The following is a 72,089-nucleotide window of genomic DNA, read 5'->3' on the forward strand; positions in this document are numbered from 1 at the left end:
ATTTTTTTAAATATCGTATCAAGCCAAAGAAGTCTCTGATGTACCACTGTTACTATTATGTTTTGATAAAATTATTTATTTAACATTTTTTGCGAATAATGCCATTTGCTTCCTTCACTATATTATTATAATGAAGAAATTATATTTCGATATTGTACATTGAAGTAAAAATTTTAATGCGATTCTTATGTTAATACAAATATACTGCGAATTTAATTACATTAATAATTAAATTTTTAGATCATTTTAATCATATCTTTAATTTTGTTGGATGGCCTTCGTCCATTTTAAGCGTCAAAGTCAAATTTAAAATAGCTTTATTATATGATAGCCATACATTTACACCTTCTTCCTTTCTTCTTCTGCCGATGGACGCCCACTGCAAGGCGAACGAAGGCTTCCCCACATATACACACATATAGACATATACGTATACATATATATATACATATATATATACATATATATATATATATATATGTACTTAAAACAAAGAATATGTATATATACATACATATTCTTTGTTTTAAGCATCGCAATGACGCCGTCGTATGTATATATATATACACTATACTAACATAAATATGAGAACAAATACAACAAATGGATACAACAACTGTGAGTTTTTTATTTATTATGTTTTTTATGAATATTTTAACATTTTTTTTTCATTTCCTTAAAATTAAAATAATTCATTTCCAAGCATCTTCATCGTCATTCTTTTATTCTACGGTTTAATTCGTTTGAGTCGACCGTAAAATGACAAGATATACTCCGTGGGACATACTTTACTAACGCCATCTAACAAAATACACTTAAAACTTCTTACTTTGCCCGATACGTTATAATTGAACTTTCAACAGGATTCTGTTCATGTTATCTTAACATTTAATGGACGCTTTGCTCAACCGACCTGTGTGATTACTCGGACTAATTAAAGTGATAGCCGGCAAACGACGTATCTGCAAAGAGATCGACATCTCTCGAGGATTGAAGTCTGAACTTGAATAGGCCGCACCCCCAAAACACAGCCTCTGATTAAAGATATCACAAAGTCCTCTGTGCGGATGTGCCCGGCGTACACAAGTTTAAAGTTAAATTAAGGCGCGGTCAACTCAAACGTGCGGCCCGTAATAACTGTTTACCAGGTGCGGGTGGAGCGTAATATGGCGGTGTGCTGGATTAAGAGGATACATGACTCATATGAAAGGGTACATTTGAGGAGACAAAACTTATAATAACTTACTGTTTCTATTTAATTTTTTTTTACTTTAATGTCATGTATGATATGACAAACAACAAACACTTTTTTATTTATAATCGCTCTTCAGTACAGAACATAGAAAAATTAAATCATTTAGATTTTAATTTTTTCAGTAAAACATTGTTATTCTGGCAGCATAGAAACGAGCACCAACACTGTCACTTTCTTCTTCTCTAAATTTAAATTCTCTCACAGGAGATCTATAAAAGAAGTTCAGGCTAAGCACCACCTTTTTTTCCCTATTCTCTCGAACTGCAAATAAAATTTTGGTAGAAATTTTAGAAGTAATGTTAGATAAACAAATATATTTGCTTTGTAACGCAACTAGTGTCTTATTTAAATAAATCTATATTTATTATTAAAAGTTAACAGCAGTTTTGTTAAACAATCGCCATACACCTCTATCTTAAAACAGCAGATACCTTGTACTACCTCATTTACAGGTTTTTTCTTTCTTAAGTTACTACTTATTATGTCAAATTACTTAATTCTATCTCTTAGAATTTTTATGTGAATCTTAATTTCAGTATCACAATGCATGAGTGTCATCTGTTAGTATTATAGATGGCAATTAGTATGGTGGTATAGATAGTTTGTTTAGTATTTTGTTTCAATTACATGTATTAAATTAATTTACTTCTTATTAGTTTTAGCCTTATTTTATAACATATACCATTAGTTTTGTATCTAGTATATTAATTTCTTATTTAATTAATGGTATATTATTTCTAACTTTCCTACCTACATTGTATAAGCTTAAACAGCTAAACATTGGCGATTGATGATCTTACAGCAGTCGGTGCGCTATATAAACCGCAAATATATTCATAGCTATCATCATCACCTAAGCTTTAGGGCAGTAGAAAGGACCTCGCTGAACATAGGCGACCTATATAGAATTCCTATATAACCTTAAAGAATTTCCTAAAAATGTCGGAAGCGGCTCACATCGAGCTCCTACAGCCTTAAAAATATGGATTCGTGGGACGTCGTCCTGCACTACTCTTGCTATTAATAATAATTTTATAAATCATTATAGGGCACACAATAACAACATACACAACATTCATATAAACTTATTAACAATCACAAATAACTGCAGTTAAAATTTCATTCAGAATTAAAATGCAACAAAAAATTAAAATAAAAATCAAAGGTACTTAAGGTAAATATAATATTACCATTATTATTATTTTTTTTAAGATTACCTAAAAGCTATGAGTTATTTCGTAATATCATAAGGTACTGACAGTTCGCCGCGGTATAATTCAACATTTTGTCGTAGTGAAAAAAAAATCAAAAATTACTGCAGTGACCGAATGCTCAATAAACATACATCGATATATATATATATATATATATATATATATACATATAGTTCATAACTATCCACCGAAGCGAGAATGCATCTCGGCAGCCTATCAATTTGTTAATATAATACTATGTAGCGGTCAGTTTTAAAGCTCTCACAGGAGATCTATAAAGGAAGTTCAGACTAAGCACCACCTTTTTCCTTACTCTCTCGAACTGCAAATACAATTTTGCTAGAAATTTTAGAAGTAATGTTCGATAAACAAATATAATTGCTTGTATAATCCGTACAAATCGCAACAGAAACAGTTGTTGCAAACTTAACAATGTCACTTTGCACGTGCCAGCGTAAAACACACATTGATTCATCGATAAAAACTATTCTCTTTATAAAAATGTAATCTATCATTAGTTCTTTATTTTTGCGATGTCTTCAGCACCGCTCGTAACAGGAGGAAAGTGTAACGGCTTCTATGGCCGTCACTGTGATGTTCGACAACTCTTCCCCGATATTGGATCAGTCTCCCCGCGTGCGAGTAACACGAACTCAACCGTGTGATGGGAGACGCCGCAATTATGACACGTTTCACTTTAGTGTCGACATTACTTCAACGGAGTTATTCGAAATCAAATCTTAATCATTGTGGATAGAGTCGAAAACACTTTGCAGGTGTGTTAATAAAAGGTATTCGTAATTTTGTGACTCGTGGGAGCGCTTCTCGGCAAATTACGCACTCGGGTCGGGAACTTGAATGGCCGGGGTCGTCTGTACAGGGAACCTTCATCTATGGTCATTATAGAACTATGCAAGGAATGTGTCCCTCAATAACTTCACTTGTGTATTAAGTTTTTAATTTTCATAAAAACGATACCTTCCTAGAAGATTCTTTAGTCAAAGACTGCCTTTAAAATCAGATGTGATTAAAGTTAGAAAACTGTGGATAACTCAAACTTTATTCTTTCGTGTTTAATTTATTAATATGTGTTTTTAAATAACATATTCTGATAAATATTAACGTTTCAATTTGCATAGTTATCGATTCGTTCGTGTGTTATCGATTGCTCATATATTAGAAGTTATGGATGAATTGTTTGGTCCACATTACGAATTATTTTCTTTTTAAAGTTGAATATAACTTTATACAAAACTTTCCTACGAGTGCTTAAACTTTTATTTGCTAAATAAGCCTTTTCTTCTAGAATTTGCTTTAGTTATAGATCGCACTTAAAATCCGGTGCGATTTCAGTTTTTAAAATTATCGTTTACCGGAACTTTAAAATTCCACTAATTTTAATGTCAAGTTTGTTTACTTATGTTTTGTTACAACTCGGTGGATCCGGAAGCCATATGGTGATTCTATGTAATGGAATGTTACGTCTCTTAAAAAATGTATATATGACGATCAATCATTGTAATTCATCAATCAAAGTTCTGACAGTCAGCCATCATTCTCTAAAAATATATTCATCAGAGTTCAACGGTCAGGTGACTGCTAGTGCATGTATATCGTAGATAAAATTGTAAATCGATTCTGTTCTACAAGAACCTATTTTTGACAGATAATGAAAATTTCTCAATTAAATTCTGCTATTATAAAAAAATATTTTGATTTGTCACTAATAATTCGGAATCCGTACAGACAAAATAAAATCAACAGCAATTTGAATACGATATTGATTTGACGTTCGTATTTAGTATTCATGATATACAATTAATGCGCCCGACTAGATTCGGATTTCGTGAGAGTGGCCAACAATCGAAACCTACAGCGATTTGTTTGAATAGGCAATCCAAATAACCGTGAACTAAATGTTAAGAAAATTAATAGAAACTTTTTTAAATTACAAGCTTGACATAACAATACAGCGTAGCAGCTGCATGCTGTTATAGATATGAAAAAATTAAAAGTTAAGCACTATGATTTATACACAAAGGTCATGGATTCGATAATGCCAACCAAATAATATAATATCATCATATCAGCTGAAGGCTGTTTCACATCGGGGGAGCCCGATGTGAAACAGTAAACGTAGACCTTTAAAAAGACTGTGGCCTTCAATCCAGAACCTTATGTGACATGCTCAAAGTCACTTTAACTTGTCAATCCGCTTGGCTCTATCAATTAATTTCTAGGCTTTTTGTCTCTACGTGCAGTGGTCAGTGCGAGCCATTAGAAGCGAGCAGCAATGATATGTAACGTAACGCGGCAATCGGCATAAATGTTTTTTTAAGCGTGAAATTCGACAGCAGCTTAAAAAGGCATCTTGAAGAATTTTGTGAAAAAACTATGAACAAGCAATAATTCTTTACATGTGTTTTGGCGGTGTTTTTTGTTGCACGACTACGACTGCATGTTCGGAAGTGGCTAAGTATTGAACCTTTTCTTACTTAGAATGGACTTTAAATTAAATATTAAACAATAATTTTTGTTTCCGAAGCAAATTCAAGTGAGACAAAAATACCTATACCTAGATATCAAACATTTGATTTTAGTTGAAACCAAAAAAAGGCTTGTTAGGATGCAATCAATTAAATAATATGCTATACCAGAAATGAAAACAAGCAATGTTACATGATTAAACTATATTATTAAAAACTTATTTTTATAATTAATAGTCATTTATAATTACGACAATAATTAGCAATAGAGCAGTAGTAGATAGCGGTAGAGAACCGCGACTTGCAATCCTAGGTCGCAGGTTCTATTCCCAGGGACACAATTTTATAATTCACACTTTTTAAATTAATTATATAGGATTGTCACTCCTCACAAATAAGGTTCCAGAGGATGGGCAGCAGCGCCCTGTGCGTACCGTAATACGGTACTGCGACCCATAGATATGACCCATAGATATCTTTGGATAAGGCTTATGCCTTATATTGGCGCCTATGGGCTAAAGCGATGACGAAAATAATTCAAGTGATCACTCTAAAACGTACGTACAATACCATACGATGGTATTGATAGCATTGTTCTAAACATGCCAAAATTTAATTCATTATAGTGTCATAGCGATACAGAACTATATAACTATAATAAAATCCATCACACGCTCATAATACATATAAGTGTATGTCAATCAACATCAGTTGAATACAGACATAAAATGTGTTTAGTGAGGAAGAGTTCGTAACAAAAGCACAAATCGTTCGGCGTAAACCGTGTGTTGTAAATGTCATCCGGTCGTCCAGCGGAAGCCATTGTAGTCCCCGTGCCGCCTCTAATTGCCTACGAAGCGCGCACCCGTGCTACGCCGTAGCTCTACGCGCTACAACTTCTGTTTTGCTTTTAAATCGCGTACAATTAAAATTAATTGTGCATTTTCTCTGCCCGGCCGCGAGCACACGAGCTTCACCTAGATTCATAGAAATGAAATGAAGTTACGAGACTAACTCGACGAGACTAAAACAAAGAATAAAAATTAAAATAAAAAATACATAACAAAAATGTATTTCGATGAATGTGTTTTTAAATTGTGTTTATATTATATCATAAAACCATAGGCTCTATTTTTTTAAGAACTTGTAGCAACAGCAACCGGCTGCATGTGTTACTGAGCGCTTTCGCATTTATATATACCGTTATACTTTTCTCTGTCGCATTCATATTCCATCGCTTTCACACAAACGACACGCGGGTATGTTTGTAAAGTAGAGATAGTGATTGGTTTTATTAATAAATTTAAGTTCATAATTCGTTAAATTAGGTACAGTATCTGAGGAAATAAATTAAGTCTGTTCTTAGCACTCGATCCTAATACAAGTCACTCCTTTAATTAAAATGAATTACAATAAAATATGTATTGAAATTAATTGCCTTTCCTCACTTATTCATTCGCTTATATAATTTAAAATCATTTGTTGTATTATATATTATTATTAATGTCCTGTAGATCAAAGCTATAAAAGCTTAATTTAATAGAGAATAGAATTTAATTGAACTTCTCTGTGATAACGTCCTGAAATAACCCGAAGACCTGAAATTTATAATATGTTCTACTAAAAGATAAAAAAAAAATTGTTGCAAAAAATATGATAATACATGATTGTTATATATAGAATAATCTAGCCTATATACATTTAAATATTAAATCATAAGCATCTAAATCTTAAAACGCTAGAACAAGGCTTCGAGTAATCTAACACCGGGTGTATTAGTGGCTCAGAGCGATTCAACGATTTAGGAATATAAGATTTAAATTAAGAAATACTTTAAAAGACTGGTAAGCAATGAGATGCCGAAACACGAGCATGATAATCGGAATTGTAAAAACAAAAGCACAGATGCTAATGTCTATGAAATATAGGAGAAATTACTACATACCGAAAATGTATATATATAAACAACTATATAAAAATAAACAGCTTACAAACACAAAAGTTTTATTTTCCTTATTTTTAACAATATTTATAGTCATACTTAGTACATATAATGTTTATCTTATACATTGTACACGATATTATCTCTGATATTGATACTGCTAAAATAGTGTATTTAGTTATATTTTTATACATACATACATATATCAATATATATATAGGCTCTTACATTACAATAATAATAAAGTGTAAAATACCTTTTTTCAGGATAATTGCGCTTGGGGTCTACGCAGATTAGGACGCGTTTGAAAACCTCGTATCATTAAGTTGAACGATGCCATTATAAGAGAAGTTTCTATGTAATTCTACTTTGTATTAAATTGACTTTTTTGGAAATTTTTCTGAAGTATGAAATAAAACTACGAGGAGAAAAAATAAACAAAGAACGCCTAAATTACTTTCTCAAAAATTTAACAAATCCTTCATGGCTATGGGTGTACGGATACATAAAAAATTGTATATAAAAAAAAGTTGTACAAGATATCTTAGACCTTTCATTTCTTTGCTTTAAATTTTAAATTGGTAATATATTAATTAACAAATCTCAATATAATATTCAAGAGTTTATGCTTGGTCGAAATGTATTTAATTCATTTACACGATTGAAATTATTATGTAAAAATGGTTTTTAATTATAAATTTCATTTGAAAGATCAACTTTTGGGTTCCCGGTCGGCTGTTTTCAACAGATCAGTATTAGCCGGTGGCAGTTTACTACTAATGATCGATGATTTAAAAGCGCGTGTTAATGCTTATTTAAATGAAAATATTTTGTGTTTGAATTAGAACTAAACGAAAAAAAAAAAAAATTTAAACCAACTAGTTTAGTTTCTATAGTTTAAATAATTTCTAAATTTAAATTGTAAATAAAGCTGACAATGTCTAGACACTTAAAGTATAAATGGCATCACGTGAATCAAATAAACCGAATAGAAAGAGAAGATGAAATTGCACGTACAATTATTTTGCAGCGCCAAACGATAATTTCATCTCGGGAGACAAGTCTAAGGCGTCGGATGACAAAGTGTCTTCCAGAGACAATTACGAACGACCCCGGCTCCCTCGCCGCCTACGTAATTCACTTCGCACGTGCCGCGGCCGCGGCCGCTTCGCTCTTAATCGGACGACTATCTGGCGAACACTTTCCACATTTATTACGATTACTCACAATACTGTTCCAGAATTACAAAATTACCAGTCATATTTATTTATCTAGCCTCTTAGCCCGGCAGTAAGGAGTGAAACTTGCGATCGTAAGGTCGCGGGTTCGATTCCCGAGATACAATATGATATAATTTACATTTTGTGCCATATAGATAAAGATAGCCACTACTCACAAATAAGTTACTAAAAAGTGGCCAGCAGTGTACGCAGGGGCGTATTATTGTAATACAACGCTGCGATCACCAACCTGCCAGCCAAGTGTGGTGATTGTGGTATATCCCCCACAGATATCTTTGACTCTGTGTTTGGCACTAATCGGTGTAACAAAACTCCTGAAGATGCCCCGTGTAGGGGTGAAACACGTGTTGAGTAATTTGGCGGTGGCGGTTGCGTGATTCGCATTATTCGCCGCATGCGCATTTTTCAGCGGGCTGGCGGGCGGTGCATTTTATTGCATGACTACCACTGCATGTGCGGAGGTGGCTAAATATTGGTCCTTTTCTTACTTAGGATGAACTTCCGCGAGGTAAGGCCTGATTCCATTAAATATCTTTGGGGGAGGCCTTCCTTAGGGTGTCTATGAGCCGAAATGATGACGATACCCTTTTTACAACTTATGTAATGACGTACTAAACTCCTTAAAGGCATTTTCTACCAGTCAACCAAACATTATGCATATGTATTAAACATCATTATTCCTGATAGATCTCGTGCTATTAAAATGACCTGACGCATTTCAAAAGAATAAATATAAAAAATGCATTTTTTAGTTTTGAGTCATCGCTTTTACAAGTCACAGACTGCATAATTAAGTTACATAGAAAAGTGAACAGAAATTTTGTAAATAATATTATTATTTAATACTCTGTTAGGCTTAATCATTCGTGTCATTTAAATATACATCTATTACTATCCATATAAGACAAATTACTGAACAGTCTCCCACGTGTTTCTTTCAGATAGCACTTCTTTTTGCGCACTATACAATATTAATACTTAATAAGTAGTAATAAATTAATATATAACAAGTAACACAAACGCTAGAAACATGAAAATATACTGAAAATTTATAAAACAAAACCTTTTACATTTGCAAAGGAAAATCTACCGACTCTTTTCTGGTAGTAATAATTATTTAAAATAAATATATTATTAAACTATATTAACATGTTCAAATATTCAACTTGTAGTGTCCTATATTAAAAGCGTTCAGAAAAGCAAGTCCAAAAGACCTTTGGGGGCAACTCGAACAAGGCTTTCCAGGAAGGACGCGACCTTCAGCAATGAACGAGCGATAAGAAATGTTCTATCACGCTAGATGCCAATCATAGGATTCGGAATACAACTATACAATAAGGCATTATCTACGATACATGAAAATAGGTTTATCATTGTACAGGTAATGCTGTATCGATATCAAAGATGCCTACAAAGGCTTTTGTCAAAAACAAATCGATATCAGACACATATATGATATCATAAGGCCGTACCGCATTGTTACTATTGGCGCAAATTTTGGAATTTACACTCGTATATTTTAGTGTATCTTGTTCCAAATGTTTTGTGCTTTACTTAAATAGATTAAGTAAAATATTCAAAAATAGAATTCTTTTGGCAGACAGCTGGCACTTAAGTTAGAAAATCCCGCTTAAATATTTTCTGAAGGTAATTGTAAAATTATCATAATGACTGACTAATATATTAACTTGAATACTAAGTAAAATTGCGTAGTTGTTAGTCTTGTTTGTGGGTCTACATAAAGTCTCACCGACGTAACAAACACAAGAGATTAATCAAAAATTATGTATTTAATTTCGGCAAAGCTGAACTCACTCGCACAATTAAAAACAACGCTATTGATGATTAAATGTATGATTAAATATATACAATATTTGTCGGAGAAAGTTTTTAATGAATAATAATGTTTAAGTTAGCTTTTAACTAAGTACTTTTATAGACAAATGTGAATAAAAAGAATTGAACATTTTAAATTTGTAATGGCCTCTTAAATCAGCGTTTGAAAACCACACAGCTATGCATTCAAGTCAAAGGTTGTTACTACCGCAATCTCAATTTCATCCTTCTCCTGATCCTGAAATATATATATATATATATATATATATGAGTGTGTGTGTGTGCGTGTTGTGTATGTACATGTATGTTTGTGTGTGTGTGTGGGAAATCTGCAGTTTTAGCCGGCGTCGACAGATGGCGCTAGTTGTTTCTTATATATACGTAAAAAAGGGGGACCGCGCGGTAAAATCGATATTAACAAATAAGACTCGACAACAACTAGACATCGGGATGGGTGATTGGTTTGTTGATTCATATACGTCATTGATATTATAATGCACACATGAAAAATTGTTAAATTTCATTTAAAAGAGCAACCGTCGAAAATCTGGACAGCTCTACTCAATGGAACAATGTCCCGGCAGTAGTGCATGAGCTACAATACGTCATCGTCAGCGGCGCATCGAACAGGGGAATCCCCCGCGAGAGCTCTTTACATTTACGTCGGGCGAATGAGAGCGCTCTACAGTACTTTACGACTTATTGGTTGAACATTGTTTTCACAGGTTTAAAAATCTGCATAAATATGGACTAAGTTTGATCATCATACACACTTCTTCTTGTTTTGTCGTTACCTACAAGACCTGCCGCCCAAAAATAAATCTTACAAAATTGAAAATTAAAAAATTATCGACTATTAAAAACTGCCTATACGTACCTTCTCGAATAAATATATTTTGAATTCGACATCTATGAATGGTGTCGCAGAAAACTATGTTAGAGATAGAGATACAATTATGTATATGTATGTTAATGATAAACGTGTGAGTATTGAAGGCAAGCGAGGACAATTTAGTTCCAAGTAATACCAAATTACGCCCAAGGCCGATCCGATTGAACGGCTCAATTGAAGCAACATTCCGATACCTCCGTCACCCGCGCACCCCGCGCCCCGAGCTCGCTGCGCGTCTAGAGATAATTGTTACGCAATTAATAAACTTGTGAACATAATCACGATTAATTAATGTTAAGATAAAGCTGACGAGCTTATGCAAACTATTGTTTAATTAAATCGTGTTTTAATTAAACAAAAGCGAGACTTGAGCAGCGTGAGTAGCAGAAGTAAAGAGATGGTGAAGTAGTAAAGAGGTAGAGGCGGTTTGTTTGATTTTTGGTAGAGAAAATGATTGCTTATAGGTATAAAGGCTTTAAAGGGATAAAAGGTTTCAAAAAACAAGCCTGACAGTGTAAGCTCTTGGACGTCACCTTGTGCCATATATATTGTATGTACATATAAATGTATACACGATTGAAGGTGGGTTCAATAGTGGTTGTGATAAGCCTTGACAGCGCAGAGGGCTGGCTCCCCGCCAGGCTGCAGGCCTAATGTTACCGACGCTATTGTAGGTAATTGCCTCTACGACATCCACTGACACAATCTCCATATTTATTGAACGATACTGCACGCCTATACGTATTTGTTCTACATTCGCGTGTTGTATCATTTGAATTCGATTCAAATAAATCAGAGATAACATTTTCGATTTTAACTTTGAAATAGTTAACATTGCCAAAATGCGTAAACCTTTTTGTAGGTAATCGTGTACGATTTTACTACATGCTTTTTTATTATGTTTCATTAATCATGTCATTATAATCATTGTTTCAGTAACAGGATGTTACCTGCTGGATATAGACCTCCGCAAAAATTTCAGACTCTCTACGCATCGCTTGTCACTGCGTGGTTTACTCTAGAACCTTAATTCCCCAGCGGCTGATCTTGTTGCCTACTGCGCCTCCGACTTGTAAATCAAAGACTATGTCGGCAACAATCGCTAAGTTATTCAACATTAACTAAATGATGCTAGAAATATTAACGATTTATTTTAAACCAGATTCTAAGTTGTTCTTCCCTGAACGGACTTACCTCGACTCTATAGTACCACTGATGTATTTAAAAGATTTCAGATAATCAAAAAAAATATGTGAATAAATTCTGTGCCAGTGAACGTTAATTTTAACTGGATTTAGAACGTTTTTAATTGCATATGAGCTCAATGTGAGATTGGGGTTATTGGGTCAGAGTGAAAACCTTTTATAAGCTCACTCTACTATCAAAGATACGTTCCCGTTGCCTATCAAGTGGGATTACTATCTAATATGTGTATTTTTCATCGGCAACCTTTACCTCGGCTTAGTCCGCGTATAAATTTTTCAGGTTAAATTAAAATTTTTATGATTAATAATATACCCGGTTAATTGAAACAAAAGCTTTTAAACAGTGAAAGCTTCTTTGTAATCCGGTTGAGCTTTAACAATATTTATGTACTTGTATACTAGCTGCATAACTTTTGAACAGAATAAAAATGAAAACAAACCATCGTGTGCAAAAATATGTTCATTTAATTTAGTCACATTTTGAATATTTAATCTGCTGATTTTCAGCAAATGTTTTTTAATAAAATATATAAAGTATACTTACTTTTCGGAATCGAGTAATACCGACCGCTGGGGCAATTTTTAGGGTCTAGCGGCTCTCATGTATGATTGAATGAATCAAGTACTATACAGTACATGTTTCTTATTAAAAAATCAAGTTTACATACCTCTCCTTTAAACTTTAGCGATACTGAATATATTTAGACGTCCAATTTCTAAATATTCTATAGAAATAAATACAGTTGAAATGTCTATTTGTAATATAAAAATAACCGCTGCATATAAATATATATATATAGTGAATGGATCAATATTACATTTTGCTTAATTTTTTTTTGTATATCTGTCTGTTTGTTCCGGATAATCTCTGTAATGGCGGTACCTATTTTGACAGAACTTATACTAGCTGATGTTATAAGGAGTATCTTGGCTACTTTTATATTGGAAATATTCCAAGTTTAAAAAATGAGGTGCAAAAGTAATGTTATAATTTGAACTGGTAGCCATTTTGTTATAAATTACAAAAAAGAGATTTGTTGCTGATAACAAATAACATGAAAGTGTAAAATTGAAATAATTAATTGGACAAAACGATTACGAATTGTTCTTCGCAAAACATCTGACTCCAAACTGGCGGCTATTTCTTCGATATTAGCTTGCAAGTTGCGGGGTTCGTCACGACGATTTTAAAAAGCCCCAAATACTTGATTTTTCGAACACATGAAGCACGACGGCTGGATGATGAAGAAATTCATACTGCGTTAAAAAAAATTGAAAATTTGTTATGTAAACAGTTACAATAATTCTACGTTCTTAAGGTGTGTGTTGCTTCTTCTCTTATTTAAAACTAATTTTTAATATGTTTATATCATAAATTTTAAAGCACTGTAACTTTTGGTGCCGTTTATAAATATTGAGGTACGTTCACATTATGACATTACTTTTGCCACCTACTATAATGACATCCACTAAAATCATTGCGAGCCAGAAGCGGGCGGGCACAGTTAGTGTTATGTAAATTTTTTTATAATGAAACAATGAAACAAATATTTACTCCATCTAATAACTTTTGTTAAAAAAAACCTACGAAACATCAAAGTATAACGCCAAGTTTAAATTTTTTCATATAGGACAATCTTCTATTTCTCACATACGATTTAGCAGGCTAATCCTAGATATGTGTCTCCCATGTAACGGTACACTTAGTTTCTGGTGATGATGCTTCACCTTGTGTTACTATTTATAATTGGGTTAATGAATAACCGCGGTCGTACAATGTGAAAAATAATATGAATAGTTTAATTATAAACAGCTGCAAAATTATTGATTATTAAATTCCAGTAATGTATTTATAAGACTTAAAGAACAATAAAAAGAGCGAAATGAGATCTGCAAAAATGTAAGTTTATGGATGCAGGTCGAAGAATTGCTCTTCTGAAGTCGGACGGCGTTCGTACAGCTGATGGTCGGTAAGGCCGGAAGATTCTCTAGTAGCAAACACGAGTAGAGACATAGTTATCTTAGTACTCGTAACTTTGGAGTATGCCTAGACAATGTACGTCATCAGGTGATATGTTGATGATGAAATATTATTACAGTGGTAGTCGTGCAACAAAGTACACCGTACGCCAGCCCGCTGATAAATGCGCATGCGGCTAACAATGCGAATTACACAACTACCACCGTTAAATCACTCAACACGAGTTTCACCTCTCCACGGGGCATCTTCAGGAGTTATGTTACACCGATTAGTGCCAAACACAGAGTGACACTGTGTTTGCTGCCTATGCATTTATCTGGGCTGGCTGAATATTATTACAGCCTATCACCTGGTAGTTTTTCAGTGCAACCAGACAGATAACGTATGTTCTAAAGTGCTTCTACTTACGCCCAAGTCATGACTTGTCCAATAAATTCGTGACAAAAGTCTCGACGTTTGAGAGCGAGAGTACGCGGCGACCGAAATTACACGTAATAGTTGTAATTACACGGCGCAGTTCCCCTAAATTTCGCCGACGAGCGACCACAATTACACCGCACCCGCACGGCACCCGCACGGCACCCGCCCGGCGCGGCCGCACGGAGCACTGAACATTTGCACTTTTTAGTTTCTATTTTACACATATGAACCTAGGTAGACAATAGGTATGTAGGAGGTAAGATTATAAAACGAAACGCAATAATTTATAATCAGGATTATACGTAGTTAATAAGTGATGAGATTTCCTCGTGAGGCAGCCTTATGTAAAGTTTTGCGAATGGTTCATCGTCTTGGCCACAGTTCAGCACAGGCATTTCCCGAAGACGTCACGGTGACCAGTCTTATGTTGCCCTTGTTCAGCAACTTCTCATGACCTTCACCATGTTATCAGTTCATCTGGTGGCCAACTCACTCGTCTACTAGATTGTGGTCGGCTTCAACATTGGAACTTTTTAATGGAATCAGGCGTTACCTCGCGGAAGTCCATCCTAAGTAAGAAAAGGACCAATATTTAGCCAATTCCGCACATGCAGTGGTAGTCGAAAAATGCGAGTAATTCGCGTTGTTTGCCGCATACGCATTTATCAGCGAGCTGGCGGGCGATGTACTTTGTTGCACGACTACCACTGCATGTGCGAAAGTGGCTAAATATTAGTCCTTTTCTTAATTGGAACTTTTAACAGAAATTTTATTGATCATCAAATTATTTTTGTTATCTATTTTACTTTTTAACTCTACTCTGTTTTCCGAGTAGTTGAGAAGAAGAAGCAGGAAGAAACTCCACAACAACACATCTTTTAACAAAGTTTAACACAGATTTTTACACATACACTTAATCAGATAGCTAAATAAAATCAAAAGAATCAAGCGACATCATTGCTGAGGATTCTTGACATTTTAATATTCGCTTATTAAATAATATATCTTAGTATAATAATATGTCTTAATAATTATCTCTCATCTCTCTTCTTTTACCCATTAATTTATTTAATATGCGTTTTGGAATTTGTAAACGGTAACTTAATAATGTTTTGCGGAATTATATTACTTTCATGAAATAAATAATTCCAACGAAACACTTCGACTATAATTTCATTATATATCTAGGTATACGTTATATATACGTGCTATTATAACATCATACAAAGTTTAGTTTTATTCGGTAATGTTTCTGATATCAATATATATCGTATACACCAGCAAAAGGCGAACAGCTTAATCTACTATCACCTGTTACAATAGACTTTTTTATCAACTATAGGCAAAGCATTTGACCTTTGTCTCACCTGATGTTAAGCGATGACTGCGATGCTATATGCTTGCCTAGAAGATGCACTATTCACTCTTGACTTTAAAACTCCTTAGTTATAGTTAGCTGAATACAACGATGCCAGCAGGTTGTTCTATAACTTGGCTGTTCCCACTATAAAAGTATTAGCAAAACGCTTAGTGCGGGTGTAAGGAATTAGAACCATGCACGGATGTCGTATATTCGTGCGTCTTGTTGTCCATTGGAAGAAAGGACATTAGGTATTAATAAAATAAAACAATAAAAAAAATCAAATGACGTATTTTTTTATTTGCATATTTATGTGACGAAACTAAACTGAATTTGTTCTGTTATTACAAACATGAGAGCACTGCTGTATGTCTAGTTTGAAATATTACGTTAAATCGTGCCCTAGAGTCGTAAATATACAGTTTTATTTTTATAACAATATAAGCTATCGTACATAGCTTCCGAATATTAAGCTATTTAAGATTTGGAGATTATATTTGACCCTAAATTTGTAAAGTTTTTTAATCATATTCTTCGTCTTGGACGAGGTACTTGTTATTGTCGTATATAAGAAAGTAATATCTCTACAAGTACAAAAGAGTAAAAGAAAACAATTTAATTACATGAAAAATAATTAACTAAGTCTAAGGCAATGAAACTGGAGCCCGCCGTGAAGTTTCGGTTTGTGTCGAAAGCGATTACGACGCGGAAAATTTTTCTACATTTCTCTGTTGTGTTCATTATTAACTTATTTTCAATTACGTGTTTGTGTTTATTATAAGCGAAAACAATTATTAACCACACTTTATTTCAGGTTTAAATATCGATTAACATACACTCATATTCACGTGAAAGTTTTAAATTTAAGATCATTTACAGTGATATTCTGTATATGTTGTAAATGTACTGCAATCATCAACATATTGGTAATCTTCACCATAAAATAAAGTTGATGTTGAAAACACAAACACGTCGTTCCATTCCATAGATAGTCACTTCAATGCATAGGCCTCCCGCAAGATATCTATGGGGCATATAATTGTCAAACTTGGCAATAGGGTTGGCGATCACAGTGTGGTATTATGGTAGGTATAAAACGCTTCTGTCCATCCTTTGTAAACTTGCCAGTGAGTAGTGGCAATGTTATACATTTACACAAACGTGTTTCTTATATATTAGAATTAATCTCAGGAATCGAACCCGCGACCTACGGTAAGTAGTCTTAGTCCTTCACCCCTAGGTTACCATTAAGCGCAACTTTAATGCAGTATTAGAATTTATAACACGTTCTTGTTTGCTAAACATTTTAAGGCGTTGCAGGGGAGTTCATTGCAAAAGTGTATACGATGTCCTACAAAGAAATTGCCTATTTTTTGAATGGATTAGATTAACCTCTTATTTATAAGCAAAGTTTTCATAATTTTATCAGGAGAAAATTGCATGACGTTGAATTATAAAAAAATCAAAATCAAAACTTTCGTCCTCACGCAATTTTTTTATCATTAAACGCCGAGTTGCGGGAACGTGGGATGATAAGCTTCGCGTTAACCTAGAAAAAGGTGGAGACATATTATATTAACAGAATTGTATAATTCTGTTTCCATGCGTTCATTTCAAAGAAGGAGGCATCGCTTTTTTTAATTTTAAAAGTTAATGACCGGAATTCCTTTTACCAGCGGCTGTCAAAACAACGAGAAGATCGGCTTTTGCGTGATCAACAGAACGGTAACACAATCCGGTTATAAAGTGATACAAATATAATGCTTCCATCAATTTGCCGAAATTGGCTGCGAGCCGAGCGGCGCCCATTAGCGCGGTGCCATTATCGCTAATTGCGCTCCGAGCGGCCGCCCCAATGTGTTCCAACAAAGGTGTAACGCAGTCCTACCCTAGCTCCCGTATGATTCTAAATCGTCACAAAACTTAAATCCTCCGCACCACCGCTTCCATTGTATCCGACTTTAGCAACACAGTACGGAAATCATTTTATTTGTTTGGTTTTATATAACCAAAACTTAAAACATATAAATACATGCAAAAAATTACAATATGCAGTCCAACAAACTGTATGGTAATTAACGAAGAACAAGTAGCTGGTCGTCGACCTGATAAAAATAATAACATTCATTTATTCAACATTGGAACCTTTAATAGAACTCTAGATCGTCAAATTTTTTAAATATTTTATTTTTGACTCTACTAAGCTCCCCGAGTGTTATAGCTGTGGAGAAAAAACAGGAAGAAACCCAAATATAACATATATAATTAAGTCCAACATAAAGTTTTTATACATACAAAATAATCATGCAACATCACTGCCAAGGATTCTTGTCTTAAATTTTGTAAACTTTATTAAAAAATCTGATTCCATTTATTACAAATGAATTAGTTACTTTCCACACTAAATATTGGTACAAATAATTATTCACGGTTTTTTGTAAATACACTACGGTATTGCCCTAATTTTTAAAATAATATAATTATTGTAAAGGTCCAAAATATTATCATAAGTATATATTGCGAGGCCAAAGTTAGAATACCGATTTCTTTAAAACTTTTTCTGACACGATCCGGGGCTCTGAATATAAAATAAATACATTTTCAATATTGCAGATATTCTCTACGCCAAAGCATCAATCCATAGAACATAATGCTGTAGAAATAACTAAAATACACTATCCTAGCAGTATCAATATCAGAGAAAATATAGTGTGCTATATATAGGTTCGTTCGAAATATCATATATAAATAATGTATTCAAAAAGGTAATAATACTTATATACTAAATATGGCTATAAATATTATTAAAAATAAACAAAATTTTATTTTCAAATCTGTCATTTTTGAAAATGACATATTCTAGTGCCATTTATTTAACGTCTTAATACACAGTTGACCTACTGATATTAAAAAATTCTGCGGCCTTAATGGAACGTAGTGCAGAAGGCGTCAACTATACCTTGTTTACTTAACTTAGCTTGGAGACTCAACTTGAGCGGTCACATCGCTGGGCGGCTGCTCCAATTGTACCTAAACACAAGAGCCTTGGAGATGGCACTTGGTTAGTGCAAACTCAATACTTGTTTTGAATTGTATTTGTAACTTTTGGCACGGGAGAACTTTTACTAGAAAGAAGTCTAAACAACTCTAAACAAACCTGTGACATTAAAAGATAAGGATAGAAAATGTAAGAATAAAATAAAGATTAGAAATAAAATTGTACCTAGCCACCTAAGAGTAAAAAAGATGAAGAAAGGAAGGCGATGAAAGCAAGATGGAATAAAAAAACAAAAAAAAAATTTCAAGATATTGTGAAGGATAAAAGGAAAGAATAAAAGAAATTGAGAAGAATGAAAGTGAGTGTAGAATAAAGATAAAACCCTAAAAAAAAATTATTTGTAAATAAAGTCCCTGTCCCAAACAAAATAGGGGTACGAGAGGCTCCCAATAGCGGGGGCCACAAAAAAAAAACTAGAAAGAAGTTTATTGTAATAAAATGAAACACTGATGTGTTAATTTAATGGCCTGAGAGTACCTGACGGTTTGTTATGTTTTTAGAATATATACCTGTGAGAGTAATATCAAGAAGGGTTCCCCATAGTCGTGCGGCGGCAGCAGATAGCACGTTGAGCAACTTTTGCTGCGCGGCGTGCTAGAGTGATTAGTCGGCTGAAACTCGCCACTTATTCGTTTCGTGCCAGTATAGACAAATTTAAATTCTCGTATAGTTTTTTCAAATATCCAGAATCGCCCAGAAATATTAATTATACTATTTTTACGCATTTTCGACACATGAGATTATTTTATATACTTCTCTTGCTGGTTTTTAGAACAACATGAGGATCACCCTCCAGAAATCCATAGCTATAAGCGTAATGACAGTGTTTTTACAATAACACAATTAATTTAATACAATAGTGTCCGAGAAATAACAGGTGCAGTAGGAACGTGTGCGACGTGTTATATATTGTAATATTGCCACCTTTGTTCTGACAATAAGCTCATAATAAAGAGTGTTTTAATTTCGTGTATTGATTTCGGCTCAACCGACACGCCCGCGGCTTTACCGCCGCGTTAATTCCCAGCTCATTATGCGTGAATGCGAATCAGGAATGTTTAATTTTGCTCTCAATTACTAATTAATTTTCAAAAAAATGTTCAAAAAGCTTTTGATGCACACCCGATGGAGCTTTGTCCTGTGTTACCAAATTGTATGGAATGTTGCCGCCCTCAAAAATATTTAAGGATGAATATAAAATAATCGCCACGCTTGGCAGACAGGCTTGCGATCGCAGTTTTGTTTTATAGTAGGCAGAAGACACGTAAATTTATTTGTGAGCCATGTAGTTGGTGCGCAAAATGTGGATTGAATAAGATTGTCGCGGGTTTGATTCTCTTAATACACCCGGCAATCGAACCCGCGACCTACGATTGGTGATCTCAGCCGCCTACCGCTGGGATACAACTGCTTTACGTATGGTGTACACGAAATCGTTTTTTTAACACATTAAACATTTTGTCACCAGCGCCGGCGTGGGGCGGCATACATTGAACACGCTGTGTGTAGCAGCACTGCATTTAGGTGCATCCATTTGTCGCTCCTCATATTGCTTTGTTATTGAATTGATTCCTCTAAGGGCACAATCATGTTATTGAAAGCGCCTTTACTCAAAAACTATTCTTCGAAAGTATAATATCTATTTGGAAACTAAAATATAAAAAAGTATCATCGCAATAATAATTTATTAAGGTTGACCGAAAGATATATTATTTTTAATTTATAAATCAGTAGGAATCAATCGAAGTAGAAGGAGCGTTGTTTGCAGTGCAAATGGTAAAAGACGGGAGTCTAAATATGAACGTAAAAATTGTAATGCGGTCTTATGTGTAGATCCATGTTTTAATATTTATCACAGCCAGATAAATTACTAATAATTATCCTAACTTCGATTTCTAATTAATATACCAGTAAATTCTTTAAATATGTAACATAAATTCGAACATCAGCCTGCCGGCACGCAATGTGCACACTTCGCGGCGCGCTGCACGGTTCAGTAGCGTCACTTCGGCGGAACTTATTGCGTAAGGAAAGTGTTAATAAGCCTGATATAAAAATGAAAAACATTTTTTTTATCCTGTTGTCGAGTAAAACAGATGGCTAGAGCTATCTTAAAGTTTAGATAAAAGACTAGTGAATGACTTTGTTAAGTTCGTCGGTGCAAGTTGCATCCAACCAGAAGGCCAACGAGAACGTTCTGCGGTACGAATGATGATCGCGTTACCACGATCTTATACTAAATTGATCACACCAATAAGCCTAAAGATGCGCCAAAGTAACTATGTCATACGGACTTTTAACACCTCTTTTACCCCCAACCATAGGTGCTGAAATTATTTAAAAGAAGTAAAAGTCTCTAACCCAAAAATAAGTTAGGAGTACCAGAGGTCTCCAATAGCGGGGGCCAAAAAAAAACCACGGGTGCTGAAAACTACATACCACATCGGTAATATAAGAGTCAAGATAAACCGTGAAGTAATCCGTAAATAGTACTTCAACTCCAATAATAATTTTCGCGTAAATCTAATAAGCGATTGTGTGAAATCAATTTCAAATTATATATTCAATTTAAATCAAAACAAGAGTATTTAATAACAACGAATTCTACCTTCATTAAACGCCAGCGTTGTCATAATTTTGTAAAATATATGTATTTTAGCAACTAAGCACGGTATGACTATAAATTTCCGCGTAATACCTCTGACTTATTGTGTAATAAATGTAAAAAAATACGAAAATATTTATATTCGAGTAAGTATTTACATTGGGTTATTTATTTATTACAATTGTTGGTAATTTTAACATTATGAGCAGTAAGCTACGACCGGCTTGGAACGAGGATCTGTTAAGAAACTCAACAGTTGCTCTTTTAAATCAAATTTAACAATTTTTAACGTGTGCATTATAATATGTAAATGTGTCAAAAAACTACAACTCTTTAATGCTTTAATAAGGTTTATTTAGTACAATACATTTAATTTTAGATTTAAAACTAAGAAAAAGAAAACCTCGTGAAATCTTATACTATTTATATACACACAGACTCGAGAAAGATTTGTTAATTTTGAAGATGAAATTTAGGCGTTACGAGTTTATTTTTTTTTTCGTATTTATCATTAAAAAAACATAAACTTGTTGAAAATTATATCATCTAAGTATAGACCAATAATAAATATTGGGAATTATTTATCCTACTTACTATATTAAAGACATTGGATAAGAAATCGAAAAAAAGGATATCTTCCGAGTTTGTTTTGACCACTTTTCAAACTCTGTTTGAAAAGCTTTCAATTAAAGGCTTAAATTAGTAATTAGTAAAAGAAGTAATTATATTCAAATACTGGCACCTCTAAAAGCTAAAAAAAATCGTTAATAGGGTACCTGTAACTGTGTTCCATCTATAATAATAAATGTGGCAATAAATGTTATGTTCTTAATTCGATTATTAACTCAACTCACTGTGAAGAACGCATCAACGTAAACAAAAGTGAACGACGCCGGGCAGCCGGCAAAGCCTACATAATTCAATGAAGGCGAGAATCCTTAATCCTTAATCCTCATTATGACGCAGCCGAGGCTCGGATTAAACAGACTTAGACGTGTTTTCAAAGTGTCTTTGAGTCCTCACTATAACGTAGACAGCTTCGTGTGCAGCTTTGCAGTTGTAGTTTGCATTCACTTAAATAGCTCGTTGCTTCCAACCTGTCATATTGGAAATCTATGTGGGAGGCCTTTATTCAACTGTGGGCGTCCTATTGTCGAAACGATAGTGATCATGACACGTGTCACATATATCAAACGTAACCGCAATGGATAAGTAATTATATGTTTGATAAACAGTGCTATTTTATTACAAAATCAGGTCACTGAAATATGAATTTTATTCTAACTTCTCTTCTTCGTTTTCTTTTCAGCCAATTTTAGATCACCACGCTGACCCACTACATCCAGCGACTCCTCGCTGTTGTTGGTCCACCTAGTGAAGAATTAACCCACGTCGCGACTACCAGCTGGTCGCCACTCTAAAACCATTCGGCCCCAACGGCCGTCGAATATTACGTTTACGAAAGAGTTTCTAATGGTACCAAGGTGCATTAAATACAGTTTATTTGATATGACAACCGTGATGATACTAATTAAAAATTTATGCAACAATACATAAACCTGTCTGAGTATATTTTATGGTGTTTTATTGGGGTGCTTATATAGAATATTATTTTTAACTAAAACAAGTCTATAACTTCCAAATCCATAGACCTAAGACCTTACAGTTAGCTAATTCGAGTTAATATAAAAGAATATCGTTGCAAATTTTTGAGAACGGAATCGCAATCTCTCTCTCAATAATTAAAATTTCATAACTGACGATGCGATTTCATATAACAATGGGGAGAGCTTTCAAAGCTCGCTCCGAAGCGCCAACCGTCAGTTTACCGTAGTGGCTGACTTCGCGGAACAGATGGCCCGCACCGGCCCGTGCGCTTACCCGGGTATCTGCTAAAACACACAATTTTTATTAAAATTTCACTCGGGCGGAAACGAAAACGAGATGTAACCTTTTTTCGTAAGAGGTTAAGGTTTAATAGAATTGCAGTCCGATATAAACGTGGTTGAACCACGCTTGTACTAGAGATCTGTTCATTGATAGAATGTTTCGATATATATTGAAGGTGTAAAATTGCAGAAAAAGTTGTTTATCTTCTACACCTATTTCCTATGAACCTGTGTAAAATTATTGCTTTGGAATATGTTACACCAATAACTTCTGGCAATGCAAAGTCTGCAACCATGATGCCGTGACCGTGGCGATTATGGTATATCCCCTCATAGGTTTGTTGGAGAGAGGCATATGCCTACCTCGGCTACGTAAAACGACGTTGTCATCGTCGTTTTAACGCAGCTGTTTTATTTCGTATTTGCCGCTGCTCGAATTGCACTGTTTACACTTACACTTACACTGACAATCCGTGGAAATAAGTTAATTCGCTTAATTATCAGAGTAATTACTGCTTAAATTTTTTGGGGAAATTATTATTTTTTTTATTTATTTTAGGTGAAACATTTGAACTCTATCTTGAGCAAAGACGGTGTCTATGATGATATATGCTGGAGATCACCTATTTTATGTAGCCTTGAAGTTAACGTCCTGTTCGTCCTGTTGTCCGGTGTAAGAAAAAAGATACACTTTAGGTAATTTAAAGTGACCTCTTTTGTACGCCACGAGAAGAAGAGACAGGACAATAGAAATAAAAAAAAACTGAAATAAAATATTGTATATTAGCATTCTTCAATTTTAAAATTTAGTTGCCGGAGTTTCAACCGCTTTCTGATACGATTATAACCCAAAATAAACTCAGTTAATATAATTGAGGTTATTGCTATGATTTTGAATGTTTGTAATGATGATCTGTTTACGGCATGAGAATAATATCAGAACACAATTCGAAAGATCTCCAAATTTAAATAACAATTTATATCACGCCGTTACTTGGGTACCAAACCGCAACCCGACCAGAAGAGCCCACGTCAAACTTATTCGGGTAATTCGTGTGATCGCTTTCAAAATATATGCTTAGTATAAAAGATAAATTCATTTCTTGTTTTTTACATTTGAAACTTTTTCATTTAGGTGTATACATAGCTGTAAATTACAGATTGAAATCATTTTTGTTAATAAAATGCGAACAGAATTTCAAGCCGCCGCTACAAGAAAGTTCCCGCGAAAACTCTGGTAAGTTCTTATCGAGGTTTTCACCCAATAACACAATAGTGTCCGTTGCATTGAGTGGAATAATTTAACTCTTACAGAATCCTTAAAAGGGTTTTTTTACAGTTTTTTAATGATTTTTTTGGGGATTACACGTCAGTTTGTTATAAAATCATACGCCATTGCCTACAAAGTTGTCCTAATTTTTCAATAGGATTCCTAATTTTCAATTTCATAAATTGCTTTTGGTAAAATTAAAAAAAAACGCTGTTATTAGATATAAAAAATTGTCAAATAACGTTCGTATGTTATATTCGTATGTTATTCGTAGGTTACTATGCACTAAATGACTTTATAAAAGATAGTACAACTAGGAATAATGTGTTTGCCTTCATATTTTAATTTTAACTAAATATTTCACTAATATACTCAATTAAAAATTAAGTTTTGCTGTATGTCACCTGTTTTTCTCAGATCTGCGGCACTTATTATCTGAACAAGTGATAGACTTTTCTTGATGTATAAAAAATATTTTCAATTCGTATAAATTGAAGAAAGAATTTTTGATTTATCATGTGCTCTGCAATATTCTCTTTAACAGCCGAGTAGAAGCAGTTACAATAACACTCAATGGCTCACTCTTAGAGAGCTACATATTTAGTTTAATGCTTTATATAAATAACCATTTGTAAAGTTTCTACAGATTTAAATTAAGTAAATATAAACCGAAATCCCACTGTAAATACACGCATATAATGAGATTACTATTCAACGGTCAACACCGATGACTTTGACGCGTGGCCATTAAAAATAATGTAACATTCTCGTACGCGGGTCCGGATATTACCAGAGTTTGTGGCTCCACAGTCTCGTTCCTGTATATTGCTTTAAAACGACATCACAATATGCACGGAGTACCTTATGAACACCTACGGTCAGGCGGACTTGGCTTCGAGTACCATGAACATTACCTTCTTTATACAGAATAGAAAAAGTTCTAATCTATTTTGTATACTCTGTACACGAAGGAGATTTCTCCTTTTATTCATCGGGCCTTAGCAGAGCTCCGCGCGTGATCTCCTTTAAGAACTTAACGAGTAGAGTGTAGAGCAGTGGTTCCCAAAGTGGTCTATATCGACCCCTAGGGGTCTATGACAACCTGCAAGGGGTCTACGTCAGCGAAAAAAAATTTGGGGGTCTATGAAATGAAAATGGGGGTCCACGATGGTGGATCTCAACACATACACTGATAGTACCTATTTACTTACATCATACTATCTTATAATATCAAAATATTTACATTATTTATAAAAGTACCTAGAAGTAGTATTTTGAGTAGTTTTAATTTAAATTCAATTAATAAATGTATAAATTAACAGGTGTTTTTACTTTAAGTTTTTAACACTTAACTTCACTACAGTAAGAAATTTACAGGAAATCAATATCAGGTAAATAAGGGGTCTACCCAACACGAAAAACATGGCAAGGGGTCTACGATACAAAAAAGTTTGGGGAACTCTGCTCTAGAGCATCACCTGATGATCACTATTACTATATTCACTGTGGCAAGTTAATACACTATAACTCGTAAACTTTAAAAATCTGTCAAAGCCTCTATCTCTTACCACTATAGTTATTTAATACATAACAAACAGCAAAGGATATTTCTACTAATCTTTCCTATAGTTTAGTTTTCCATAACTCACGTCTTCGAAACTTAAAGCTTGCTTCAAATTCACCTTATCCTTCTTTTTACAGGTAGCATCGATCCAATGTTCTTAATGTTAAAATCATTGTATTGAAATTGTTCTTGCCTTGTTAGATACTATCACAAGTTCACGACAGACGACAGAGTTGTTTTTGCTTTTAAATCTGAACATTTATACTAAATTTGAAAAACTTATGATTTTTTTTTAATAAAGACAACGCATTTTACCTCTGTATCAACTAAAGTGATGACAAGGTCTACAACACTACACGTTTGCCTTGAAGAAACCTATTATTCAGTTTATAAGTGCTTCTAATGTTTTTGTAAAATTGTGTTCATTTATATTCAACAGTAAGCATTTGTGTGAGAAAAATATGTTTAAAAGAATATCATCAGGAGTAATATATGAAGGATTGATAATATAGGGTGGGGGTAATCCAAGATTAGCTTGCAATATGAGCAAGGTAGAATTATAAGTATATGCTTTAATCCATCGTTATACGAGAATGAAAAGGCATGCGAATGTTGAACGCTATTGTGGTGACGGAAGTCGTTTACATTTTTTACTTTTACCATATGGTATCTTTTAAAACATAGGCAGTGATAATATATATCAAACTAGTCAATATATATAAACTAGAGAGAAACGTATCAGGTATAAAAACAAAAGGCATACTAATATACTGGGAAAAATAGATGTAGAGAAATGGAGAAGAATGATGAATATGATGCAATACGTATGTATATATGTACAATGCTATCTAAAGTAAATAAAACAAAGCAGTGATGAAATTGTGCCCAATATAGCAAGAAAAGTTGCAAAGTAAAATGTGTTTTGTTTGAAATGACAGCAAATTGAAATTAGATAGAGGTTAGAGGAGATAGGATGTATAAAAAAGTTTAGATGACGCCTTTGCCTAGAGATACACCGTGACCACCACACATGTTTAAAATAAAAGTATGTATTTAATTACTTTAGATCTAGATATAAATGAAAAGCCTATATCATGTGATCCGATAAACACTGTAAGGTATAACCCTCCTTCTAAAATCACGTCGACCCATCAGACGCTGCCCGGCGTGGACAGGACCAAAGGCCTAGAGTTGAAGGTATTGAAAAATAATTAATTGAACTGTATAATACATGAATGCACCGACACAAAATTCACAAACGAATTACTTGGAGCGGAGAATATTCAATTAATTGCTTTAATAGGAACCATTATGAGCTACTAAATCAATTACTGACAATAGAACGTAGCCTACACAGGGCGGGTGCGTTTTGGCAGAACTCCAGGTGAAACCGAACCATTACAGCCTTTCAGCCTCTTATTTACTAGATGTACATAACACATTGTGTTGCAGCGATTGTTGATGACAGACTTAAACGGTAATTCTGTAACGACATCTATGGCGATGTAAATACGTTACTATGTTTTCAATTGAAGGATGGTGATGACTACAGACTGAAGTAATAAGTATAAGTATGAGGTCTATCAATAGAATAGACAACCTTGTTAATTGTGTCGGAAGATTCAGGTTGTAGGCTGCTTGCAATCGGACCTGTTGTAAATTTATGAAGGAGGCCTATTTTCAACAATGGCTTAGCTGAAGTTTTAATGGTGGTGATAAGTTCGTAGATCTACAATGGTGTCATAGATGCTGAACTTTATACTTTACGTTGTTAAGTTTAGAAAGTAATTTGGCAAGAAATGCATTTACATGGTAAACAATGTAGCGCAGTCGTAGCAATTCAGAGCTACGCGGTTACGAAATCTTGTAGTGCATGTCTACGCGCGGCACTTCGGTACAATAGATGTGATGTCTTATTATGCCAGTTGTTTCAAGACTACAACATACGAATACAGATATGCCTATATGCTACAATTTATTTTGTTAATATAGGAGCCGCGTTAGTTCTAACGTAGTCGATATCACAAGACCTAAAGTAAATAAAAACACTTTTTCGGTTCCACGACAACGTCGAAGCAAATTTTTAATTTCACGACGTAATCCGAGAATACATAAAATATGTTCGCAACTTAAAGATTGCGCGGGAGGAATTTCAATGAGCCATCACGTTTCTACTAGTTGAATAGTAATCGAGACGCGGGAGTGAGAAAAATTTAAAAGCTCTTTCGCTTTTTTCTTGCCTTTTTTAGCAGTTCTCTGTTATTTAATTAATATGAGCACGTGAGCGCTTCTGTAATAAATAACCTACGTATAAATATACTCACTACGTGATGCACTACGTGTATGTGCCAAGCTTTCGGGAATCACTTCTGATCGGAAAGTACCTCGCAAGAAAAGTTGTACCTAACTAATAAGCGGCAGTCGGCAAGGTAAATTGTTGTTCTTATATCGTTGTTCTTTAAGGCGGAAACGTTTCTGAGTGGCACCACGAGGTGGTAGACGTGGCCCCCCGCAAGGTGGAACGACGAATTAAGGTAGCGGGGAGTCGCTGGACGCAGCGCAAGTCCGGTCATCGAGGCGATCTTTGAGGGAAGCCTACGTCTTGCAATGAGTGTCTGTTTGTTGAAAAGAAGAAAAAAAAAACTGACATCACCATTGTATACCATTGTATATTATCATATATTTGTAACGATGATAATGTAGATATTGATTTTTTTTAAATAGACTCTTAAGAAAATACATTAAATAATTTATTTAATTTCTTTACTTACGATCGTAATTATTTTTAAAGATTTACGTTTATATTATTAGGGTAAGTGCAAAGTAATGTCGTTTCTGTCAACATATTTTTCAGAAAAACCGATTGATTTCTATCTCTATTTATAAAGTAAAATATCATACATTTCTAATGGATTCGGGCGTTACTTTTCGGAAGTCCATCCTAAGTAAGAAAAGGACTAATATATAGCTACTTCCGCTATATAATAATACATTTACCTAATTCTTATAAAAAAGAATATATGTTATTACATTGTCAATATTAAGTAGATAGAAAGATCGACAAAATACTAAGCTTTGATTAATTTCTTCAATCAGAGAGCTTTTTTATTTTCTTAGTTTTAGTAATGGTTTACGGGTAAATATCTTTATAATTATATAATCCGATGTAGAATCGTAGTGTAGTTGCTAAAAGCACTCAAAGCTCTGTATAAATAAAAGTTTCATTAAAGCTCATTTCCACTGTGCAGATACTGCAGCGGTGATGCTTCTCCGTTGCTAACAGGATTAGGCAAATAGAGTTCGGCGGCAAGGCGGCGGCAGCCGGTCGATAGCGTTGAGGTCAATAGCTTACAGTGAGGGCTGTGTGGCTGCCGGCGAACACGATGCCAATGGATATATTTGAATGCTCACTTACTCATAGTTTGTTTACAGGTGAATAAAGCAAAAGATGACTCAGAGGCTAAAAAGCGAGGCGGTTATCATTATCTGTCGAACAACAAACAGCCTCAAGCTTTATAACAATGCCCGTCGTGCGGTGGTAGCAATATCACGTCAAACGAACTCGTGCGTGTGTCACATGGACGAGACTCGAGATGCGATCGCAAGGTTCATCGATATTGCGAATATAGCAACCGCCGCACAGACACTGGCGCACAACCTGAGGATGCCGATATGGAGTAGGGATGAGGAAGTGGTCGCATGAAATGTAATTTTACAAATTGGACATTGTTGAGGCTTTTTGAAAAACAAACAAGACAGCGATTTCAGAACTTAAGATTTAGTTAAGAAATAGTTTAGGAGACTTCGGAAATATTAATTGTAATTGTCTGTGTAATTGTGAAATACAATGGAACGGATATCCTTCATAATGCTTGTTCTTTCACCTTGTTGAGAACAGATAATCTAGCTTATAGTCTTTTGAGAGGAAACAAAAATAATCTTATTAAGCTAGTCGGTAAACAATGTGATCAGGTCGCTTCCAACTGGTGTTGTTGGAAATCTTTTACGTAACGCCTATATTCCGTAGTGTACGAGTATATTCTACGGTTAAAATTATGATGATTTTAAAGAACAAATAAACTATGCAAAACTAACTACCAGTCTTAAATAAAAGCAAACAAGAAAACCACGATAGCTAAAAATATATATTTACCTTTGAATTAATCTCGGAGCTTTCATTCCGACACTACCTAAAGCCAACGAGAAAAAACCGTTTCAAACATAATTTATTTGTAGTTGTTTAAATCTCTAAGCTTTCACAAACGCCTATTAAAATTTGTTTTAAGAAAACTGATTGATAGGTCGGCAAAATCCGAAGCTTTGATTGTCACTTATGTCAGCTTGAACTTATTTGAACTTAATTGAACTGCAAAGATAAGTTGGAATATCCCAAAAAAATCTAACAATAAATGCGATTCAGGATAATAGTTTGATTTTTCATATAAATTTTGCGTTGGTATACGCAAAAGTTTTCATCGAAGACACCAGCACCATCAGGTGAAGTAAAAAAAACTATTTGTTCAACAAAAAACTATAAAGAAAATTGTTAAATCATTATTAAAATATATTTTAAGTGTTTAATCGCATTTTAAGTAAACTTTGAATTTTATAATAACTCGATGCAGAGGAGTAATCAATAACATCTAAAACACGAATGATACCTACAGCATCCGATGACCAATTATATGCGGTAAAGCGGACTGTCCTCATTCTGCTCAGTGCGCGCCGGAATGTCCTGACTATTTCGATATTACGGACACTACATTCCTTACCCGGTTAATCTGCTTGAATTTGTTCCGATGTAAAATTTAATCTCCATAAATGTTTGTTCTTTAATAATATTTATACATATATCTTTTACTATTTGCTACAAAGTTTTTTGGAAATAGGCCTTTAGATCATCTTCATTCTTTTTGTATCGGATATTCGGATATATCGGATATTCGAAAACATCTTCGGGAATTTCCTTCAAAAAAAGCTCCTACTTTTTATTTTTCAAAGTAATCTTTCGTATGGTTTGGGCACGAAACTTTCTTTACCGGAGATATCCTGGCCACAGGGAGGTGGGGGAGAACATACTTACGCGAGATTTATATACACTAAAATCTTTCCTATTCCTAATAGTGATTACCAAAACTGTCTGAATTTAGAGTAGGCTCTTTTCAGGTTGGTTAAGAATTCTTGTAGCTATAAATAAAAACGTGCTATTACATGGGAGATCAATATTATCCTTTTTTTTTCATAAAAAAATGTGCTTTTCTATCGTTCTTTTTATGAATACACAAGCACGAGTTCAAAGATTTGGACTGCATATAAAGACAAACCAAGAGGCAGATTGGTAACGATGCTTTGAAAAGCTCTAAGCTTTAAACTTTAAAGCAAATTTGACAGTTTATCGGTTTCCTACAGACCATGTCTTGGTGAGTGTGCGTCGAAACACTAAATAATTCCGCATCTACTTTCTTCCATCGTCCATCAAGACGCACGGATTCACGACATCCGTACGGTTGCTACCCTCCTTCCACCAGCACTAAGGTTTTCGCTAATAATTTTATAAAAAGCCAAGAAGCGAAACAATCTACCTGCAGATATAATAACTTAGGAGTCTTCAAGACAAGAGTGAATAGGTTTTTTCTAGGCGAGCATGTACCATCGTAGTCCTCGACTTCGCTTAACATCAAACGAAACAGAAGTCAAATCCTTAAAGAATCCCCATTCATAGGCCTTCGGTATTAATAATACAATAATGATACAAAGATTAGTAAAGTTTAAAAATTCACTAAAATATGTAACTATAGCATTCCATGTCAAAGATTTAATTACTACATAAGTCAGTGTCAACGAAATATGTATCTTATGAAGAAATACGTAAAGTTGATATTGATTTGACCCAAGATAAGCCGTCAATAGAACGAAACGTCAAATTTTAATGAAAAGGAAATCAAAGTCTCCGTGATTACCTCCGATACCCGGGTCTTTTCAATAAAAAGCAGCGCCGCTGATCCCGCACCAGATGAATGGCCGCACGCACGCCGTGTTGACACAGAGTGAAATAAAAAGCGGGCAGCTGGCGGCGGGAATATTAATGAGGATATCGGGCTGGCGCAATCAAATCCGGATTAGACGGAGGCACGGGCGGGCACCGTGCGCCATTGTGTCGACTCGCGCCAGACAACGGAGCGCGGCGCTGCTCGCTGTGGGTCAATCTGTTAATACAAGACTGACGCTACGGGAATCGATAGCGGACATGCACAATAAGGCCATCTCTACAAGTGCGTTGACAAATACTAAAATTCATACGATATTCATACGATAAGTTCGTAGATCTACAATGGTGTCATAGATGCTGAACTTTATACTTTACGTTGTTAAGTTTAGAAAGTAATTTGGCAAGAAATGCATTTACATGGTAAACAATGTAGCGCAGTCGTAGCAATTCAGAGCTACGCGGTTACGAAATCTTGTAGTGCATGTCTACGCGCGGCACTTCGGTACAATAGATGTGATGTCTTATTATGCCAGTTGTTTCAAGACTACAACATACGAATACAGATATGCCTATATGCTACAATTTATTTTGTTAATATAGGAGCCGCGTTAGTTCTAACGTAGTCGATATCACAAGACCTAAAGTAAATAAAAACACTTTTTCGGTTCCACGACAACGTCGAAGCAAATTTTTAATTTCACGACGTAATCCGAGAATACATAAAATATGTTCGCAACTTAAAGATTGCGCGGGAGGAATTTCAATGAGCCATCACGTTTCTACTAGTTGAATAGTAATCGAGACGCGGGAGTGAGAAAAATTTAAAAGCTCTTTCGCTTTTTTCTTGCCTTTTTTAGCAGTTCTCTGTTATTTAATTAATATGAGCACGTGAGCGCTTCTGTAATAAATAACCTACGTATAAATATACTCACTACGTGATGCACTACGTGTATGTGCCAAGCTTTCGGGAATCACTTCTGATCGGAAAGTACCTCGCAAGAAAAGTTGTACCTAACTAATAAGCGGCAGTCGGCAAGGTAAATTGTTGTTCTTATATCGTTGTTCTTTAAGGCGGAAACGTTTCTGAGTGGCACCACGAGGTGGTAGACGTGGCCCCCCGCAAGGTGGAACGACGAATTAAGGTAGCGGGGAGTCGCTGGACGCAGCGCAAGTCCGGTCATCGAGGCGATCTTTGAGGGAAGCCTACGTCTTGCAATGAGTGTCTGTTTGTTGAAAAGAAGAAAAAAAAAACTGACATCACCATTGTATACCATTGTATATTATCATATATTTGTAACGATGATAATGTAGATATTGATTTTTTTTAAATAGACTCTTAAGAAAATACATTAAATAATTTATTTAATTTCTTTACTTACGATCGTAATTATTTTTAAAGATTTACGTTTATATTATTAGGGTAAGTGCAAAGTAATGTCGTTTCTGTCAACATATTTTTCAGAAAAACCGATTGATTTCTATCTCTATTTATAAAGTAAAATATCATACATTTCTAATGGATTCGGGCGTTACTTTTCGGAAGTCCATCCTAAGTAAGAAAAGGACTAATATATAGCTACTTCCGCTATATAATAATACATTTACCTAATTCTTATAAAAAAGAATATATGTTATTACATTGTCAATATTAAGTAGATAGAAAGATCGACAAAATACTAAGCTTTGATTAATTTCTTCAATCAGAGAGCTTTTTTATTTTCTTAGTTTTAGTAATGGTTTACGGGTAAATATCTTTATAATTATATAATCCGATGTAGAATCGTAGTGTAGTTGCTAAAAGCACTCAAAGCTCTGTATAAATAAAAGTTTCATTAAAGCTCATTTCCACTGTGCAGATACTGCAGCGGTGATGCTTCTCCGTTGCTAACAGGATTAGGCAAATAGAGTTCGGCGGCAAGGCGGCGGCAGCCGGTCGATAGCGTTGAGGTCAATAGCTTACAGTGAGGGCTGTGTGGCTGCCGGCGAACACGATGCCAATGGATATATTTGAATGCTCACTTACTCATAGTTTGTTTACAGGTGAATAAAGCAAAAGATGACTCAGAGGCTAAAAAGCGAGGCGGTTATCATTATCTGTCGAACAACAAACAGCCTCAAGCTTTATAACAATGCCCGTCGTGCGGTGGTAGCAATATCACGTCAAACGAACTCGTGCGTGTGTCACATGGACGAGACTCGAGATGCGATCGCAAGGTTCATCGATATTGCGAATATAGCAACCGCCGCACAGACACTGGCGCACAACCTGAGGATGCCGATATGGAGTAGGGATGAGGAAGTGGTCGCATGAAATGTAATTTTACAAATTGGACATTGTTGAGGCTTTTTGAAAAACAAACAAGACAGCGATTTCAGAACTTAAGATTTAGTTAAGAAATAGTTTAGGAGACTTCGGAAATATTAATTGTAATTGTCTGTGTAATTGTGAAATACAATGGAACGGATATCCTTCATAATGCTTGTTCTTTCACCTTGTTGAGAACAGATAATCTAGCTTATAGTCTTTTGAGAGGAAACAAAAATAATCTTATTAAGCTAGTCGGTAAACAATGTGATCAGGTCGCTTCCAACTGGTGTTGTTGGAAATCTTTTACGTAACGCCTATATTCCGTAGTGTACGAGTATATTCTACGGTTAAAATTATGATGATTTTAAAGAACAAATAAACTATGCAAAACTAACTACCAGTCTTAAATAAAAGCAAACAAGAAAACCACGATAGCTAAAAATATATATTTACCTTTGAATTAATCTCGGAGCTTTCATTCCGACACTACCTAAAGCCAACGAGAAAAAACCGTTTCAAACATAATTTATTTGTAGTTGTTTAAATCTCTAAGCTTTCACAAACGCCTATTAAAATTTGTTTTAAGAAAACTGATTGATAGGTCGGCAAAATCCGAAGCTTTGATTGTCACTTATGTCAGCTTGAACTTATTTGAACTTAATTGAACTGCAAAGATAAGTTGGAATATCCCAAAAAAATCTAACAATAAATGCGATTCAGGATAATAGTTTGATTTTTCATATAAATTTTGCGTTGGTATACGCAAAAGTTTTCATCGAAGACACCAGCACCATCAGGTGAAGTAAAAAAAACTATTTGTTCAACAAAAAACTATAAAGAAAATTGTTAAATCATTATTAAAATATATTTTAAGTGTTTAATCGCATTTTAAGTAAACTTTGAATTTTATAATAACTCGATGCAGAGGAGTAATCAATAACATCTAAAACACGAATGATACCTACAGCATCCGATGACCAATTATATGCGGTAAAGCGGACTGTCCTCATTCTGCTCAGTGCGCGCCGGAATGTCCTGACTATTTCGATATTACGGACACTACATTCCTTACCCGGTTAATCTGCTTGAATTTGTTCCGATGTAAAATTTAATCTCCATAAATGTTTGTTCTTTAATAATATTTATACATATATCTTTTACTATTTGCTACAAAGTTTTTTGGAAATAGGCCTTTAGATCATCTTCATTCTTTTTGTATCGGATATTCGGATATATCGGATATTCGAAAACATCTTCGGGAATTTCCTTCAAAAAAAGCTCCTACTTTTTATTTTTCAAAGTAATCTTTCGTATGGTTTGGGCACGAAACTTTCTTTACCGGAGATATCCTGGCCACAGGGAGGTGGGGGAGAACATACTTACGCGAGATTTATATACACTAAAATCTTTCCTATTCCTAATAGTGATTACCAAAACTGTCTGAATTTAGAGTAGGCTCTTTTCAGGTTGGTTAAGAATTCTTGTAGCTATAAATAAAAACGTGCTATTACATGGGAGATCAATATTATCCTTTTTTTTTCATAAAAAAATGTGCTTTTCTATCGTTCTTTTTATGAATACACAAGCACGAGTTCAAAGATTTGGACTGCATATAAAGACAAACCAAGAGGCAGATTGGTAACGATGCTTTGAAAAGCTCTAAGCTTTAAACTTTAAAGCAAATTTGACAGTTTATCGGTTTCCTACAGACCATGTCTTGGTGAGTGTGCGTCGAAACACTAAATAATTCCGCATCTACTTTCTTCCATCGTCCATCAAGACGCACGGATTCACGACATCCGTACGGTTGCTACCCTCCTTCCACCAGCACTAAGGTTTTCGCTAATAATTTTATAAAAAGCCAAGAAGCGAAACAATCTACCTGCAGATATAATAACTTAGGAGTCTTCAAGACAAGAGTGAATAGGTTTTTTCTAGGCGAGCATGTACCATCGTAGTCCTCGACTTCGCTTAACATCAAACGAAACAGAAGTCAAATCCTTAAAGAATCCCCATTCATAGGCCTTCGGTATTAATAATACAATAATGATACAAAGATTAGTAAAGTTTAAAAATTCACTAAAATATGTAACTATAGCATTCCATGTCAAAGATTTAATTACTACATAAGTCAGTGTCAACGAAATATGTATCTTATGAAGAAATACGTAAAGTTGATATTGATTTGACCCAAGATAAGCCGTCAATAGAACGAAACGTCAAATTTTAATGAAAAGGAAATCAAAGTCTCCGTGATTACCTCCGATACCCGGGTCTTTTCAATAAAAAGCAGCGCCGCTGATCCCGCACCAGATGAATGGCCGCACGCACGCCGTGTTGACACAGAGTGAAATAAAAAGCGGGCAGCTGGCGGCGGGAATATTAATGAGGATATCGGGCTGGCGCAATCAAATCCGGATTAGACGGAGGCACGGGCGGGCACCGTGCGCCATTGTGTCGACTCGCGCCAGACAACGGAGCGCGGCGCTGCTCGCTGTGGGTCAATCTGTTAATACAAGACTGACGCTACGGGAATCGATAGCGGACATGCACAATAAGGCCATCTCTACAAGTGCGTTGACAAATACTAAAATTCATACCTCACAGCCAAAGCGAGGGTTTTAAACAAAACTGTATGAACTCGCTGTTGTCTGAGTTTAGGATTGGTTTAGCCAAAACATATATCAACCTTTTTTAGATTAGCGTTAAGAATCCTCGTACCTACATTTTAAGTTAAATGATCTCAGTTGGAATCTTTCGCCATTTTTTTAAAACATGAATGAGAGGACGATATTTTGTTTCGATTTTTTTTTAAATTTTTACTTATATGTTTGTTTAATTGGTACAAATATACACATAAATAAATGTATGGTGGTGATTGTTGCTAGCGGCAGTAGTAATAAACAGTTATTATAAAGAGCGAGTAAGAAGGGTTCTAAATGTACATACATCAAAACATTGATTAATTTATTTAATGGAATCAGGCGTTACCTCGCGGAAGTCCATCCTAAGTAAGAAAAGGACTCTCTCGGACTCTGTGTTTGGCACTAATCGGAGTAACATAACTCCTAAAGATGCCCCGTGGAAGGGTGAAACACGTGTTGAGTAATTTGGCGGTGGCGGTCGTGTGATTCGCATTGTTTGCCGCATACGCATTTATCAGCGGGCTGGCGGGCGGTGCCCTTTGTTGCACGACTACCACTGCATGTGCGGAAGTGACTAAATATTGGTCCTTTTCTTACATTGATTAATTTGTGTGTGATTGTGTCTATAAATAGGTATGTGTGCAAAATTATTTAGCTACGTACAAATTATTGGAGGATACGGACCGGCGAACGTAACGAAGGATGTCCGAAGATCGCTTCCAACCTGACCTATTGGAAATCAGGAGCAGTAAATGTTTTACAATTGGAGTTATAAAGGTACTGACGATTCAAAATAAATACATAAATTGCAACTGTCAGTCCAATAAGAGAGTATAAGGCAGAATTAATTATTAAAAAAAATCATTATTAAATTTTAACTTCGTTATTCAATGACACTCACTGAAAATCTTTTAAGCTAAGGAATTCACGGCCTTGGGATCTCGACTCATTATTAAATTTCACGGCGAGCAAACGACTTGATCTGTAGTCAGTGCTACGTAGGGCGGGCGGGGAGCGCGTAGCCGCGTAGCTTTAAGTCGCTCATAACGATGCACGTCACGCGCGCCCAATCCTCGATTAGTCTCCGGACAGCCCGCCTAACACTTTTCGGTTTAGGGGTGATCCACCGTACGTTTGTCAAGGCCCCGCAGTTGTTGACTGACTGTGACTCAAGCTCCTTTGTGGGTTTCACTGTGCATCTTATTTACCAGGATAAATACCTTCAAATCTACCCAAAGTTCGTTGAGGCATCAGTATAAGGCATTTAAAACTACGATAACATTCAGGAAAAATATTACCAAACAACTAAACAATACAACTCTGAAGAACATACTTGAGAAAAACTATTGATGTACATATTGCTGCAGGTAACCCTTCTTATTATTCTTCTTTTTCCACTTTTCCTCACTGCTAGGCATAGGCCTCCCCCAAACGTTTCCACGATGACCGGTGCTGCGCTGCCCGCATTCGTCGATTCTTATGATTTTTATTAAGTCGTTGATCCACATAGTGGCCTACCCACTAATATTAAATCACAGATATTCCTTAGAAATGTCTTAATATTTGTAATTGTAATATACATACATGGATTGTTGTTGTAAGTTAATAATTAAATTCTAGGAAATTTCGCACTTGTTAATCCTAACTTACTGTGTGTACGGTTTGATTATTATATATGTTCGTTACTCTTATCATTTAGATATTAAAATTAAATATTTTTTTTTAGTTAAGGTAACAAGCCTTTAATTAGAATGGCTTATTTTGACTGAAAGAAGTCCAGTATAATTTGCAGTCGTTGCAGCAAACAGCTGACTCATTAAATATATCGTTACTTAAAAAAGGAGAAAGTTACTCCAGCCTAAGTGGCGGTGTTCAGTATGAGCGCATCAGTCTGACCGCATTCCTAACTGCGTGAGAACGCGGGTCGGAATGTGTTACCGGCTGCAAATTTGCAAGTGGGTCAACTTTGGTCCGGAGCCGCACAACCCGCCGTATAATCGTCTATCGCTCAAAGGGCCTAGCGATTGCACTTGCGATTAGATACCTTTGTCCCTTGTTCATTGCTTGTTTGCTGCGAGATCGACCTTTTGTCTCCGCCGACGGGCGTTCTTTTGATCGTTCATATTTTATTCTATCGTTCCTTTATCATTTAATTGTAACTTAAACATAAGTCAACTCTGTTTTCATAATCTAATTTAATAATTTCACTTACTTAAAAGCATCACGATTTTATTTTGTGTATTCATTTGGCCAATCAAACAAAGTCTTGGTTTTGTACCGGGATTTGAGTACTCTGTTAGATAAGATAAAGGCGGATAAGTGAGAGGGAGACTATATTCTGAGACAGACATATTTTCGTTCTCGAGGTTCCAAACGCGATTAGATGAAAACAGATCACATGAAAGATAATTCGCGGCGTAGCACATAAGACAGAAGCGTTGAGGTTCCCTTCGTTATTACTGCTCCCAGCACTGAGACTTAACAAAGTTAATAATAATGTAAGCGAGGCAATATCCAAATCGTGGATGAACCCGCTCTACTGGCCGTGAGTCAGATATCGAGTAACAGCCCAAGGTACATCACAGGACCGTGGGCTGTCAATGAACGCACCTGACTTTACCTATTCTGTTGATGAACTTACATGTGTTAACTCTGGCTAGAACTCCAAAGGTTAGCCTCGAGCTCTTCACTCTATAAAAAAGCTTTAGAAACCCAGCGATCCCGCATAAACTGCACGAAACATTTGAGTAGCAGTGAATCAAAAATAAATGATTTCCCAATAAATGTTTCAATCAATTTTATTGATATTATTTTCTTTTTTGGATCATTTATAAGTACCAGATAAATAAGTATGTTAGAATAAATACTAGAAGACTTCGAATTAATAAAAAATACTGTACTTATTACAGTAAAAATTACTAAGTTCCATACACACCCGGATCTGAGAAAAACCCATAACAAACTAAGTGTTTTTTTTTTGTGGTCACTTTCATAATATTTTTTATACAGTAGTTTGAGCCTTCACGCTACAATAAGATTTTTATTATAAAAAAAATTACCGTAGTGACATTCTTCAACTTAAAGTAAAACTGCTAAAATTTATAACGCATCCTGAAGCAATAAACTTTTTACAGATATTTGTTTATAATCAAAATTACAAATAACCTTAAGTGTGAAAGTTATTGTTTTTTAAGATGTTTTATCACTTAGTTATTTTTACACTCTCGATATGTTTTACCTGCATATGGCGAAAATCACGAGGTAAATACCCAATATTTAATGGAATCAGGCGCTACCTCGCGGAAGTCCATCCTAAGTAAGAAAAGGAACAATATTTAGCCACTTCCGCACATGCAGTGGTAGTCGTGCAACAAAGTGCAACTGATAAATGTGTATGCGGCAAACAATGCGAATCACACAACCGCCACCGCCAAATCACTCAACACGTGTTTCGCCCCTCCACGGGGCATCTTCAGGAGTTATGTTACACCGATTAGTGCCAAACACAGAGTGTGTTGGCGGCGTTTGAGTGTGGACTGGCGGGCGGTGCATTTCATTGCACGACTACCACTGCATGTGCGGAAGTGGCTAAATATTGGTCCTTTTCTTACATAAATACCCAAGTCGTCTTATTAAACGCTCGTATAAAAACCCCTCGCGTATATCGGCGCATGTATGGCTAAACGCAACAAAACTGAAACTAATCAAAACTCGTTGAGTTTTTTTCGATGGGAGAAAAGCAAACAATAAGTCATCGACGAGTGCATGTGATTTGAGCTCCAAAAACAGAATGTTCAATGAATGTGACGTCAGACAAAATGGCGCTCTCCCTGGCGCTGCGATATCGCGTATAAATCAGCGGATCACTGCTGCGCCGATATCAAAGCCTCGCGGTTTCATCGCCGCCTCCCCGCCCCCCCGCCGCGCCGCCTCGCCCACGCATGCCCTCCGCCCGGCGCCCGGCCAGCCGCGCGCGAGCCCCGCGCCGCTGCGGACCCAGGCGGCGCTCGGCTCAGCTGCCACTGGTCGTCCGTCGGCGTTGGCCCACTTTTTAATTACATGCATCATGCCGGCGGAGTGCAATTTGAAAAAGGAATTCGAGGATTTTTTATTTGCAATAGCACCGGCTCGTGTGTTGGGCGCGCGAGGGAGGCAACCGTTTGCCAGCGACGTCCGGGCGCAAGCATTTACTTGATTAATATCGTACATATAAATTCGAAAATTAATTAATTAAAATATATTTTAATTTAATTGATTTTATATCAAGCACACTATATTCCACCGAATCACTCGACTCTAGAATATTTTTAAGTAATCATTTTATCGCTTATAACTGACTCAATATTCATATGTTCGCTTGTTTCGGACATCCGTGAATGTCGTTCTATATTATATTTCTACAATTCAGCTGCACTACAAAGCTAAGAAGGATATGTTTTTTTTAAGATCCCTTTTTGGGGACCTCTCGATCACGTCTATCGTGGGGGGAACATTCTTTGTTTTACGTAATAAAATTTTTCACTTTCTGTTTTTTACTTTCGTTCCCCCCTTTTTAATTCAACACGTTGTTTTTCTTTTATGTCTTTCTTGTCTATGCTTCCTAACTTTCCTCACATCAACTCCCCTCCCCTTATCCTTATTTCTATTTATCACATCTATTTTTTTACTTTTTTATTATCACATTGCAGCGTTATAGACTAAGGTTCTAATTCTAAATTTCGCTTTGTATTTTAAAACAGCATCTTTTATTTTACTGTCACCTATTTTTGTTTTTCAGTCAGTGATACCTTTTTCAGTCTCACCCTGCCGCTTGCTATGCTAAAGCTCGTTCTTGTTTATTATGTACTGCTCTGCATTCCTATCGTCACCCACCAGGAAGGCGATGCTTTCTTTCTCTATTCACTTCCCCAGCTCCATCACGCAGAGAGACGATAGCCCTCCAAACATGAGACAGTAGCAGAGAAAACACAATGGTGGACTAGTTCAGGGAGGGTTTATTCACTTAGATTCTATAATTGGGATACAAAAAAATAATTAATTACTTTGAACTCACACATGTACACATGCATCTACGCAAACTCACACATACATACAACCATATTATAATTTTTTCTATATTTATTTCAATCACTCAAATTTTATTAAGTAATTGCAGGTAGAAGAATAGGCCCTTACTAGATGGCCCGATGACACAGACAAAGTCGCGGAAAGTGCGGGCATCGCTAAACCGTTCGTCGTGGCGTTCTTTGACGAAAGCTTATGCCCTGCAGCGGGCATGTATGCGCTGACATAATGATGATAGATAAATATGTTTATTTAACCGTATTTATATTTAACACCAGTAGTTTACTATTTAAAGGGACCTCTGCCGTAATTTTTTTTTCATGAACCTCGAATAACAGGTTTCAAAGGATATGCGGTACTAATTTTAAACATATCATCATTGATAAAATAAACAAAACGAATTTTTTTTTTTTATTTCATAATGTAAAAGTAAGTTGATTGTAATTTTATGTTATAATAAATCTCCATCTACAATGTAACACCGTCGATGGATCCCCCATACTATGATCGCCACAAGCAGCCAGGCTGTCGATTGCAGTATCGTATATGATACACAGAAGACGCTGCTGCCCATCCTCTGGAAACTTGTTTGTGAGCAGAGACATAATATGTACAAAGAGTGAATTATTTAAGGTTGTATCTCGGGGATCGAGCCTTCAACGTACGATGATAAGGTTCAGTCCGCTAACGCTCGGCTACTGCTGCTCAACGCTTTTATAATATATAAGTCTTTAAATAAATAAATCTTTATTAAAATAAGCACCTGTAACTAAAGATATATTTCTCTTTATTAATTTTATTGTTTTGTTACATTGATAAATAAATGGCAGAGTGTTAATTTTTGATTTATATAGACCATAAAAATTCTGGTTATGGAAGGAAAAAATTGAAAAGTAAAACCATGTCAATGGTGAGAATCAATTCGCATAATGAGAGACGGAGACTATGGTAGAAAGAAAAAGAAGTTTAAGATACGGGAATGAAAAAGTTATTGTTTTCTGAAAGTCTTGTTCACTACATGGCCACACTGTCCACCGCCATCTTGCTGTCTCCGAAAAAGTGTCTCGTGTACGAATTTAAGGGAGCTATTGTGGGACCCACACGTGACCCATTGCTGGGAGGTCGACCTTGAGGTCTTTATCCATTCTCTTCACACTCGACTCTGATTCTCTTCACAGGGCGACCCTTATTTCAAATAACGTAGCAAAAGTATTTCATTAAACATAATTTCATGTTACGCCCCTGGAGAATGGAGACATTAGTGCTGCGTGTTAAAGACATAAATGCTCTCCGACCATTTACCTTTCTGTGCCCTAATGTTATAGAGAAACAACTAGGAATCGAATTCTCTCGCAATGTTTTAGGTATTATTTCCTAAACAATTGTTCAAAAAAAATTAGCCAAAAGTCTCAGTCAAATATAAGAGTTGGTGTAAAAATTTTAAACGTGTGAATTTATAAATCATATGCTGTATAGTGCAACCTGTATAGAAGTCAATGGTTTCAGAAATAATAAAAAACGTTGCGATCATATACTAAGAAAAAGCATTTTTAAAACTTTAATTACTGTATATTAAAATTAATTACTGCTGGTTCTTGGTCCTTGGAGGATTTGTGCTGTTAGACATGATTAGCCTTTCGGATTCCAACAGAGGAAAATAATGTACCATATTTCAAAATAATCACTTTATACATGGTAATTGAAAATAGATATAAAAGCTGAAAAATGAGGCTTACATTCACCAGTACAAACATCTATTACCAATTATCGTAGTACAAAATAAAGAAAACTTCAAATCCGATAACTGAGGGGTAAATCCAGCTCTGTGGCTGTACACGCGTTACGTAATAGGCTTCCGTCGTCCCACATTCAGATAATCCTAGAGCTGCAATTCGGTTGGATGTCGCGGAGTCTACTCGAGTCCGCTCTTAGCCTGTGTCCAATATCAGGCGGCCGCACGCGCCCGCTGTCCGGCCGGTGATTTATCGGCGTCTGCATCACCCCCCCCCCCGCGCACGTCCCGCGCCCGCCCCGCGCCTGCCCCGCGCACGCCCCGCGCCCCGCAAATATTTGTCGCACGTAATTGAATTTTCTTTTGATGGAAAACTTCAGGCCGCGTTGAGCAACAGCCTCGTGTATTTTACGTCATTTTAACGTATCAACTGCAGCTATTTCGTAAACATTTACTGATTCTTTAAATTTCATTTAATCACCATTATCATCATCATTTTAGCCATTTAACGGCCACCGCTGAACATAGGCTTGCAGAGATTGACTATGACTGACAGAAAGTTGCCTAAATCTAGGATTTTTCAATATCCTTAACAAGGTGTCCTGTCCACTTTGCAGGTGGACGTATTGAGTCGTCCTCTCCTACCTGATCCTTGAGGCTCCAACTACACATATATACAACTAACATCTCCAACTAATGGTCCAAACAAACGAAGTACTGCCAGAACTTAACAGGCTGTCGCATAACAAAAGAAAAAAAAATATTGTAACGTATTTCAGAGTGGATCAACGACATCGCTTCCAACAGGTCATGTGGTGACTTTAATAATAATATCGGAGTTATCTGTTTATTTATTGATTAAATGTGAAATATACGATGTACTTTTGTAATCAACACTGACCGATGCAGCTGTTAATAGAGAATATCAATGTGTATCGTGAGAACGGTCAAATGCACGAAGTTCACACCGAACTGTTAAATGCTTATTGTCATTATTTATTATATTTACACTTAGTTTTTGGTTAAAACCTAACAAGTACTAGGAAGCCTGTAGAAATATAAATTAAATCGGTAATGCTGTTTTTACGTAATGTGTTAATAAAGATTCATTTTTAATAACAATTGTGAACTTAGTCAACAGTTTATACACACGGTGCACAGTGTTTCTAAATGGAGTTCGTAGTTATCGGTAAGTAAAATGTAAATACCGTTGCGAGTTTAGGAACATAATGGCGTTCTTCTTTTTCGTCAGATGGACTATGAGGTCATATAATTATAATATTTCTGAACACATATTATTTTATTAGGTAATTAAGCTACAAGCCAATCGCAGCACCCCGCCCTGCGCGCTCGCTACAGGCGCGCTGCTGAATTAATGCCGCCTTTGTTTGTCTCCATCGAACTAATACATTCGCAACAAACATCGATTACGCCGCGCGATTAAAACAATGTTGATATTTCATTTGGGCGTCCAATTTCGAGTTGCCGCCCAAATTGGGTTTCCGTTATGGATTTTCGAAGTTATGTAATCTACGTGCACAATGCTGTTAGGTACGCGCATCCGGCTTTGTCGCTGTTACGTTGTTTGGTGCACGGTGTTACCGGGGGGAGAAGGGGGAGATGGAGGGCTGTGGGTAATTTCAGAGAAAGTTTTAGCAATTATTGTGGTGGGATTGTAATACATTTTTGCTTACATTTAAAAATTGTAAAGTTGGAAAATACAGCTGAAGTGGGCTAAGCAGGTTGAATATTATAATTTTCTTTCAGTAGTTGTTTAGACATTAAACTAAATTTCTAAGTAACTAATAAACTTATTTACGAAAATTTCGATGTATTTACATATAAATTTATAAACATATATTTATGTATATATATATGTGACTGTATATCCAAAGTTTGTGTTTGTATCTGCGTTTGCAGGTGGCGGCGGGGAACCTTTTGTGCACGCAATTTTTCCTTCTTAGATAGCTGGAAAAATTAAAGCCAGTTATAATTAATACGGTGTACATTGCATATACATAGAGACTATTTACAAAATACTGACTTTGACACGATCACCATGGCAGCGTCTGTTTAAATGCTGGTATGCCAATTCAAATCGGAACAATTTTTTTATTCTGTAAAAATAATGTTGGTAATGGCCAGTAACATAGCGTGCTTATATAAATACTACATCAATGACAATTAAAACTGAAACTTTTAGCACATTGCAACGATAGCGCCATCTATTGACCTTTTCACATCCAAAAGTCATTACCTACTAAGATGCTATAAAATTGTTATAAGAGCTCTCATTACATTAAATAAACGCACTGTTAAAAATCCTGTGCCAGCTTATTATTAGAATCGTGCCTAGATTTGACAACCGGTGAGCTCATAATATCCAAACTTGTGCAGCAATGCGTGCGTTTCCCAGCCAGCTTTGTGCACAATGCGTTGCAAATTACAATTTATTTCTCTAACCAGAGCACACGTGTTTAAATTCCGTTAAAATGAATACGCGTCGATATTTCATGTTAAATTTGACTGCAATTTATATACATATTGTAGTTATGAATAAAACTAGAGCTGTATAAATATTATATCTATATTATAATGTCGTTGTTTATAATGTGTGAACGAAAGGCTTAGGGAAAGGTTTTATTAAGAAAAAATTGTGGTAAAACATGTTATAATTTATACTTCGAATATCACCGATAGATGGCGCTAGTAGTATAAAGCGTCCTCAGCCGAGGCTTCTGCGGGAGTTCTCGAGCTTCTGTCTGTTAAAAGTGGTCTTAGCCTAGACACACCCTAGGCGCTGCCACCTTAAACCTGACGTATTTGCAAATGTCATTTGGAGAGCAACGACAATCTAATCTAAAAAACATTGTCGGAAATAATAGGCTTAAAAGATTCTACGAATGTAAGACATACGATTATCTTGTGTATATGCTTAAGACGATTAAAATAGTTATAATTAATAGTGTACAAATAAAAAACACCAGACATAAGGTTGTTATGCCTTTCTCTAGGTTTCTTAAAATTAGTCACTTCTTTATGGATAACTCAGTATATACAGATTTTTGTTCGACTTTTAATATAATCCAATTTTTGGTTTTACTATGTGAACATTTTTAAGCTAAATAAAATTGTATGAAGTATTGTGTAAAAGTGGTCACATAGAACCCTGTTCCAGTTCATTGTAAACTGTTTGCAGAACGATCTGTCATGGTTCTGATAATACATAAGAATTTACTTTAAATAATCCTTAGTAGATTAATACAATGAACGAATAGACTTAAATAAAAAAGAAAAACTAATTAATTTTTATAACCTGCATACATATCTATGGTATTTTATTATTTATCTGCTATAAGATCTGAGAAAGCTTATACGTTTGATTTCATCACCGTTTCTTGTTTAAATAATTCATTCCTCATCCTGCAACGGTAAATGATTACTTTGAACCGGAGATACGATCTGTTCTAGCTACGATCAAAACACTGAACCGTCACCTCCTGCCGCGGGAAAATGTGTCTTATATCCATCGCCTAACTGATAAAATCAACACTTGTCTAGGGAAAGGATTAAGAGGAAATATATTACAGCTCCTCGCCTTGTGTCCCCGCGCCGCACCGCCCCGCACCGCCCCGCACCGCTTAAGACAGCTTAAGGAACTTATTCGTATTAAAGTTGTGTTCAATTTACATTCCTATTAAAAAGATTTACTAGGCGTTGTTAACAGTGAAGTAATTGTGTTGAGAAATCTTATTACGTTGTGTTTAGTAAACTTAATAAAGCCTTTGACCATTTTCTTTGTGACGGTATACATCATAAGAAAAACTTGCATGGGCTGGAATTGATGAATTATCATTGTCACGGAGGCGGTGTCAGGGTTGCGCTGAGCACACAGACCTCACCCCGCGACGTTCGTCTGCGATGGTGATCGCTGTCGACCAGATAGTGATCTAAACCACCAGCGCTTATGCCAGAGTAGATGAAAGAGACTTGTATACGGTACATAAGCGCACTCTCTCTCTTAGACACGATACCCCGTCACATAGTACAGTTATTTTGTATTAATTAGCTTTAGTTTGTGTGTAAACAATTGTATGAACTTGTTTTAGTATATATTTAAAGCTTTAATTAACGTGTTATTAATTAACATTTAATTTATGGCTATACCTACGTATCACGCTATAGTCCACTAAATATTAAAGTAAAAGCGCCTCTACGAAATACGCTCGGAAACTCAATAACCTTAGGTAGTGCCTCTAATCTACGCTGTACATAGACCACAGCTTTTAAATAAATTGAGATTATTACTCCGTGATCAGACTATCACGTCTCTCAATAACAAGCATCAACGTAGCGCAGAGGAGGTCAATAGTATAGTAGTGCAATAGAATTGGAGTTTATATTTAACTAAACTAAATTTAACACGTACTACTATGTTAATAGGTAAGTAAATAAATATGGTGGAGATCACAGATCGGAAAGCGCAGCGCAGGACTTTCAACAACAAGGTAAATAGAAAACCTTGTCCAGGTCGCCGGTCTTTTAGGAAATCTCTGGAAGAAGCCTATGTTCTACAGCGGACGCTACATGGCTAGTAAGATGATAATGATGATGAAATAACTTTGTGATAGTGATGTGATAGCAATAACACGGTGCTGCGATTTTGTAACAGCATCAGGCAGCTCCATAGATTTTATAGTTGATTAGAAATCTATCGAGCGACTAAAGCAGAACCGCGGCATCAGATATTACGTAAAACGTATATTTAAATTAATTTGACTGATAATACATTAAGGTCAAAATTTTTGTAGAAATTTAAATAAATTTTAATTTTTTAATTTTTTTAACATAAAAATTACCCCATGTCTGTTTTTTAAATAGTGCATACGTTAATAATAGATATACAAAGACATTTTTATTTAAATCAGTTACAGCAAAAAGTGTAATTTCAAAACATGTTAAACTCGCCTACGTATAATTAATATATATAGTAGTAGATAGAAAATTATTTATTTATTTCTACTTCTTTATTTCTTCTGATAGACGTGCACCGCAAGGCACAGGCCTCTACCGAACATCTCTACAATAACCGGCTACGCGCGGCTCGCAACCGGCGACTTCCCACGAATCTAACTTAGTATCCGGTCCACCTTGTGAGAAGCCTACCCACGCCAACTCCATTTTATTAATTATTCATTTACATTACTTAAAATGTATTAGACTGTTTGCAGGTGAATTTAACTTAGAGTTTATAGATTTAATTTTAATCATCTCATTGAAAAATAAATAAATGAGAAGACAAGACTGAAATAATTTTGTTTGTATTTAAACCTTTCAATTTAAATATTATGCTACCACGGTTTTATTTATGTTTTATTTACACGTCTATGCTCGAAGTTTTAGACTTCATACAGAGAGAGCCAAGAGGCTGCTTGGTAGCGATGCTTCAGTGAGCGCTGAGCTTCAAGGCTTGGAGCATCGGCGAACAGCTGCCAGTTTATTTGTATTCTACAAACTGCATTTTGAAGAGTGTGCAGCGGAATTGCAATAATTCCACCATCTACATTCATCCATCGCACACCAAGATATACAGGTTCACAATATCGGTATACGAATGAAATATCTTCCACCCGCACCAAGCGTTTTGCGAAAAGCTAAGGAGTGGACCAACCCACCGGCATTATTATTTCCAGTCAATTATAACTAAGGAGTCTTCAAAGTAAAAGTGAATAGTTTTCTTATAGGCAAGCATGTAACATCGTTGATCTCGACATAGCTTAATATTAGACAAAACTGAGGTCAAATGTCGTCCTTTAAGAATAAAAAATGCGAGCGAGTAGGTCAGATAATGTAAACTTGAGTATATCGATCTTAAGAGGAAAAACTTATATGTACTATGTGAGATCTTTGATTTAATTCACTTGGACACATACCGGAAATGACGAGAAGCAGGATGGCGGCGATGCTTCCGTTCAGCGACATGGCCGCTCCGAAATCTGTGGAAAAATTCGAATTTATTACTTCATACACATTTATACATGTAACTTTTACCACGTAGAGAGACTTTTTCGAGGAAATTTTTTATGTGTCAGTAGACCTCCATCAATTTTATCAGTGTAGCCATCATGGTTGTAGAAATTATATAACTTTTATAACTATACCAAGTCATTCGTGATTTTATTATTTTATAGAAATAAATGATATGATCTAATCACACAATAAATATTTTTGGTAATTAAGGGTCGTTGAACTATCTTCAATGTTGTATTATTTGTAATATGTAGTATTTTATGTAACAGGAATAAAAGAGATCAACACCTAAAGATAGCACGTATCATTTACACATAGATGAAAGCATTACTAAGGTTTTTCACGTTATAGTATTAAAAAAGCTAGCTTGCGCGATACTTATGTATAGGCACGATAACCGATTCAGCTGTTTGGTTTATGAGTTCTCGCTCGAATCACTGGAGTGTTATAATCCCTTTTTCATTGTATCGCTGTCAGTCGTATATAGAAGATTTTTTGAAACTCTATTGCAAGTTTGTTCTAAACATTAAAATCAGGTAAGTGATACCAGAAAAGCCTATATTTAAATAAATAATAATAAAATTATTTCCGTCATATGAAACATCACTCTATGTTTATAACTTATTTTAATTTGGCTAATCTTTTTGAAATTTTAATTTAACGAGTAAATATCCTGTTCAAATTTCAGTAAAGATTTAATTTCAATTTACATGTTATTATCAAATTTATATTTAATGTTTTTGAATCGACAATTTCTTTCGTTTTAGTACTCGTTTATATAATAAAAGAAAGTTGAACTTAATTTAGTTATGTAAAAAAAGTATATCCAAAGTGTAAATCGATGCTGCTCGTAATGAGCGCCTACAGCGGCGTAGCACCCCGCTACGCCCGTGCGTAGAACTTTAATCTACGCAAGCAGCGGTGCAAATTGTTTCGCGGCACTGCGGAACACAATTCTATACTCCCGAGCCAAACAATGCCGACCGTGTATTCTTTAAAATCGCTTTTGTTGCAAAACTCATTTAGACTCCCGCGCGGCGCTATCTACCGAAAACGCACGAGTCATTTTTAAAATTAAAACTCGCGCGCGCACAGGTCCGACACAATGAGGCGACCGCGACGTATACTGCATACTTTCCGGCGGACCCTCGCGAAGGCTACACGCGATTGGGAAATTTTTTTTTTGACTTAAATCAAATTTATCCAATATGTGCTCTTTTACTTTGTTAATCAAATCGTACGTTCATTCACTGTTAACTATATATTTTGTTGTAAATATAATTAAAAATAACTTTTTATATATACTAATACGTGTATTATTACAAAAATATGAACATATCTGTACTTAAAATCTGAAAAATTTTGATTGAAAACATGTGTAAAAAATATAAATTGTTGAGACTATACATTTGACTTACGGGAATATAAATACCAAAGTCCTTGCGATACGTAACACAATTGTTGCTTGAATCGCAGGAGCATTAAGATCAGATAAGTTGAATATAAAATGAGTCCTCATAACATTGAATGAAAAGTTATCATAAAAAGTTGTATATGTGTGTGTATATGTCCAAAGTCGCTGTCATCTCGATTTTTATAATTGCGTAAAAACTTTCCGCTTCGAAAATATACTTTCTTATTATTACATATAAAAAGAACTCCTTAGCAACTCTTTAGTCCGTTAGTTTACCCTCTAGACCCTACACGTGACCCCTGTGCTAAACGGATGACAATATTCTGGGTAAAAAAATTTGGGTATTCCTGGGAAGGTTCAGCAGTATTTGCACCAGCATAGCTCTAAGTCTGTATGTAGCACAATTACGGTGATGTGTAGAACACAGTGGGATGGATCTGTAAAGTACCAGCACGAAGCTCTGGACTTACTCTAAAAATGAGCCAAAATGTTGATTGGTAACGAAGCAATGATAAACTTTAAAGCTTAGAGCATTGGCGAAAAGTTTCCAGTTTTCGATGTCAATGAACAACAAATAATTCCTCCATCTCCTTTCTTTTATCGGACTATAAGACGCATAGGTTGACGAGATCCGTACATGGTTAAAATTCTTTCCACACGCACTAATCTTTTTGCTAATACTTTTATATCGCGAACAGACAAAGAGTTGAACAACCTACCGGGGTAATTGTTTTCAGACAATTATTACTTAGGACTCTTCAAAACAAGAGTGAATAGGTTTCTTCTAGCCAAACATGTAGACCCGGTTAACGTTTAACACTAGGCAATACAGAGAAATTGATTCTTCTATAAAAATGAATGTAGATAGCTTTAAAGAACCTATAATAAAAATGGCTAACTGTGAAATAAATATAGCAGTGAATGTCCCGTAAGAGTAGCCGATAAAAGTTTACTAAAATAAACCTTGAGGTAGATGACCTTTGTGTGATTCAAAAAGCTGGCAGCAACAATCAAATACCAAACAAATAATTTCGAGAACTTTTGCAAAGTATAAAGGATCGATTTATAAAAACTGCACAGTGAAAGCTCTTCACCCGATACCGCAATCTATCTGTACGTGGCAACGTACAAAACATTCAAACTTATTAATATCTTTTGGATAAAAAATACCAATATCTATATAGAGGAGAGCTTGCAGTTGAGCTTTCAGAGAAAAGCTCGACGAGTGCGTGTTTTGCCCAAATCGCAACAATTTACAGAAATTACATTTTCTAGTAGCATGTTTCTATAACAACTCACGACGCGAGAACATCATTCGGCAGGCGGTAATTGGGTGGATGTACCCGTGTTCAAGTAATGCTCCGCCGGGCTTATAGAAACGATAACGACTCCTTTGTTAGAAGTAATTATAAATAAATGCAAAAGCTTTGAAGTGTGAATGTACCGCTAATTCGCTGTCAATTAATGTACAGTATACCGTAATGACAATATAGTAAGAAAAAGGGTTTTCAAAATTTGAAGTACTAGATATTAGATTAGGTGCGATCACTAAATACAGAGCAATATTGCTCTGTATATATATATATATATATATATATATATATATATATATGTGTGTGTGTGTGTATTTACATATAAGTGTGAAGGTATGTGAGTACGTGTGTGTAAACTTTTTCCGACAAAAACAATATATTTACTCCTTTAAAGTTTTTACACTAACAACCAAATATATCTTCATCTTCCTAGTCGTGTGCTATGCTTTAGTCAATTCGGCGTGGCCATTGATGTCACACGGCCGTTGTTACAGCCTCTCGCCATCTCTTCTACGCCGAGGTAGAAAGGGACTCGTGAGGAGGGATTATCTTTATGTCTTACTCTTAACCCACCCGTCGCAAAGATACGCTACCCTAGGATAGAGAAACCACAGTGTCGTCTTTTTTCGCATAATAAGGCCGCAGCATTTAAAAATTGAACAGTGAATGACTATCTAAAGTCTTTGCTTGATCGTTCGCTCCTGGAGAATGAGCACGAAACAACATATAATAAATAGGACGAAACACCAGCAGTTAACGTTCCGACGCCGTAACGAGCGTGCGAGCCGTGACTCAGCCTGCCTTCTTAAAAATTACTGACCGTGTGAAAAGTCTACATTTTTTAAATTTTAAATATAGCAAAGACTTTTATATTATGACAACATAATAGATACATATATATGTATGATGAATTTTTTTAGCAGATCCACGGGCCATGACGCAGCCGGATCATCAGGCGCCGCTGATTAAGTTTGTATAATGTAAACAGGAAAGTTAGAAATAGTATAACATACATAGGTATTAATTAATTAGTATATGACATTTAAAGCTACTATTAGTTTTATATAAAAATGGTTTAAACTAATTAGAAGTTAATTAATTAGATACAGAAAAGTCAAACAAAAAACTAAGCAAACAAGCTAAACCATCGTGCTAAATGCCATTTATCAGACTTACAGATGGCACACGTGCATTATGAATTAAAATCTAGATTCACATAAGACAATAAAAAGAGATAGAGTTAAGTAATTTGATATAGGAAGTAGAAATATAAGAAAAAATATTGTAAACGAGGTAATACGAGGTCTCTGCCGTTTTAGGACAACAGTATAAGGGAAATACAAATATTAAAAAATAGTTTTTTGTGCTACTAGTACCTAGTGCGGCCAAAAGAAAAATTTTCGTAAGCATATCGTGTTATTGTTTATAAATTTTAATGATTTTTCGTACATCTTAACGAGTAGAGAACTTTGACTATTCGATACTGCACATTAGCATGAAAACGACTAGACCTCACGTTGGAGCAATCATTACAATGATTTTCCATTTTGGATCATTTATAGTAGCCATTTGCATGTGTCAGTGGAGTCCAGTTTGAATATAACTAGGATCTGATCTAGCTCCGTGGAAGTAGCACCTGTCAACTTAGCGTACGCAGCCACGAGGGTTGAGAGGGTTCCACACGTGCGCTACGTAAGAAAAGCTGAAAATAAATTCAGTTGGATTCTTTTGTGATTACTTTCTCGAAAATCTTGAAACTGCTTTGGTTAGAGCAAAACATTTGCAACCTTTACATATTTAATTATAAAATAAATTTACACTTTGGTGAGATTATATCACTGTGCATAAAAAAATTAATTAATTTATTCAAATATGAATTTTGACACACTTTTCCATCGTTATATATACTACATTATAAAAAGATCAGTGTAATCAGTCCTTCAATAAGTAACCACAGACTCAGAATGTTGATCTCCTGAGAAGAGCCGGTTTCAGCCAGAAATTTGACAGTTGCTCTTTTTAAATAAAATTTAATATTGTTTGATGTATACGTTATAATAATACTGATAATGATTCATAGAAACAAAGTTACATACATTTATATCCGGAATGGAATTTCGAATATATAGAATAACGAAAACTTTTCCTAAGTAAAATAAAAACAAAACTTCGAGGCGCCGCTACAAAAAGTTCGCGCTAAAAGTCTGATAAGTTTGCATCGCGGCTTCCGTACGTCGCTGCCGCCGCGGCGCGCGTCACAATGAACGAGCGGACTTACGGCTACGCAACGCGTAACACGCTGCCCCTCATAAATCATTTCGCAGGACCGCAGTAGACTTAACGAAGTTAATTAATTTTAATTTAAAGGACTAATTAATTTAATTATGAACTGGGACGTGCGGGCGTAATCGTCCACATTCATATCTTTTGAACTTCAGATAGCACTCAGACCGAGACAACAATAAGCTAAAAAGGTATTGCGACAATATCAATTTAACATTCATCAACTCGTTCGTGTAAAAATAATCAGTTTTCCTCACACGTCTCTTCTTTTGTTAAAGTTTGGTTCAAGTTATGTCTCGTACTTCTAATAACAAACCATTAAAGATATAGACTAACAATAAATACAAATAAATTAAAATGAAAATAGAAAATACGGTTATTAAATTAGACATGTTAGACACCTTATATTCCATCATTAGACGCATTAGAATCGTCAATTACTTTAACATTGGAAGCAGTAAGTTGTTACCGGCTCGGAATGCTTGTCGGCTGAAAAGAGCCGACCGGAAATTCAATAATTGCTCTCGTTAAGTTAAATTCTACGATGTTTGATGTGTACCTCATAATATGAACCATATAAGTAAACAAACAAGTTCAAATATCTCCATCAACCGAAAACTTTAGAATGCTATAATAAGATTTATTTAATAATTTATTTTTAATTTAGATTGAAAATTAAATATTGAAGGTCTGAGATATCTCGTGCAAGTTTTTTATTTATGCTTGATTTTTGTATATGACTCGGATCGATAAAGAATACGATCACCCTCAAAAATGAATGGAACTTTTTCACCTTATTTTAAATTATGTGTTTAAAGGCGAATAATAATGTATTAATATATACAAAGTATTTTCTCAATGTTTCGGGTCAGATATTTTTTAGTAACTACAGAAGAGTCAGTCAACTTTTTCTAATATATTTTTTTAATTCAGAAATATTTTTCTCATCTAATTTTTATATTTAAGCTTTCTTTTTTTATTTTTAAACTCCTGTTACGTTTAATACCATATTTTTTTAAGAATATAATTTTATTAAGTGTTCATAGTATCTACTAATACCTATACGTACATTTGAAAGCTTTAGTTAATGCAAGCTCATAGCGACACTTACTTCCCACGCACGGCCGACCTAAGCCCGACACTGAAGCTGCAAAACAAACATCCTCGCTGGTCACATCAACAGTTCCCAACTCTCACCCGCGTAATTTTTTCCGAAACTACGCTCGCTCTACGCGCGCTCGAAGCTACGCCGTAGCGAAGCGACCGCCCGCGAGCACTCCGTCACCGCTAGTGGCGGGAGCCCGCTACAGCGCGCCACAGGCTACAGTTGTCGTCCCATTGTTGGCTTCACTTACCAGTATGACAACTAGTCTACTGCAACCCCTGCTTTGTTCTATATAGATAGATTATACCCATTACGCATTTGCTTGTTTTGGCCATAATTGAATGTGGGACTGTGTTATGCGGAGATTAACTCGCTTTTGTTTCACCCACTTGTGTGCAAGCCGATATAAATTAAATATTTCGTAGAACTCCAGCTTAAGTTACTTTGTTTTATTAAATCGGTGTTAAGTTTAATTCCACGACTAATCTGCAACAAAATTAAAATTTGTCTTCTATAATTAATAAAAAAAGACTAATTTCTTACAGATAAGGTAAATAAAATCAGAAATCTTATCTTATTTCATCAAAAAGTACTTACTTTTTCAAAAATAGTTCAAAATAATTTTTAATGATATATTTGAATTTCTTAATTTTTGTTTTGATTTTGTACGAGAGTCAAATAACAACTATTTATTTTTAAAAATTTCAAATGTTAAGTTCTGCCACCGCTGGCTGTGGCTGTAACTTTGGCGCCAAAGTTTGACGACCTCCTAATTCGGTTTCCTCATATTGATTTTAAATTTGGTTACTACACAGAGGTAGAGTGCAAGGATCATCAGCTCCTTGCTATATCTAGGCAAATATGCATCAGCTAATGTACAAGTTGTAAATATATCTATTTAAAATATTTCATCATCCTTAGGTTGTATCACCCACTACTGGGGATTATGACCCTTTTTAGAAAGTATGTCATCCACTATATTGCGATATCAGGGATGGCTTATTGGTATGATTAATATCATAGGAACTCCTGGATTCGTTAATTAGTAAAATTAAGTGTAAGCTTCACGAATATTCCAAAATCAATTAAAATATTACATAGGTATTTATTGTGAACGAGATTTGGTCCAGATATAGATTAATAACTAGAACCAAACTGCAGCGTCGCAATGTTACGGCTTGGAGAATCATTTTCATCATTATGATCATTCATCATCAGCATCCGCATTGTAAACGGCGCCATTACCATCACCACAATCACGACAATCACCACTTTCATCATCGTCATCTTGTTATCATTATGGCTATCACCATCATTATCGTCAAATGACATTATAATTATTGATTGAAAGTCGTTATTGTGGTTATCGCCGAAATCGTCATCAACACCTTCACAGTCACCACCGTCAACTTCATTGTTGATTTCAGAATCCTCATCTTGTATATTATCATTAAACAATCCACGTTAGTACATCAAGTGCTCTAACATGTCTAGACGCATTAGACATCGTTGTGGCTTTAAGTTGAGAAAAATCATTGTAAAGGAAATACAATATGACTTTAGTTTCTATTCAATTGGACTATTCTCTAGCGTTTATTTCCTGACGTTCGTTATTGAGCTTTACTTTAAGTGGAATAAAATATGAATCAACTAATTAAACAAGTGAGAAAGAGTACGTGTTAAGTATTAAGGTAGTCAAAGCGAGCATTGGCTCCGTCCGGACAGCGGAGACCGCGCCGGCACTCTGCCGGTGCACGTGCACTCGCTCGTCAAAGATTATTCAGGCTACACTATGTTGAAGCCAACATAATCTTGATGTTTACCTTTTATTTACACACGTAACGTGAGCCAATCTGAAATAGCAGCGTGTTAGTTTATGTTACTCTCCAAAAGAACGCATATTACAGCGAAAACATTTTAAATATTTTTCATGGAAGGTAGAATTTATATTTGTGTAAGTTAACGTTACAGAATAATATTTAGACGTTAAAAATGTAGTTTCACACGTGTCACGTAATAATACTATGAAAACTTTAAAAAGAAAAATATATTTTAAAAAGCACTTCTTCAGTCATGCGAACAACGTGAAATGAGCGCAGTGATGCTTTTTGAAAGTTAAAGCTACAGGGAATCCAAACGCGTGCTAATCAGAGAAAACTACATCAAACTCAGATGAATCTTTAGGTCACCACTCCCGCAATTATCTTTAATAAAATATTTAAAGTGTTTCATGTACAAGCTTTATTATCACAAATAAAAATACTGGCAAATATGATGTTTGTTTGCTATTTTGTGTTGCATTGTTTTTAAATAATCTAGTTCACGGTGGTCGAAATAAAATATAATGAATGCAAAAATATTGTCAGTCTCGCTTTTTATACCTAACGTCAGTCTTAATTCAAAATGTTGTTTTAACATATTTATTCTTAATGATACTACACCAAAGAGGTAAACATCGATCTCTTCATGTAGGTTGCTACATAGTAGTATCTCGTTTCAATAACAAGTTTAATTGTATATCCATAGGGCATAAAAGCAGCATAAACACAGGAATTTATTTACAGTGTTTCTTTTTTTAGGAATTTATATACTCTGTGATCAAAAAGTAAGGTGGAATTTTCATTTCAAACTCCCGAGCATTAGGAATTGTCTATAGCATTTGCCAAGCATCTATTTGTTAAAAGTTGGAATATCATTTGGCTTAGCTCAAACCATTTTCAAAGGTTTTTCTGTCTCAAGCGCGTCAAGTATCGATTTAGCCGATGTCATTATGCTTTAGTTGTTCGCGAATTTTTTTGCTAAATCCTTATATCATGTTGTTCCGCAACCACCGTATTCGCCTAATTTAGCTCCGTATGACTTCTGGCTATTTAACAAACTCAGAACTATGTGGGGACGCTGTTTTAACACGAGATAAAAAACCGAAATTAAGAAGAGTAAGAGAACTTAAGAAAATCGTAAGAAGATCTTGAAGACTGTACTGGAAAAAGACTGGAAAAAGTATTAGCAAAAGTGCGTTTTATCAAACAGAGATTACTTTGAATTGGAAGTAGAAATAAAGAATTCATATTTATAAAAAAATCACCTTACTTTTTGATCAATGTATCTTTATATTCCACTTTTTTGCAATCGTTTTGAAATAAAATATCAATGAGTGCTCTGATTCTCGGAGGCTGTTCGGGTTTGTGTACAAAAGGTTTAGAGCGGTCCAGTCTACGCCCGCGGAGAGCCTGCCCGCGCGAGATAGCGCTTAACAAACGGAGCGAATTCGCTCTGTTTAAATTTTAGCACCAACTCTACGAGCTCGCCGATTTTCCCACGCGGCGGGGAATTTGTTGTGAGTCCACTGTGCGGCAGTTTTCTTTTCAGCCACTACACATTTCATGTACTAGAAGATAAAGAAAATACTTCAAGCACATTATTAGTTATAAAAATATTTTAATTTTTATATAAATAAATTTCAGACTGCCCCATCAGACTGTATAAAAACTTACAAGCCAATTGCAGTCCAATAGAAAATTTAAATAAATAATACTAAATAAGATGTACACATCTGCCTATCATTGGACACATTTATATACTGTATTTTATTTTTTTTATATTCCATATTCATAAGCGTTCGTATCTCAATTTTTAAAATGACATCGTTTTGTCCGCGTTTTTACGTGTCAATGTTTTCTGTCTTAAAGTATTTCTTAACTTAAATCTTATGTTTTATCTGTGTGTAAGGATCATATAGGTATTTCGTATTATAAATAATACGTGTGAACGTCCATTATCGCTTATTATGCGAAACCTTTTTGATTTTATAGGGAGACGTGGTTTTTAAATTTAACTGAAGTGCAACTATATTGTTAAAGTGATAGATATGGTAGTCGCTGAGAGCGCGGGAAAAGCGGCCCTGCACCTAACCTCGCTCGACTGTCAGTACGATTTGGCCGCGTGTACATCAAATATAATATTATTGTAACGGCGACGTATCACAGTACTGTTTGTGTTAATAGCAAAATAGTCATATCAATATATACCTTTATTTATAATTTTGACTGAGTTATACATAAACTTAAACGTAACCGCCAGAAGGCTTCATACAATTTTTTTTTCTTGTTACTTGTCATTTCTTTGTTTGTTTCATTAATGTACAATAAAGAGTTAATTAATAAATAAAATACCCGACAGCGTTTTAGTTTATTTTTAATATGTTCATAATTAATAACTTCAATAATTAAATACAATTTTCCTGTTTCGTATATTTTAGTTATTATTTTATTATATCATCATAATGCTTAATGGCACGCGATATGTGTTGTTAAATAAAAACCATTTTTAATTGTGGTCAAATTTATTATAATTCCTTATAACATTATTAATACAGGTATTATAATTCCTTATAAGTTTTATAATTAATTTTTTTCATTGTTGTTAATTTTTTTTAAAAAAATATACTTAGCTGAAGTATTCAAGACGTTTTCAAGAAGACTATGCCCCGGATTTCTCAACGTGGCCAAATTAAAAATAAAGAGATCAATAGACGGATGTGACCAACCGATATAGCCTAGTGGATTAGCAAGTGGAAGTTGCAGTGGACGGACCACACAGCGCACGGGTTACGAGGCCGCTGGGATCTTAAGGTTGTCGACACGATGGACCGTCAACCGGGTTGTAAGACATCCTCGGGACAAATGAAAACTAATCATCGGAAAATGCTAGATGCAGGCCGATTCCAACACTCAACTCCAACCTCCAATACTTTACAGAAGCAATACTTATGAAGTAATGAAATTTATATTCCATATTTTGTATCTTCGTTAGACAAAATGGTGCACCGATTTTTTTATATTGTTACACTATTTTTCTTTTAGATCTGTGTTGTGAGTAATAAAAATAAGTCGAATAAAGAAGTTCCGCATATATTCGGCTTCAAGGTTCTGCAGTAGTTTTGAAGGATCACGGAAAGGCAATCTCTGCCCACGAAGTAGACAGGTGACTTGTTAAGGTCGCCAAAAAACCTTAATGCAGACCTCTTCCTACCGGTCTTATCGATATAAAATTGTAATGTAAAATCTGTATGGGAGGTCTGTGTCCAACAGTGAAAGACACGGGTAGGAAATGATGAAGATGATCGTCTGATTGAATTTCATAAATAACGTCTACATATTTACTTACTAAGGTTTTTTTTATTTGGCCTCCGCTATTGGGGACCGCTCGTTCCACCCACTGTTTTGTTGGGAACAGGGTTTGTTGAGGCAATAATTTTTTCAGTTCTCTTTTTTATTTTTTGTACAGCTTTTTACTCTTCTTTCGTTCTTTAACATTTACTCTAAGCATTATTCATTTTATTCATTACCTTACATCTTATCCTTAGTCCTACAGTTTAGGTTTATTTTATTGTTTATTTTAGATTATATATATTATACATTGCTATAATTTTTATCTACAGTTCTATCATTTAGTATTTTATTTACAATTTTTTTTTCTTGTTTTAATATTTATTCGCATTTAGATTTTAATTGATTGTAATTATTTATTATTAGCCGACTGACTTAATTACTAATGTTACGTGAATATCAAACTAATATTGCCTTCAAAGGATGAAAGCCATCAACATAATTCCTGTAAAAGTAAAAAGCGAACGCGGGGCGAGCCTTCCCGGTTCAGTTGCAATAATATCCAGGTGCCGCCGGTAGCGGCGTCGTTTATTACGTGGCCTTTGACAGCGGCACCGGAAGGAGGATACGCGGGTATATAGTGCTCTATACGAGGTCACTTTTATATGAGAAATTTTGCGAATTTAATGCATATTGTCACGAGATTGGAAAGCTATGGTGTTATTTGAACAGGCTTGATTAACTGAGGACACGGTTGAATCCCGCTAGTTTACACTGACCCGTAAGATGAACAAAAGATATTGATAAGGCCAACAGAAAAAGATGAATGCAGACCTATTGGACATCTAGGAAAGGGTCCTGAAATAATTTGTTGTGGGTAAAACTGTGGTAATGTTGATAATGATATAAGTTTGGAAATTGCAGAATACATTTATTCCTGCTGCTTATTACTTTCGACTTATAAGTTTACGTTAAGACATGTAAAGTTATGTAACCATCAAAGTATTGACAGAATCCTCTTTGGTTGTAACACTAGGATGTTGACAAGACAGAACAATGCGGAAGTAATAGACGAGCTCCGGGAAGGAATCCGAGGTCTCCGCGCAGATGAAATTCCCCGCGACCGTCCCCCGCTGCAACTTCAAACAACTATATAAGAAAGGACCAATATCTAGCCACCTCCGCACATGCAGTAGTTGTCGCTAAACACCGAGTGACAATCGCACTAATCTGTGTAACAACTCCTGAAGATGCCCCGTGGAGGGGTGAAACACGTGTTGGGTGAATTTACGGTGGCGGTTGTGTAGTTTGCATTGTCTGTCGCATGCGCATTTACGAGCGGGCTGGCGGGCGGTGCACTTTCATGCACGACAACTACTGCATGTGCGGAGGTGGCTAGATATTGGTCCTTTCTTATTTAGGATGGACTTCCGCAATGTAACGCCTGAATCCATTAAATATTCAAACAACTATTTCATAAATCGTCTTCGCGGAATTTACTCTCAAATTCGTGTTCACCTGCGCGCCATAAACGTGTCGCTAATTTAACTGACACTTTACCTTAACCACCTTCTCAGAAATCGTGTTTTAATGCACTCGTGCCGAAGTTTTTTTTACTTTTTTCAAATGAAGATATCTCTTTTCTGCACTAGTAGTATGGCGGTGAGGCGCAAATTGTTTAAATTATTTTTTTATTCGTATTGCACAAGCTAACGACACTACATTTAAGTTAAACTGTACGCTTTTGTATACATTTTAATTTTATTCAGTTTAATATTTTGTATTATGTGCTATATTTTATAACATCTCTTAGTATATATATATAGATAAAAATAAATGGAAGCTTCTCATCATAAAATTTGTAGCCTGCTTTTTTTTAAAAAATTATTATTTGTAATTAGTCTGCAATTTTAATTAAAATTATGAAATAAAGGAAAAATTACGTTGCTAAAACACAAGCCTTTTATGACCTGGTAAGGATGCAAATTACCATATCGGTATAATTTAGATTGATTAAAGATGCTTTCTTAGATAACTTTCTTCTATCTTTAACTTAGACTGGTATCGCCAATTCGCCTGCCAGATGTGACGATTATACTTTATCTCCCATAGATACCTTTCAGAGCAATCTATGCCTGGCATTAGACGTCTATGAGGTAGAAAAAACATGACATCGGCAAATTAACTTTCTACTTTTTGTTACTATGAAATAGATTTCTTTATCATGTTTCTTCATAAAGTATTCATCAGTCACTCCTTGATGGTTAACATCCTACCAAACCACTTAAGTTGGATTATGTCGACATTGTAAACGACAGGCTTATTGACTAACTAATAAGTTCAGTAGTTGGATGAGAAAGAACAAAGAATGAAGTTTCCCTTTAAAAGTTTTGATTTAGCACCTTATGGATAGAAAAAGATAGAAACTAATTTTATCCGAAGACATTAGATATCAAAAATACGACTTTACGGCAAAGTGAAAAAATATAATGCAAGACTCATTACGTTGCAAATGAGTTGACATAAATCGCAGCAGTAAGAAGCGCGCGTCCAGCGGCCGAGTGTAACTGACAACGGCGAGCGGCGGCCGGAGATAGCCGAAGTTGACCGATGCGCCGGCGCAGGCAATAAACGATCCTCGTAATGTGCGTCCTTTTAGGTCGCTACAAGACATACCTGTAAAGCTTTGTGCATGACTGACATTCTGGTTATTAAATCATTGCTTTATAATAAAAATTTACCTGCCAGTAAATATTCATTTTCTGCCACCTACATTGGCAAGAAATTGTCCTACTATTTTAATTTTCAATTAAATAATGACCAGTGTAGATGCTATATGTCCCAAGTCTTCTTTTATAATACGCGAAATTGTTCTATGTACTATATCCATTTTCATATTTTTTTTTACTGTTTTGACACCCTTTACATAATGCCCTTTATCTACGAATAAGTCTACTATCACTGAGCTACTTCTGGTACTGACTATACTTGTTTTAAGCTTCTGTTATTAATAATCAAGTTAGAAAGCCGGGATCAAAATATATGAGCTCATTATTCGACGGTTGTAACATAGTTTTATAAATTGAATTAATTTTATTTCAATTAAAACTTTTTATACAATCAACTGTTCCATTGTAACTACGGTATCGTTTCAATAAATTTACGTGAAATGAAATATGAAAGCGGAAACGTCAGCCGGCAATCCGCGCACAAATTTGTTTACATGCGTTTCAACCCGAATGCTTATGTATTGCGATCGTTACTGCAGCTGCTTGTGATAATCCAAACACACACAAACACGCGGAAATGCACACGCACACATGCACACGCGTACATGCACACGCACACGTGCACACGCACATATGCACACGCACAAATGCACACTCCCACATGCACACGCACACATGCACACTGCAGATTATCGTCACAATGCTCCACTAAATATTGATGAAACATCACGCAACGTACTGCATTTGCTTCTCTAATTCTAATATTCACCGCAAAACGGAGGCCCTTTTCAACTATCTCCGAGTTTCCACAGTGTTTTAATGCCAGTGACAGATCACCTCTAACTGTCGGATCGTTTATTGAGACTAAAATTAAATTAGCTACAAGCTGGGTATTCTAGAGAAGGTTCAGTAGTATTTTACACCAGAACAGCTCTTAAATCTGTGTGTAGAATACTGAAGCCGCTTCTAGGATGAAGCGGCGCAGTATGAGCTTGAAGCTTTGGATTCCATACATAGACGAGCCAAGATTTTAGAGCATCGGCGAAACGTTGCCAGTTTTTCTTTATTCTACAGACTGCATTTTATGCAATAGAGTGTACAGCGGAATTACACCAAATAATTCCCCCATCTCCTTTCTTCCATCGGACTACAAAATATACCTATTTAAAATATCCGTACATGATTGGAATTCCTTCCACCGGCACTAAGCGTTTAGTTTATACAATCTGCCGACGTCATTGTTTCTAGACAACTATAACTTATGAGTCTTCAAGACAGGAGTGAATATGTTTCTTCTAGGCAAACATTTACCATCGTGGACCTTGTCATTGCTTGGGGTAAGATGAAACAGAGATCCAATGGTTCGTCGATAAAGGATAAAAAATTAAGACGGCTGTTCTTTGCGAAAAGTTTTCTTATGAATAACGTCGTGATATTTAAATTCTAAAATTTACTTTAAACTTCCATGTTATCATCATCACTTCAGCGATAATGCGTCTACTACTGGACATAGACTTTCTCATAGATTTCTTATAGAACCAGCCAGAAGCGGTCTGTATGCAGCATCTTCCCGCGATCGTGACAAGTTCGTCTCTCTGCCTTGTGGGCGGGCACCTTACAATACACTTGCCGTTTAGTAATCTCCTATCCGAACCTTGTCACCCTAGCGGCTATCACGTCTAGTCATTATAATTAAGAAAATATTATTATATTAATATGAACTTATAAAAAATAGTATCACAATTATAAGACTTTTGAATGATAATACAGTTTGGTAAAAAATGCTTTAATTACAATATTAGTCGCACAAGTGGTGACCACCAGCCGGTAAAGGCGGCGTAGGTGTGTTTCCCACGAGGTTTCGCCGGACGCGGGCAGTGCAGGACCCCTCATCATGGCGATCTTTAGGAGACCTCTATCATGGACATGATGGCAATGAACAAAAATATTAAGTTTATCTAATAAAAGTTATAACAAATAAAAAGAAGACTGGTGTATGGCTTGACAGAATGGAACGCAGTTGAATACTGATCCAATAAAAATAACGCAATATAAACGTTCCTTAGTTGTTTTCGCTAATCGTGTTCATCTAGTCGATATACTATTATTCCAAAGTATCCCTCGTTTGTCGCTATATGACGGAGGCTTTCTATTGATCCATCGATATGTTACACGCGTCCAGATAATCCTACTAATATATTAAATCTAAATAGAGATTAACAAACATTACTTTGGCTCGTTAGGCATAAAGCACGCGCTACAACATGAGCACGCTATTACTATTGTCTTGTTCAAAATAGCGATTGATCGCTGGGTCTCAACTAAGCTAAGCCTTTCTTTAATAGTCGAGTTATTTATTTATAGATATAACGCCGGCGCACTTTCTACGGGCTTTTCAATTATTTATAATATTCTTATTGATCTTATAAGCGCTAATGCTAGTTGGCCGCGTAATTTGTTACAATTTTCCGACTGTATAATAAATGTCACCACGTTCCAATTTAACGCAGAATACCGTTGCGAGTATAGCGTTAGCTCTGCCAGCAGTGGAGGAAAGGCTTAGTTTGTGGTTTTGTAAAGTTTGCGGCGGCGCTAGCACTTGCAGACGCATGCGGCAGACATATGCTACGCCTTACTGTAACACTCACGACTTATCGTAGCGCTACGCTTCTACGGTGCTACGCGCACTACTCTGTTGGTTACTCATTTGAGTATCATGTATGTAATAATGTGTACTGCATCATTTTACCAGAACTGCGACGCCCAGGAAGCTGCCACATTTATCGAGATCATCATCGTCCTTATCATCATCACATCGACCGATAGATGCCGCTGTGAGACATACAGCACCACTAAAGGTCATCACGATGACCTCTCTTGCGCTGCCTGTATCAAACAATTTCATGCGACCTTAACAATATCTTCAATACACCTAGTGCGGGGCCCACACTTCATCTCCCAGCTAGTGGTCGCCAATTGAGGAGAGCTTTCAATGTAATACATAATTTATAGTGCTCTTTAACATAGAATGGATCGCACGACGCGTAGAAAACGGAGCTTTTTCGCATATTTTGCATTTTATTTTTGCAGCAAATTTTTACAATACTTTTCTTAGTAGTAACAATAAAAATAATCAACATTGTAATATAAACATAATTTCAATATGCTTTACGAAACGTTTACAATTATTGCTTACACTAAAAGGTTTGAACGCATAGGTTTGAACGGTATCGGAACGTATCTGGTGCGGAGACAATTACGCACACACACAAAGGTATTCCATCTCACACTCCGCTGGTCAAAGACGAACGAATTTACACGAAACACTAAACAAAGCTTAACTAAGGCATTGGCAACGACGGACGAAAGCTCGATCGCCTTGATGAGTCTTCTGCGTTGTATTAGCACATTCGAAAGCAGAGATTGCTGTGTTTTGAGAAGATTGGCAATTATCATTAATAAAAATGTCTTTCTTGCTTCCAATAATAGCATTGTCCGAGAATTTTAACCCTTATATACTCATCACATGCGAGATAAAGTTTTAAACCATTAATAACTTTGATAAACTACGCACTTTTAAATTTATTTGCCAATCGCAGTCAAATAGAAAAAATTATAAAACGTATTTCAGAATGATAATTTCAATAATTAATTTGAAACAATGACTGCGTACAAAAATAATTTTTGCTTTTCGTACATCACTAGACTTGCACTAGTGTTGCACAGCGGCAGACCAGCAGTAAAAGACTGACACTTGCGATCGTATGTAGCGGGTTCGATTTTCACTGGTTTTGGTCACTGTATGGGCAGCAACATTCTCTACATATCATAATACAATACTACAATCGTCAACCCGCTTACCAAGAGTAGCAATTATAGTATGTTATATCAACCTTTTGGGAACCAAAGTCTCAGGCATCTACGGGCTGAAACGTGATTATAATTTCATCTTAACACTTCATCATACATCATATTTTTTAATTGCATCCTAGCAAGCTTTTTTGGTTTTAATTGACTTAAAACGTTTGATAGCTTGTAAATAATGTCAGTTATTTGTTTAAATTTACTCCTTGGTTTATATGAGAAAAGAAAACCATTTAATTTTCTTCTCTAATTTTTTTTCTTCAGATTATAATCTTCCGCGTAATATAAAAAAAAACATTTTTGTCGAATTTATTGAACATTTCTCGACTTTTTCGTTCAGCGAAACGTTTGGATTACCAAACATTTTTGTTTATATAGATAACGTACAAAAACGTAACATAACCAGGTAATATACCTTCAAACGATATCAATTAATGTTTCGTTCGCATTAAAGTTAATATAGGAAATAATATTCGTTTCTGGTAAAATGCTCTAAAAATATTCGATCTGTAATAATCGTACCTCCTTGGGGCCTATCCCTCACTACTGCGCACCGTAAGCCATTTACAAAAGTTTATCGCCAGTGTGTAGTTACTTCGAGTACGTTGATATCGAGTGCGGTGCGAACCTGATCGGATTGCATTGCGCTGCTTCATGACCGCTGTCCATCTACGGGTGTAGTGGTCAAAAGTTTTTCTAAGTTTTCACTGCTTTTTATTGCTGTGTGGTCAAAAACTCCAAAATCCACTGTATTATACAAAGAAAAGGCGAGAAGACATTCAGGATTCAATAAGTAGTTTAAGTATTTTTACCGTGTTAAGACAACCTTCTAAATGTTCACACATTTAGAACAACACAAAGTAGTTTGAATGTCAGTTGTACTTTGTTCGAAACTACTTTTTTGTTCGTTAGGCGTTAGTTTTTTTTTATTTTATGTCTTTACAAGCATTTTTATTCGTTCGAATAACAAACAGATGTCGATGCTTAAAAAAGTGTCTTCGATGTCTGCAACGGTCATTGTATAAAGATAGTAGTTATGTGTTTTATTAAGAGCATATAATTTAAAACAAAAGTGAATAAAGTAATGTATTTAAAATATTCTTTTGTATTACTAAATATTTGACAATGTAAATTTCCTGAGTTTAATAACTTACTCACCTAACCTGCATAATACTCGGTCATTTCAGTCCATTGGCCCCCACTGTAACATATATGCGTCCGCCAAAGATATATTTAAGGGGATATATAATAATCGCCACGCTTGGCAGGCGAGTAGGCGATCGCTGTGGTATTATGATACACAGAGGATGCTGCTGTCCTTCTGAATCTTGTTTGTGTAGGGGCAACCCCTAAATAGAACCCCTAAACAACTTGTGTAGGGTAGAGAACTACCCCTGGGCCAGCACTGCTCAATAATTGTTAGACTAAATTTTATAAACGTAAAATTTATTGAGACTCCAGAATTTTGCTTATTGAGTTTTTTTTTTATCTAAGTATAGCGTCTTACGAAATACAATCATACCCTTTAAGTGTGCGGTCATGTAACTAAAAACTTCACTACATAATATAAACTACTTTTTAATTTCTGTAGTGATATTGCCTACTAGTGAATAGCTTTTAGTTTCCCACAGATAAAACCGATTTAATAGTTTTATTGGCAATTGCTTCCTTTAAAAAATAACACGATAAGTACGCGCTACCGTTTCATAATGGGCTTCTTGCAAATGCCACTTGTAATACTGCAAAAGACACCGATCTGAACAGTGCACGGCACATCTCTACGATGTCAGTTGACATATAATCCCGACATAAATTCGGGTTTACTGCAACGAGCAGCGAGCTCGTAAATCAGCAAGATTGAGAGGTTTGAATACACGCTGCGGAAGGACGCCCTGACCCACTGTTGATATTGAGCTTTCAATCCTTTCCATGTGCCTATATTTTGCACTGGATTGAACCGTTGGTAAGCGCGATACTGTAAAAAAACTTTAAATTTTTTTTTGTATCATCTCCGTTTGATTTTGGAGCTCAATATAATTTTATTTTCTATCAAATTGAGCTTTTTTTAATTTTCTTCTCTCAATTTGCGTAGTTTATCGCTATAAATACTCTAAAGTGAATAATAATAAATGAATAAACTACGCAAAAATGTATAAATGAATGATTGAAAAGAATGGTAAACTTGACGCAACGATAGATAAAATTAATCGTTTATTGAATAAAGATTTTTTAAAATTATGTTTATATGAATAATTTAATAAGTAAATGAATAATAGAACACGTAGATGATTGAATGGAGGAATGAATGATTATATCACTATTGATTAATGTTTACGTCGTAGTGTCAAAATCATGTCAAAGATGTTTGAACGTTTTTTTAATAACTTTAAATTTAAGACTTTCTGTAGTGTTAAAGTTGGTTTAAAGGTTCGTTTATGGGCAATAATGTCACCATGTTAATAAAATAAGTCTCAAAATGGGTCAACGGTGTGGTCATCGGCCTACACTGCGTGGAGCGCTTCGCAAGGGTGACCGCGCAGCACGTGACGTGCCGGACAGTGGAGGAATTTAATTTGAGAGCGGCCGCGGCGCGCGGCGCCGTCAGCCGCCTCTTCCGGATGCCTTCACCTCGCCGCCCGGGCATTCCGGCGCAAAGCACGGGACGGATTGCGACCAACCGCAGCACGGCCGCGGAATGCTCGCGTCAGCCGGAGACACGCTGCTGATCGCATTGCCTTCATATGTGTCGTATCTTATTTTTAATACTCACACAACGTTAAAAAAGTAAGATAAACTTTCATAGCATATTTCTAGAAACAAGCACATAGAAAATGAACACATATACAATTTGTCTGGTGGCAGATCTATATTTTTAAGAACAATTATTGCCAAAAATAATAAATAATGCGGAATCAATGTAATGTTGTTATAATCAGTGATCGTGTGGATTTCGCCTATCATGATGTTTTGTCATCAAAGCATGTTAATTTGTTAGATGAACAGAGTGTAAAATAAATTAGTTCCTGGGTGCAGAGATTCTACGCAATTGCTTCAGCTATAAACAACCCACGGTCTGGGTTCAATTAATCTTCAAGCACTCCTAAAAATATTGAACTGAATAAAGCAGTTTGGGTAAAAATCCACGACTATTAATACAGAAAAGAGCATCCTTACTTGGACTTCCAAAAACATATAACGTATTCGCACAGTAAATTATTTTAAGGAGCGTCAAATTTCACTTTAACGACCACGTCAACATGCATGATTGTTTCTGGTCTTCAAGAACCTACAAACCTCGTCTTAAACATCAAAGACCATTGCATCGCCCCAGAAGAACTGTTCGATATTTTAATTGTACCAATTCGATAACACTCCTGTACGCGGGGGATAAATGTCAATGGCAGCTCCGTCAAACACCGAGCTAGAGCCAAGCACTTGAACCGACCGGGGCCGCGACCACTCTGACCAGAGCGCACGAATCAGAAGATTGCGGATTTATTTGTGCCGAACTTGCGAACTTATTCATAACCCATTACAAATTAATTCACTTTTTTTCTCTATATCTTTTTTTCCTATTCACTGCACTATTTATTTTACTCCATGTATCCCTGGTAAATAGTGACCAAGCGAGCAAATAGCACAATGTAGAAGCACGGGTAGGTAGCGTCGTGTGGCGCCCGCGAGGCCGCCATGGTTTAATCCAAATAGTTAATCCGGTCTGACGGGGATGAGCAGAGACGATCTCTTGTTCGATGAATATTCATTGCGCGTCGGCCCGCCGGCGCCAACCTCCCGAGCTTCGCGGCATTTGCCGGTGAGTTCTCGTAGAGTTTATATTGTAATTTTCAGCGTTGTGAATGACAACGTATCCTTCTCTGTCGTGGCTAAACACGTTTGTATGCTGTAAGTACAGAAGAGAAGTCGGGAGAAGATTACAAAACTAGAGAGCATCGTATTCGATGTTGTGGAATATTTCGTATCGCCTTAACACTTTTTAGTAATTTTACATTGTCGTAGAATATACGTTGTTGTATATTATTATACACATCTTATCCCGTTTATTTCGACAAATTATGTACCAATGATCAACATCTCTATTTCTGAAATGATAATCGTCCCAAGAGAAGAAACAAAGTTACCAACGTAGCTTGAAGAATTGACTGTCTGAGGTAATAATGGACAGAGTACACCCTTCATGCAATAGATGGCTGTTTGAATTGAAAGATTCTTCAGTGGCCACCAGGAGTTGCAAGAGGTCATGGGAATTCCCTGAATAAGGTGAACCGA

Source organism: Battus philenor, unplaced genomic scaffold (genome assembly GCF_028537555.1).
Source record: "Battus philenor isolate CCGP_79_NKW_IND1 unplaced genomic scaffold, ilBatPhil1.0.hap1 SCAF_3, whole genome shotgun sequence".
Taxonomy (NCBI): Eukaryota; Metazoa; Arthropoda; class Insecta; order Lepidoptera; family Papilionidae; genus Battus; species Battus philenor.